The 72,089-nt window shown below is 35.2% G+C and overlaps 4 protein-coding genes across 4 annotated transcripts; all 4 read right to left on the reverse strand.

Annotated features, from left to right (window-relative positions):
• Positions 1-38,501: 38,501 nt before the first annotated feature.
• Positions 38,502-41,801, reverse strand: LOC111893262 (receptor-like protein EIX2). Its single transcript, XM_023889325.2, has one exon. The coding sequence runs from the start codon at positions 41,799-41,801 to the stop codon at positions 38,502-38,504; it is 3,300 nt and encodes a 1,099-aa protein (XP_023745093.1).
• A 7,084-nt stretch (positions 41,802-48,885) lies between these two features.
• Positions 48,886-49,821, reverse strand: LOC111893264 (uncharacterized). Its single transcript, XM_023889326.1, has one exon. The coding sequence runs from the start codon at positions 49,819-49,821 to the stop codon at positions 48,886-48,888; it is 936 nt and encodes a 311-aa protein (XP_023745094.1).
• Positions 49,822-50,897: 1,076 nt separating this feature from the next.
• On the reverse strand, positions 50,898-55,400 carry LOC111893265 (receptor-like protein EIX1). Its single transcript, XM_023889327.1, has 4 exons — positions 53,994-55,400; positions 52,271-52,509; positions 51,387-51,976; positions 50,898-51,244 (listed from the first exon to the last, which is right to left on the reverse strand). Exons 1-4 carry the CDS (start codon positions 55,398-55,400, stop codon positions 50,898-50,900), a joined length of 2,583 nt encoding a protein of 860 aa, XP_023745095.1.
• Positions 55,401-64,599: 9,199 nt separating this feature from the next.
• On the reverse strand, positions 64,600-68,114 carry LOC111893249 (receptor-like protein EIX2). The gene is made up of 2 exons (XM_042897875.2): positions 67,960-68,114; positions 64,600-67,885 (listed from the first exon to the last, which is right to left on the reverse strand). Exons 1-2 carry the CDS (start codon positions 67,972-67,974, stop codon positions 64,703-64,705), a joined length of 3,198 nt encoding a protein of 1,065 aa, XP_042753809.1. The 5' UTR covers positions 67,975-68,114; the 3' UTR covers positions 64,600-64,702.
• Positions 68,115-72,089: the final 3,975 nt, after the last annotated feature.

Consider the following 72,089-nt stretch of genomic DNA (forward strand, 5'->3'; position numbering starts at 1 on the left):
ATATCCCAACCTGGTTTTAAGTCTACCTATAGGTATTGTTCTTATAATTTTAGCAATAGCAATCATTGCCGCCGCTACCTTCCTTTTTCTTTCCACCGAACTTGATTTCTCACTCTCCTTCTGATTTTAGATCTCGCACGCCCATAATAGTAACATAATACATTGTCTAACTTTGTTTTTGTCTATTTCGCTTCTCCTGGTATCATGTTCGTACACATACAGACTAGAAGTCTACCCTTTCATTTTGAGCGATTAATATGTGTATAGTCGTGAGGCATAATTTTGATTTAGTCAACGTTGATATATTCAGTTACGCCTTTTATCATATACATCTTGTTTTTATTTTGAAATCTACTATAAACAAGTGATCCTTATTTACATTTGCTCTTTCGTTCTAAATTTGGAAATTTGATTTAAAATGCAATTTTAATTGTATTTTTCCTTATAACTAATACACAAGATGAATACCCTTGTTCTTATCATTTTTCAAAATCCGAAAAATATATGTGAAGAATACTTTTCATATGTTTCATCTTTTCTTTAAAAACATAAAAAGTTTTAAATGTTACGATTATTTATCCTTCAAATGATTATTTTATAAGAATCAATTAAGGTCCCGTTTGATACGCATCTTTCCAGTTCCAAACAGAAAACGACTCGAAAGACTGTTTGATTTGTACAAAAAATGGGTCTTTTCCGGTAAAATATGTGTTTCCCGGAAAGCCCCAAAATCATATATTTCTGGCTGAATGGGCTGGAAAGACAATTATGCACCAAACCCCGCCTCTTTCTTTCTTTCTTGGATTATTAATTTTTTTAAATAACTTTTTTTTTAAATTTATCTTTATTGAATTAATACTTTTTTAAATGTATTATTTTATTTTAGGAAATATTATTTTGATATATAATATTTATGTATTATAAATATTATTTTATTGGATTATTAATTTCTTTTAAATAATTCTTTTTTTTTTAAATTCCCTTTTTATGGATTAATTCTTTTTATTGGATTATTAATTTCTTTTAGTTAATTTTTTTAATTTATTTTTATTGGATTAATTCTTTTTTTTTTTTGGATAATATCACCACCATCCTAATTTATTTAAAAAATCTCATCCATCCCACCACTATCAGACATAAGCCGGGTCATTTTTCATCATTCAGCACAGTCAATCAGATATACAATCAAATAACATGGTTTCTTTCCCAGTCAGAAAACTTTCTCAGACATCACTTTACCAAACAGCACTTTCCAGACAGAAACAATCAAATGGGGCCTAAATTGAGAATGCACTGTTTTCGATGATCAACATTTTGACACATTTCTTAAATAGCATTCTACTTTGTAATTTTCAGTGAGTTCCTAAACTCACAACCTTGTTTTCATAAATATTCTGACTTGTAAACTCGAATTTGTCCTAAATTAAACAATTGGACAATTTCTCAAAATTTTTAATATGAATATTTCCATTTAAATTCCCTCATTGACGAGTTAAATCTTTAACATTAATTAATCTCTTTATTATTTACTACTTCGTTTTATTGCCACACATGTATCTTCATTCTCTTGGAATTATCACATATTTTTAATAACAGTGCAATTACTTATCATTTCTAAACGCTCAAAATGCTGCCTAAATTATGTGATTTAAAATATCATAAACTTTCACCGCCTTCATTAGAAACAACGACTCTTTAACTATACTCTTCAATTATGGTTCTATTATAGTTAGAGTACCCGTAGTAGAAATTATAACTTTGGAAATCCTCGATTGTTTCGTAACTTCTATTGTTGACGGGACTTAAATGGTTTTACGCTTGAGATGTACTAATAGCACGTATCATTAGGAACTTACCCTTGATTGCTTCCCTTTCATTCGTGCTACCCCTTCTTATTTCTGAATATACATTTTTCAGATTTAGTAGCCAACCCGGAAGTGAAAAATTGTTCCTAATCTCTTCTTTATCATGCGGCAAATTTACACTTAGTGTTGATTTAGAACGCGACCTAAAGATCAATGCGAACTTAATGCTCAGTGCAGTTGGTGCTTCAGCAAAAATTATAACGCACTTTTAAGTTGGATAATATCTAACTGGATAATCTTTTTCAACTAGGTCACGATGGTTGGATCATGATTTCCATGATCCTATTTTCCCACAATCTAGACTGTAGAACTCGAATTAGGGAAACATTAATTTCATTATAGCTAAAGAATTGGGCTCTTCCCTTGAGGAATTCACCCAAAATAATAAAAGAGCTTTTCAAGTCACCACCTCTCAAACTATACAATTGTATTCGGCTGAGTTCTAATAGAATATGTCTCGAGTTGAATTTCGGGATGAAATTCTTTCAACCAGGGGAGACTGTGACAACCGTCAAAATTCAAGTCGGTTCTAGATTTGACTAGACTTAGTGTACGTGTAGGCACGACACATACTAGACTTAGTAACTAGAAACTAAGTTATAACCTACTAGAAAATTTGAAACAATTAGAATCAATGGATATTATACTTAGATTTCACATTGATATGTGAATTCTACAACTACTTAACTGTAGTGAATATCCATATTCGGGTCACTCTTTGACTCGAACACCTTTTCATGATGCATACATACACATTATGCACTTGACCTAGTAGTAGAAATTAGGTCGGAGTCTTGTGGAACTTAAGTCAAAGTTGAAACTATGACTAGTATACTTGGTTCTTCAAGTGACTAGTATACTTGGTTCTTCAAGTTCACTTGAATCTCCGAACCACTACATATAAATGCCAATAAACCGACAAAAAGGAATTACAAACATTATTGATAACTATAAAAGAGTTATCCGACTCAAAAATAATTTGATGCCTCCAAAATTCAATCTATCTTGATATCTAAAGTTTAGCAAAATCTGAAAAACCCTAAAAGCCCTAAAATCTCAAATTTATAAAATTTAACCTTAAAAACTCTATAAAATAATTATGAACCTAATATTATCTTATAATAGTTAAAATTATGAAAATATTTCAATAAAAATAAAAGTTAGGTCATAGATATTTAACCTTATTCCACAAGCTAAAAGCTCAAGACTTATTAACAAATTTTACTTAAAATACACATTTTATAAAATTTGGAGGAATTTTTATAAAAGAATTGAGAAGTTTATAAAATTAATGGAAGGAAAATTTAATATCCTCTCTCCTCCCTCATAAAGTCATCCATCCTCCGTAACACCCCATTTCCCTAAAGTTTGAATGATTTCTCTCTTCCCCACACTCCATCTTCTTCACTTCTCTCTCTCACTCTTCAATTTCCCCCACCACATTTTCTCTCACCCTTGCCCTAACTCACGAAATTTCTCTAGCATATAAGTCCAACAACACTCAAGATACTCAAATCTTCATCATCTAGTAGTGTTTTTTTAAGGTTTAACACAATTTTCCTTCATCTTCCTTTAAGTTTTACATGTTTTCTTGGATTTTCTCCATCTTCTACTCCTTTCTAATAAAATATCATGAACACATAAACATACACACACACTCACTGTTTTGATGATGATGGTGGTAGGATTTCACCCTAAAACAACATGCATGTTGTAGATGGTGAAGTCCCGTGACCTAAACCTAAGTATAAATCATGGAAATGCACTCTTCTACAAGTTTTGGTGGAAAATCACCACATGCACCCTAAGTTTTCTTTCCAAAACGATTTTTGACCATTTCAAACCCATGAATGGCCTTCAAAACAACATGCATGTGATGATCTTCAAGCTTAGATGCTTGATGATCAAAGTTTGTTGTTAAAAGCTTTCAAATATGTTCATGAATGATTTATTCCCAAATAAATGTCTAAAACTTCTTTTCTGGTCAAATCCAAATTTTCCCAGAATTCCACCAACAAAATGAGAAGTTCTACAAATTTTCAGAAAATAATTCATTTTGCTCGAATTATTATTATTGTTGCAAGAAAATCGGGTAATAATTCATATTAAATACTTTCTGAGGTTTATAAATCCTAGGTAAATTCATGAATAACAAGTAAATAATGACATCTCAGTAAGTTTCATCGATTTTGGTAACTGTTTGATATGGTTTTGAAATTTCTTTTTGTTTAATTAAAATAAATCATAAAACCATTTTAGGGAATGTGAAAAATACGATATAATATCTTTCGCAGATCCTACCTCATGTGGAGTACTTAGAAAAAAAAATCAGAATTTTTCATGATGCATACATATTTTCCCCGATTTTTATATTTATAATGGACTAATAATGGGAAAAATAGTTCTGCTCATCCAAAATTCATGAAAATTTACGAGAAGATCTTATACTATATTAGGATACTAAATAAAAATTTGGATCATTTTTATCTTTTGTATTCTATTTTTCTTCTATTTCTGGAAGACCTCTACTCTATTTGGAACGAAAATGTAAAATTTGATGAATTTTGGAAACTATTTGATAATATTTTTGGATTTTTAGGAGTTTAAAACACCTTTAAATGTGTTGAAATACCCTCAATTAATATTAGAAAAATCTGGAAAATAATATCCAAAATTATCTTAATCACATGAGTTATAAAATGTCACCATTTCAGAAAAATTGATACCCATTTAATATAAAACCAATATTAGAACAAAAATTTGGCGTTTCTCTATATGTAGAATTTAGTATATTAGCCTTAGATTTCGATTAGAGACTCACTAGCATATACCATTATTGTAGGATTTGGTAGTGGTACAAGTGGAACTTAGATCAAGGCATCATTTGCATCATCTCAATGCATTGTCAGTATTCACAACTCCCCTTATTTTCGGTTTTTAAATGTTTTGGGGTGAAAACGCATGTCCGAAACTATTTATGTTCATTTTATTTATTTGACTTGTATAAATTTGGTTGCTATATTTTGCACATTGTGAGTATTCACGACTCCCTCTATTTTCGGTTTTTAAATGTTTTGGGGTGGAAAAGCATGTCGTAAACTATATATGTTCGTTGTATTTATTTGACTCATATAAACTTGGTTGCTATATTTTGCACATTGTGAGTACTCACAACTCCCTTTTTTCGGTTTTTACATTTTGGGGTGGAAAAGCATGTCCAAAAATTGTTTATTTTTCGTTATATTTTAATTTGACTTGTATCAAACTTGGTTGCTACATTTTGCTATGTATGTGTATGTTATTATTAATTCATGAGGCTTTATCGCGTTTAAGTCCCTGGAGTCGGTACACACAACTCATTAACTCATTTGAGCCCATGGTTATTACGGATAGCGCTATTAGGAGGTAGAAAACTCCTTACTCACACGATTCGCTTGAGTGCATTTTACCATATTTCCCTATGCTAGTGATAGACATTGAAGAGGGCACCATCAGTCATTAGGCTTGGGTTGTGAACTCATGGTATAATCATTATGCACATACGAACCTTGTATCTCATTTTAGCAACAAACTTTATTTCCCATGAGAATATGAACGTTGCATCTCATTTGGGCAACATACTTTATCTCTCATGATGACAACAAACTTTGTTTATGTAAACTTATTTACTTATTTTTTCAATATATTTCTATTTATGGAAACTTTATTTCCCACGAGAATATGAACGTTGCATCTCATTTGGGCAACATACTTTATCTCTCATGATGACAACGAACTTTGTTTATGCAAACTTATTTACTCATATTTGCAATATATGTTCATTTATGGAAACTTTATTTCCCATGAGAATATGAACGTTGCATCTCATTTGGGCAACATACTTCATTTCTCGTGATGACAACAAACTTTGTTTATGCAAACTTATTTACTCATTTTTGGAATATATTTTCATTTATGGAAACTCTTATCAGAACTTTGAGTTCAATTCATCAAGGTAATATTATTTTTAAATTTGTGAGTACTCACCAAGTATTTTTATAGTTGACGCTCGATTTACATGCTTTTTCAGGAATCATCTAGTAAGAGGCACATAGAGACACCACACTTGTAGGAGCATTTGCATGTGTTGTCTTTCAAATACATTGTAATTTATTTTGAAAAGTTGTTCAAAGCTATTGTAAATTGTATTTGTTTTTAATACTATGGTTGGTGTTGTCTTTTAACTTTTTCTATGAGACCCTTTGTACTGATACACCCAGTGTTTCCGCTTTAGGTAGGTGTGATAGTAATGAACTCATTAGTGAATGCCATCAAATAAACATCCTTTTTCACTTCTTCCTTTAAAGAATCCTATTCATTTACCAATCTTCTCCTTCAACAATCAGGACCTTAGACTCCAAATTCTATTTCTGTATGGAAGCGACTAATCTCTTGTACTTAGTATCATAGGATTGTTCCATGGAATTAATCTTCTTAACCTTGCAATCCCGAGCAAAGTGGTTAGTTCCTCCATAGTACAAGCACTTTCCTTCATCTTTCTTTTCAACATCATTCTTTATAGGGTCAACCCTTTTTTGCGTTGATGAATTAAACTTTGTCTGAAGCATTCTAGATCCACCAAACTTCTTATCACCATGATGCTTCACGATCATATATGCACTTGAAACTAAGTTAACATAATAATCTTCTTCTGAATCAGCATTGTTAGGCTTGCCATTATCGTTGTATGGTGTAAAACCAGACTTCTTAGATAACAAGGCAAAGGATTTATCCTTGAAGTTATCTTCCCTAATTTCCTTACACAAGATCTTTGTTTCCTCAAAGTTAAATAAGTTATCATACAAACTCTGAAGATCAATGTTTTTGATCTTCTCACTATTCTTAAGAACATCCACATGATGTTCCTACTTATCATTATGAGAATTTAAAATTTTCATCACTAAAACAGTTTCATGCTTAATAATATCAAACGTTATCATATCAATAATTAAACAATTTAAATGATTAAATTTTTGAGTGAGAGATTCATTCCTTTGGGAAAAAAATGCTCATGCTTTCGATTGAGACAGTTTTCTCTAGCTAGCTCAACTTCATTGGTCCCTTCATAAGCTACATTCAGTATGCCAATCAAATCTTTGGCAGAGAAACAATTCTCAACAAGATGATATATGTTGTGTGGAAGATAGTATCCAATACTAGCACGTACACGAACATCCATATTGAGTAACTTCAAATATTCTTCAGTGTATTAATGTGGTGGAGTGATCTTCTTTACACTAGAGGGAGCACCATATTTCGTCTATATAAAAGCTTGAATATATGGAACATTATTGATAACATTGAGCATATAGTAATCCATGGTTTCAAGAACAATCACGGATTTTCTTTTACACATTGTAAAGTTCTCTTCATCGAAGAGAGGACTTTTATTTGTCGATGTAGATCTAGAAGTAGGTTTAGATGCCTAAGAAGACATCGTTTTTTGATAAATGATAGACTTGCTCCGATACCAATTGAAGGATAAAAAATAACAATATATATCATGTAATAAAGAACAAAGAATAATCAAAACCCATTTTGATTAAAGAACTCTCACAAAGAGAGAATGAACAAAGCGACTTGTTTACAAGAACCCCTAGTGTAAGTTATATAATAGGATAAACACTATTCTAGAATAAGATCCCTACATATCAAGGATTCATATACAAAAGATGTATATTATACACAAAAAGATCATATCAACAAGATAACGGATCTGAGACTTGTTTCGAAAGTAATTATCACGTTGTAGAGAGAAGCAAGGGCAACTGCTGATAATGTCGTGTAAAAACATATCAGCGTGACATAAGGTTTTACACATCATATTATAAGGTTATACCTTATGATTATCTAACATAATTATAACATCCCGATGTGAGGTACTTCTAAATTAAATCCTTTAATTCATTTAAGTTTCATTTTGGTCCCAAAGTTCAACAAATGTATGCAAAAGGGCCTTAAAGGTATTGTTGTAATTTTGGCCTTTGGAGTATGCCATGCGTACGTTGTGTATGTAGAGCATACAAGGGCGTGCCCTAGTACGTTGGGCGTACACCAGTGTACGCTAGGCGTACTTGCCAGATAAGGAAACCTTAATTTTTAAATTTTGGCTAGTATTTAAGCACTCTTATTGCCTCATTTCCTTCATGTTATAAGCATCCACCCTCTCATACGTGTGTTGTAACCCTAATATCCTATTGAGGAGCCATTTCTAAGCTTGTGTGTGTTTTGGTGCTTTTGAAGAAGAAGCAAGGAAGAGAAGACCACCGTGAAGGAGTTAAGCTTTCTCTATCTAGGATCACAACACCTTTTGGCACGATTTTGAGGTATCAAGTTCTGAACTTGGTGTAGTTTCTTGTAGATCTTGTTTTGGGTTAGTTTTAGGTTCTTTTTGTCCCAAATGTGGTGTTTCATGAACAAAGCATGTTCTTTACCCATTAAGTTGTCCTTTCTGGCCCTTGGGAGGGTGTTGAGTCATAAATATGGGTTTCAAATGGTTGGTTTTGCTCCATGCATTTTGTAGAATGTCTTAATGGATTTAGAAGTTAAGATAAGCACTTAATGGTCATGTAAAATCATAATGTTGGAAACTATATGACTCTAGAGTGTATTTTAGCCTTGGATCTGAAATATGGACTTAAGTGCTTAAGCCATAAACACTTAATGAGTGGTAAAGTTGGTGAGAATACGCCCCATACTCAAAGTACGCCCTACGTACGAGGTCAACCACCCTGATGGTGGTCAACGTGTGAGGATGGAGTATGCCCAACGTACCTTCGGAGTACGCCTGGCGTACTCGCACTGGGTGAATTTGGTTGAGTTGACTCGGTTGGGTTGAATCGGCTGGGTTAACTCAGTTGACTTAGTGGGTCTGACCAGTTGACTTTGAATTTGACCAAGTTTGACTAATTTTGACCTTTAGGGTATTTTGGGTATTTGATATTCTAATCGAGATTGATCATTTGGCTGGATTAGGAGGCGATTGGAGCTGAGACTCGAAGTTCAGACCTCATCAGTTTTTGTTCAGTTTGTGAGGTGAGTTTTCCTTACTGTATTTGCGGGTCGATGGCACCAAGGCTGGCCCGTTGATTTGATATCCTAATATTCAATGATATGCTGAGTATGGAATAGATATGCATGTTTATGCGAGTTCTTGATATGCTAGTCTAGTAAATCTTTAGGACTACTTGTGATTTTTTTTCTGTATGATTATCTGTATATGATATTATCGGTTATATTTTGTTATATTTTGTGGGGTTGAGGTTGTATTGCTCAGTACGGTAGCCAACAAACCCCGGAGCATTCCAAATATGAGGTGAGGGATAGGTAGGGCGTTCCAGACACATATTGAGGGCTCACGAGCACTGTGGGCTTGATGGTAATTCATTCCGAGGACTGATCTGGTAAGGAAGCAAGCCAGACATAAGTTGTAGGCCCTGAGGGCAAGTCATACTTATGTTATGTGCTCAAGGGTTATCCAGTCATTTAGCTATGGACCCATTACATGATGTTAATGTACATATGTTAGTTGGTTATGTGTTGATATTTTGGGGGAACTCACTAAGCGTTGAATTACATTTTTGGGTTACGTTTCAGGTACATCGGATGACCGCGGGAAGGCGAAGGCGTGACCGTACACATCCTCTTGTTATGATCTATCTTTTTTAGAAAACTATGATGTTGGAAATGTTTTGATAACTGTTTTGTAAACAGTTGATGGTTTTGGATTATATTTGAAAAGTATAAATTTATCATGATTTTTATGAGTGTTACAAGTTGGTATCAGAACCTTGGTTTCAGTGAATTAGAGGAACACTCGTGTGAATCCAGTCTCAAACTAAGGAATAAGATATATATATATATATATATATATAATTTTCAAAATTGTTTTCAAAATAATGGAAGAGGATGTGATGTGTACGATCAGTCGGAGCTAGTAAATAAACCCGAAATTACCACATTGTTAATTGATCTTGTGATATGTTAAAACAACATGTTAGTGATAGGCTAGGGATCTCTAGGAATTTCATGATAGAATTGTCTGATTATATGATGTCTGATAACCTAGGTTTTTCCTTATGTGAAATTGACATCATTACTGTAGTTGCTTAGTGTATGAATCATAGTTGTACATAACTAATATTCTATAGCATGAGAATGTTTGGTCTAGCCGTATTTCCTATTCTTGTTTGATGAAGGGCTTAGGGTATAATCAGCTTAGGGTATAATCAAGTATTCGACTGTCTATATGTTCCAATGTTATGTATGATTAGCATACACAAGTGCTGCAAGGTTGGTTGAAGTTTCATGCATGCGTGTGCGGGGTCAGTCAGCTATCTTCGTAATGTTTAGCCTTCCTCTAGGAAGTGAGGATTGAGTGTATGTATGCATGTTAGTGTCTATTGTCATAGCTGATGTGATGATCCTGTGGGGCAAATACGGTTAGATGTGGAAGGTAGTATGGGCTCGTACTACTGGAAGCACAAGACCTGTACGCGTAGCAGGGAAGTCACAACCCCTAGGGATTTGTTGGGAGTTGGTTCCCCTGATATAATTTACGCGTTATCTTATATCTCCCTGGTTTATTTTCAATATGGTGATTACGCGACGTTTTGAGGAAGGATCCGGATTAGGGACAGGTGGCCAGAATAGGCCAGCTCTGTCCAAGGATAGGATTAAGGGGATCCTTCAGGAGGAGGTTGTTGCTCATTTTTGGGCACAGTTGATAGAGATGTTTGGGTTTATTAAGGCCACCATGATGGAGTACTTTGATGAGCGATACGCTTGTAACATCCCATGTATTAAATAAATAAATAAGATAAGGGTTAATGTGAATAATAATCCTAAAGTAAATAATATTTAGCGGGGTGTTGGTGTTCGGAACTAATTGATATAATTTTTGGATTTTTACGGTTAAAAGAGTAAGTTCTAGATTTAAATTGAGAAGGGTTTAAGAAGTCAGGGTGTATATGGTAAGTTTTGGACCTCAATTGAAAGGAATTTATAAAATCAGGGGCTAACAGGTAACTTTTGGATTTGCATTGAAAATAATCATGTGGACTAGAATACTTAGATGGGCTTTAGGGTAAGGCCCATATGAGGGTTTGGGCTCAATTTGGAAAATTGGGCCATAGTTGAGCCATTAGAGGAATTTTTGTGGACCCATTTGGTATTGGGCCTTGGTGGGCCCATTGGGCTTGGATTATTTATGGATCGGATTAGTGGGCCATATTTAGACCTAATAATGTGAAGGTTGGTCTTAGATCCAAATAGGGCTATTTGTGGGTTTGGCTTAGTGATAAAAGACGGAGTGTAGCAGCAACATTTATAGGATCTTTTCGCCATTTGAGGTGAGTCTTCTCATAATACTTACCTGTGAGGTAATTTATGTGTGATCGGAGGGTCTTATTTACACTATTGACCGGAGGGTCTTAGTACATTCTTGACCGGAGAATCTTAGTACATTGTAGACCGGAGGGTCTTAGTACATTCTTGATCGGAGGGTCTTAGTACATTGTAGACCGGAGGGTCTTAGTACATTATTGACCAGAGGGTCTTATTTGTTTATATTGTGATATATCTTATTGTGCATACTGTCTTTGTGACTTATGTTGTTATAGTACTCTATGTATATGTTAATCTTATGTGCTTACTTGAGTTGTGCAATTGTATGTGTGATATATATATATATATATATATATATATATATATATATATATATATATATATATATATATATATATATGCTATATTATGTGATACTGAGACCGAACCGGAGGGTCCAATGAGCTGTGAGACCGGAGGGTCCTCACTAGGACCGGACCAGAGGGTCCAACGAGCTACGGGACTGGAGGGTCCCATTGAGACACATAGACCGATGGGTCTTACAAAGTTATAGCCTTGAGTGGCTAATGTGCTGTATGTGGTATTTTGGGGAACTCACTAAGCTTCGTGCTTACCGTGTTATGTGTTATGTGTTATGTGTTTCAGGTATTTCTTAGGATCATGGGAAGGCGCCGACTTGATTGTACACATGAGATGGAGTTGTGTTTCGAGGATCCTGGATTTTATTCAAATAATTATGAACACGTGTTTTGATAATTGATATATTGAGATTTTGTGAAATGTGTTGATGTCATTTATGTTATTTTAAAAATGAAAATTTTGTGCAAAAATTTACGGTGTTACAACGCTGCCGTCTCTAAGACTGCTACTGTTGCAGCCGCCATAGCAGTTGCTGCTGTTAGGGTTGGTGTTGGGAAGCTCTTCCAATATCGGTACTTCGAGAATACGAAGCCCATGACTTTCGACGGAGTTTAGGATTTGATCATAGCCATGAGGTGGATGTCTGATATTGACGAGTGTTTCTTCACTTGCTATTGCCCAGTTGACCAGAAGGTCAGGTGCGCTCTGAACCTTATGAGTTCTGGAGGGAAGGATTGGTGGAGACTTGTTACCAGCTTGTATTCTCCTGAGCAGAGGACTGCAGTGACTTGGGATCAGTTCTCGGAGATGTTCCGATCTAGATATGTTCTGCTAGTGGAACATCAGAGGCTGGATCAGCAGTACTTGGACTTGAGACAAGGGACAGAGTCGGGGACGGAGATCACAAAGATGTTCATGGAGAGAGCCATGTTTTGTCCTGAGTTTGTTTCTTCTGACCAACCTCAGATGACCCATTACTTGAACATGCTCAAGATGGACATCAGGAAGTTTATATCCACTTAACGATATGGTTCATTATTGGAGTTACAAGAGATCGCTTGGCGGCACGAGATTGAGATGGAGCTCCAGACGAGGGAGCAGAGACCAGCCCCGATGCAGTCGCATCCTGCACCGAAGCGGTTCAAGGTCACTGATGTTAGAACTGGGGGTTAGAAAGGTTGCACTTGTGGGAAGTGCAACAAAGTTCATGAGGGTTCTTTCCGATCATCTTCTGGGTGCCACAATTGTGGCCGATAGGGCCATATGGCGAGGAATTGGCACTAGCATGCCCCAACACTAAGCTCTAGGATTTGTAACCACTGCGACCAGGTTGGCCATGTGAAGGCTAACTGTTCATCGCTTCCTACTAGGTCGGTGCAAGCCCCAACGTCGGCTACTGTGAGGATCATGGATGGGAGTCAGGGCAGGACGGAGCCCCCGAGGGCTCGAGGTCGCGCTTTCCAGCTCACGGTAGCGAAGGCCAGGTCGGTACCATACTTTGTGACTAATATGTTTCTATTTACTATTCTGTTGATTATGTTTTATGTTATCCTCATGTATATGCTCTTAATAAGTACGTTCTTAGTGAACTCTTTGCCTGCTCTTGTGTTATTTGACTCGGGCGCTATTCGGTCCTTTCTATCTCGATCTTTCTTTAGGGATTTTGATATGCCTATTTGGGAGTTATACTGTCCGTTGCGAGTTTCCATCGCCAATGCGTCTGTTATATTTGTGGATCACATGAATCGGGTATGCAAGCCGATGCTAGACAAATTAGTTATTGTGTTTATTGATGATATTTTGGTGTATTCCAAGACCAGAGAACAACAAGAGGAGCACCTTTCAAAGCTTTAGGGGTTTTTAGGCGAGAATGACTTTATGCCAAGTTCTCGAAGTGCGAGTTTTGGTTACGAGAGGTCCAATTCTTTGGGCACCTCGTTAACCGGGATGGGGTTTTTGTCGATCCGGCCAAGATCGAGGCTGTGATGCACTGGGAGGTTCCAAAATCTCTCTTAGAGATCAGGAGTTTCTTGGTTTTGGCAAGGTACTATCGGAGATTTATTCAGGACTTCTCCAAGATTGCGGTACCCCTCACTCGTCTGACGAGGAAGGGGTGGATTTCCGATGGGACCCTGAGCAGCAGTCGGCATTTGAGACCCTTTGGAAGAGGTTATGTGAGGCCTCGGTATTGACCCTCTCATAGGGAGTCGAGGATTTTGTGGTATTCTTTGATGCATCCATCACCGGTTTAGGGGTGGTCCTCATGCAGAGAGGACGAGTGATTGCTTATGCTTCACGGCAGCTGAAGCCACATGAGATGCGATATCCCACTCATGAACTGGAGTTGGGGGCAGTGGTTTTTCCTTAAAATTTGGAGACATTAACTTTATGGGGTCCGTTGTATGGTTTACACGGATCATAAGAGTTTGAGGCATCTTATGGATCAGCCGAACCTGAACAAACAGCAGTGCAGGTGGCTAGATGTGGTTAAGGATTATGAATACGAGATGATTTTCCATCTGGGTAAAGCGAATGTGGTTGCGGATGCTTTGAGCCGCAAGTCGGTTGGGTCTTTAGTCGGGGAGATGTATATGAGGATATCCGTGGATTCCCTGCTTTTGGGATTGATTAGAGAGGCTTAGGTAGAGGGAGTTTGACAAGAGAACTGGAAACATGAAATGATCAGTGGTGAGATTGATAGATTTGTCACGGATAGTCAAGGGTTGTTGACCTGGTTAGGTCTGGGTTCTAGTTTCTTGTGGGGTCAGGAAGATTATGTTAGAGAAGCCTCATAAGTATCACTTCTCTATACACTGAGGAGCCACCATGATGTACCGGGATTTGAGATTGACTTACTGGTTGTCGTTTATAAAGAGGGAGATGGCCTGCTATGTTGGGAGATACTTGACCTGTAGGACGGTCAAGGCTGAGCATCAAAGGCCGCATGGCAAGCTACAGCTTCTGGAGGTTCCCATGTGGAAGTGGGAGCAGATCACCATGGATTTCATCACCAAGTTGCCGAAGACGGCAAAGGTTTTTGATGCTATATGGGTCATCGTGGATCGCCTGACCAAGAGTGCTTACTTTTTGGCCATCCGATAGAGCTCTTCGACTGAAAAGTTGGTCGATATTTATGTCTGGGAGATTGCTTCTCACCATGGGGTCCCAATCTCTATTGTTTCTGACCGAGATGTTCGGTTCACTTCCCGTTTCTGGCAGAAGTTCCACAAGGAACTGGTCACGAGGTTGCATTTCAGCACTGCTTGTCATCCGCAGACCGGCAGGAAAAGTAAGTCGACGATACAGACCCTTGAGAATATGTTGTAGGCATGTGTTACTGATTTTGGTGGGATTTAGGATTCCTACCTACCTCTTACAGAGTTGTCCTACAACAATAGTTATCACTCCAGCATTGGTGCTCTGCCTTTTAAGCTCTTGTATAGTCGTAGATGTCGTACGTCGGTTTGTTGGGGGGAGGTTGGTCATAGGGTTATGGGAAGAACCGAAGTAGTCCTTTAGACCACAAAGCTTTTTAAAATGATCAGGCAGAGATTACAGACCGCTCAGAGTCAGAAGAAAAGCTATGTCGACCAACGCCGATCCGAGTTGGACTTTTAGGTCAGTGATATGGTATTACTGAAGGTCTCACCTTGGAAAGGTATGATACGCTTCAGGAAGAGGGAGAAGTTAGGTCCCCAATATATTAGGCTTTTTTGAGTGATTGCTAGGGTTGGCAAGGTTGCTTACTAGTTGGATCTACCTGGAGGAGCTTAGTTATATTCACATTACTTTCCATGTTTTACAGTTGTGAAAGTTTGTATTATATGATGAAGCAGTGGTCTCCTAGGACGATATTCAAGTCGATGAGTGCCTGAACTATGATGAGAGGCTGATAGCTATTTTGGAGAGAAAGATGAAGGTCTTGCGTAACAAGGAGATACCTTTGGTAAAGGTACAATAGCAGCATCATACAGGCTCCAAGTGGACCTGGGAGCCGGAGGGTGAGATGCAGGAGCATTATCCCGAGTTATTCGCCGCAGAAGACTTCGACGACGAATTGTTGAGGTACTTCTAAATTAAACCCGTTAATTAATTTATGTTGCATTTTGGTCCCAAAGTTCATGAAATGTATGCAAAAGGGACTTAATGGCATTGTTATAGTTTTTGGCCTTCGGAGTACGCCATGCGTACGTGGTTTATGTTGAGCATACTAAGGCATGCCCTAGTACCCTGTGCATACTTTCCATATAAGGAAACCCTAATTTTTAGCGTTTGGCTGGTACTTAAGCACTCTTATGGCCTCATTTCCTTCACCTTATCAGCCTCCACCCTCTCATATGTGTTTGTAACCTTAATATCCTCTTGAGGAGCCATTTCTAAGCTTGTGTGTGTTTTGGTGCTTTTGAAGAAGAAGGAAGGAAGAGAAGACCACCTTGAAGGAATGAAGCTTTCAAGATCCAGGATCAGACCAACTTTTGGCACCATTTTGAGGTATCTAGTTTTGAACATGGTGTAGTTTCTTGTAGATCTTGTTTTGGGTTACTTTTAGGTTCTTTTTGTCCCAAATGTGGTGTTTCATGAACTAAGCATGTTCTTGACTCATTAAGCTTCCTTTCAGACCCTTGGGAGGGTCTTGAGTCATAAAAATGGGTTTTAAATGGTTAGTTTTGCTCCATGCATCTTGTAGAATGTCTTAATGGATTAAGAAGTTGAGATAAGTACTTAATGGTCATGTAAAGTCATAAAGTTGTGAACTTTATGACTCTAGAGAGTATTTTAGCCTTGGATCTAAAAGATGGACGTAAGTGCTTAAGCCATTAAGCACTTAATGAGTTTTGAAGTTGGTGAGTGTACGCCCCGTACTCAGAGTACGCCCTACATACGAGGTTAACCACCCTGATGGTGGTTAATGTGCGAGGATGGAGTACACCCAGCGTACCTTCGGAGTATGCCTCGCGTACTCGAACTGGGTTATTTTGGCTGAGTTCACTCGGTTGGGTTGACTTGGCTGGGTTGACTCAGTTGACTTAGTCGATTTGACCTGTTGACTTAGACTTTGATAAAGTTGTTGGATTAGTGTCTAAGTCCATAACTATTTTGGTATGTACTTGACCCGATGGTGCATGGTCCTTTTGGGTAGCCTTCACCAAAGCAACTTGATTGGAGAAACAAATAAAGAGAGAGAGGTTATTATGATTTATTAATATGTTATAAGAATAATATATTAAAGGAGAAATCATATTTGCTTAATTAATATTGGTCAATAATTAATTAGGAATTAATTTTGTGATCAAGTGTAATTAATTAAACTAGAGGGGCTGAATTGTAATTATGTGATAGTTACAAAATATGGTAATGGTTATCCCAAATATGGGTTGAACGAATTCAAGGAGATAAGGATCCTTGAAATCATCCAAAGGATAAAGGATAAGGGTTTTCAAGGCTTATCTTATGGTTGCTTTGTGGATAAGCAACTAGATAAGGATAATGACTGAAACCCTATCTCTACACCTATATAAAGACCCTAAGGCCTTAGAATTCGTGTACTTGTTCCCAAGGAGTCCTAAGGACGAATTCTAACCTCTCTCCTCTCTCTTTATACCTTCTCCATTTGCTCTTGGAGTTTGTAAGCCATTAGAGGAGTGACACTTGTGACTCTAAGCATTCCAAAGTCAATTCAAGGTGGAATTAGGATTGTTATTGCTATATAACAATCAAGGTATGTTCTTGAACCCATTCATATGTTAATATCGATTTCATATACTAGAATTAGGGTTTATAGTCTTGGATTCAAAGCATGTACAATAGAGAACCTAGATCCAAGCATTAGGGTTTGTATGAGCACATAGGATGTCTTATGACCAAAACCCATCAGTGGTATCAGAGCACAGGATGGTTTCAATTGTATTGATGCATTGTATATCTAAGAAATTCGTTTTTTTGGTGTTCTAAAGGCTGGACTCGCCGAGTCCATAGCTGAACTCGCCGAGTCCAGGCTTGACTCGACGAGTTAACTCGTCAGATAGTGCTTATCTCGGGATTTCTTGCTATTTTTGCATATGGATAGTTACCTTATCATGTTAGATCAATATTAATCTGATTATATGATATATTTGACTATATTTTTGATCTAAATGAAGATATTTATCAATTAATAAGATAATTGTTTCCTTATAATATAATTGATTAATTATTTTGAGTAAATTGATAAATTGTTTTGCAAGAAATCATTAAATAAATCAAATATGGATAATTATGTGATTAAATGTTAATTTAAAATTATTTGTTATTTGATCCTTGTTGTTATGAAAAGTTTCATATTTTCCCCTTTAGGTTTTATAGTTTAAATTTGAACTCAAAAGTTTTGTTGTTTTGAAATTTAAATAGTTAAAACCCTAATGTTTTGAAAAGGGTTTCAAAACTTGCCCTCAAGTTTTGGGATTTAAATTTTGATTAAATAGTTTAATTTTGATTAAATAGTTTAATTTTGATTTATATTTAAATTCTAAACCCTAATGTTTTGAAATGTTTCAAAACTTGCCCTCAAGTTTTGGAATTTAAAAGTTGATTAAAAAGTTTAATTAGGAATGTTAAATTCTAAAACCCTAGTTTTGAAAAGTTCAAATACACCCTTATGGTTTTATTAATTAATTAAGGTGTATAGTTAAAAGAGATTTAATAAATCCTTAAAAGTTTAGGTTAACCAATTAATTGAATTAAAAGTGTAATTGTTAAAGTTAACCACATAGTATTTTAAAAGTTATAAAATACACCCTATATTATATATAACATTAAAAGTCTAACATTATATATGTATAACTAAAAGTCAGTCTTACCGTTAGTAGGCCTCATTCACGAAGCTGGTCTATAAGGGGTGTTTAACGAAATTGCCTATAAAATGACGATTGAATGGGTATCCACTCTTACCCACCGCACTCTTGACTAGTGGAGAGTCGTTAGCCGAACGGGTAGGATAGGACGAAACCTTCCATTATAAGTATAATGAATTACTAAAGTAACTAAAAGTTTTTCAAAATTCCCAATCTTAGTTACTTAGGAAAAGTGAATTGATGCAATTCCATGAAATTACACTTTGTGCCCTTGCGAAGACGTTAGTGGAGCATGTGTGGTTAACCGGCACACTAAATGGTTCTAAGCAAATGTAGCAAAGGGTGACTCAATGTTTGTCATAGTTCGGTGGAGCGTGTGTGGTTTACCGGCACATCGAATAGGTGACTGTAACATGTGAGGGCACCATGTAAGTTTGCATGGTTATTCACACCCGCTTTGTGATCCTCGACATCCCAGTCACAAACAAGAGGGGCATATCGAGATTTAAATATGCCATTGAAAGTTCAATGAATCTCAAAGGATCTAGGAGTTTTCATAGATTTAAAACTTAAATTTCTTTTTCGTTTTTCGTGGTGGAAATTAGTGAATCGTCATTCACTTACCTTCAAATATTCTGCAATTAGGGTTACGACATCCCTCTCCCGAGTTGTAGAATATTGTGTTGGGTCCTAGCCTTAGTATTTCATTTGGGTGATTTACTAAGGACTCAATCGATCAACTAACTTGAATTTGTTTCTCCCGTTTTGTAGATGTCAAAGTTCGACAACTATGGTCTTCTCAAATCCCGTGGAACACGCATTCCACATGAAGATGATATTCCACGATTCGATCGAGGAACAAGAAATCATGCTTCACTTCCTCCTCCTCCTCCAATTATTCTCCCTAACCCACAAGATTGTAAAATTGAAAGGTTCAATATCACTCAAGCCCTTTTGGCAAGTAAACATAAAGAAGGAAAGTCAGTGTGTGCACACGTCTTAGGGATGAAGTCACACATTGATAGGTTAAGAATGATGGGATCCGTTGTCGGTGAAGAGATGGCTTTTGATTGGGTTCTTAAGTCACTTCCTAACTCGTATAGTGAGTTCGTAAGAGAGTACTATATGATAAACTGCGACGTAACCCTTATAGATCTCACCTATATGCTTATTGCTGCTGAATCAGCAATGGTTTGGCACAATAGAAAAGCAAAGTTGATTGGTGAATCTGCCTTCGAGACCTCTATGGATATAGACAATGGCAACGAAAGACATGCTATGATTGAAAAGATTGATCATAAGAGAAAGGCGATGTCTGAAGTAGTTCCATGTCCTATTCCAAAAAGAGTCAATTTGCTTTTATTGCCACGAGAAGGGGCATTGGAGACGAAGCTGCCCTATTTACCTAAGAGATCTAAGAGATGGGAGAGTCGAAACGTATGGCTCTAATATAGGTAAAATCCATTAACTAACTCTTTTAAGCTTCTATTCTAGATTCTTAATACATAATGTGATAAGATTACAATTGATGTCTTGTAAGATCGAAGAAAAGAAAGGAAGCTTAAGGGAAGAAGTGAGCAGAATCTAACCGTGAAGGAATGAATTTCGATCGCGTTTCTCGAAGATTAGATTCTTGAGCTACTACTTAGAGTTAGAATTAGATTGCTAAGAAAGATGTATTAGCATAAGTTTTTCAATGAGTTGCATTGTAAGGACAATTTTTTCCGCAATAAAATAAATTTTGATTTTAAATTTGATTTATTTATCCTTACAATGGCGTGTATGAAAAAATTGATGTTAAAATTATTAGCAATAATGGATTTGTTTCTTATTGTGTTATGGAAAGTCGAGAATTTACCAAATAGGGAGAGTTTCTCATCGCCCCAGTTTCAATTGGACAGAAACTTGGAATCATGCAACTTGGTTGCACGATGAATGAGAAATTTCATATTTTGGAAATTAGACTAATTCAATGACAAAGTGTCAAGTGAAGGAGTAGGAGATCAAGTACACAAATTTGTGTGTTGATCAAAGTCCACCATAAGAGTAACAAAGACATTCGTCATGATTTACTAAAGGTTTAGTAAATATGATTAAGTGTAATTCTGAATTAATTGAAAATGATTTAAATCAATAGCCGAACGAATAAGAAGAGTCAAGTAGGCAGAAAGATAAAAGTTTCTCCATTCTAAGAAGAAGGGAGAGTACCTTTTATGCTTTATGATAGGTCTTAATGATTAAGAACCATATCTCAATTGATCCTCTAAGTAAGTCTTAGTACAATTGTATGTTTAAGAAGAGGAATCAAGAATTGAAGAAATGGTTAAATCAAAAGTCAATCATAATTCATTCCAATAACAAGTCTTAAAGTTAAGATTGTGACAATGAGTGAAAAGTATTAAAGGTTTATAACATTCATCAAATGTGGAAAGTTGTGATGTCTTGAATAAGACAAAGACCGACTAGGACCAATTTATGAAGTGTTTTGATAAAAGCTACACTAACTCTTGAATATTTGTTTGTCAAGAAATGGTTATATGACAAGAGAATCTTATATGTCAAGGAGTCAGTGGGAGTCTTAATGGTCTTGAAAGGTTTCAAGAACAAATCAAATAAACCTTGTCGATCATCACTAGCACACGAGTTGAGGTTTACAACCTATCGTGTTGACAATATTTTGATTCTGTGCTATTCCAATTGAGTTAATTATGCATGTGAGTCCTATGAGTTCTCATCTTAAACGCATAAAAGGCAAGGCACCTTAATCAATGAAAGGTACATTGATAGGAAAAGGTGAGCTGCTTAACTACTTGGAAGACGTGGTGGGCAGCTGTGCTACCATAAGGCAAGAAATCAAGATTAAAAAAGGCTCGTCCATATGAGTTTGAATTTGTCGTAAACTTTGGTTTTAACAAATTCACATGGATAGGAACAAATACACCATTTAAATCTAAGTGTCATAAGATTTCCTCCTTCATGAAAATGATTGTGAGGAAATGCTTTCACTAAGAAAGATTTTAAGAAGATAGTGATTGTAAAATTGCATTCTCGAATTCGATCATGGTTACGGTATCCCTTTCCATAATTTGAATTGTGAGGTTTGGCAATTAGTCTTAATTGTTAAGACACACATATGAACTATCTAAGGCAAAGGTGTATAAGTTCAAGAAGCCTTGATAAAAGATTATCAAAGCACTAAGTATTAGAAACATGGACTTCAGAAATTCAATAGGTATTGTCTTTCTGAAAGTTAAGATGTTTATGAATACATGTCGAAGCTAGTGGGAGCATAAGTGTTATGTTTTATAGTAATCATCATGATAGTGGGAGCATAAAAGTTATGATTGTATGATTATTATGGAAAGTATTGCAAGTTGGCAATATTAATTATAGAAAAACAAGTGTTATACCTTGCAAAGTCGTAAGGGTTGTAAAGTTGTTTTGCTATAATTAAGGGAGAGAATATTATGCTTCATTTCAAATCTAAAGGCTTAGGTTGAGAAATTTTAATAAATTTAGTCAAAGGTACATAGTGTGTTCTTAAAATTTCGATTATGATTACGAAATTCCTTTTCACAATTTGAATTTTGAGAACATAGCAAATCAAACATTGTGCATCGTGTCCCATACGCTTCGGGTATAGGATCGATTGCAAATGCTTTAATGTTTGACCATTCTAAAATTTTCCAAATGTCTAGCGCATTTAGAGGGAAAAGGGACTAGAATTGGTTTTGACCAAAATAATTAAACAACTATCAAAGGACGATCGAAAGTTCGACGAGGATTGGTTGCTTGTGAGTAGTTGGAAGCATGGTATTTGATGGACCATATTGACATTATTATGAATAGATAAGATTCTATTAAGAATGAGTTGTCATATTGAAAATATGGAAGCGTGTCCATATTAGGAATTGAATATTGAAAATCTATGACTAGATTAGAAACTTTTATGCAAAAGGATGTTCAAAGGAATGTACTTTGAGTGAGAGACATCATATCTAAGGAATTGTCTTGTAACAATCTCTGTTAGAGGACTTTGTAATATCATTGGCAATAGTCTTTGTGACTTTGGTGCAGTGACATTACAAAAGGATCATTGCATAAAATGTTAGAATCTAGCATATTCTATAAGTAGCAAGAATTTGATATTCTTTCACTTATGGAAAAGGATTTGGAGTTGTGGAATTAGAATGATTGGAAATGTGTTCAATGTGATCTATTTCACAAAGTAAGAACCATAGGTAAACATTGTGTGCATGCTAGGAGCATGGGACAAGTGTAATAGTTAAAGTAAGAAGTTGATTACCCGAAACGACAAATAATGAGTAATCGATATGGTGATAAATAAAAGGTGTTTTATTTATGCTCAAAGGGTTGAGGCCATATGGGATTAGTATTATTCTTGTGTTTCACTTTGCATGTTTTGACTTCCAGAATAATTGAGTTTATTAAGAATAATCAAATTATTCAAACGATCCACAGTCGTTCATATGTTGGAAGTAGATATGAATAAAGATTGTCGTGAATTGGTGTGTGGATTGTCTAAAAGAGTATTAGACATAAGAAAATGTTTGCTGCAACATTCATGAGTGCTTATGAATATGATTTGAGCATTGGATTAAACCCACGTTCACTTGGATCACTCCATGAATTGTATCACGAGTGATTGGTGAGACGATAACATCTTATATTCTTGAAACCGAGATGTGTGAGTTGTATCTTTCAAATCGGTTGCACATTGATAATATGTAAACACACTAGTAACTTGGTGTTATAAAACATATTGTTGTGTGTGATTCGGTGAGTGAGTGCAAGCAAGCATTGTATCAAAGTTTATCCGTTCCTTTTATCCAAAGTAGGATAAAAGCGATATCTTTGGGACCCTCGATGGTTTAGTGATGACAAACGTAAATGCTCGGACGGGATAGGGCTAATTTGATTTGTTCAATTAGTCTGTCGTCATAAATCAGAAATCGAGATATAGTACAAAGAGAATGATTTGAAATCATATCTCATACGATATCTAGAATGGAGGAATATATGATCCCTTATCTAAGGACACGCGTATCTGATAGGATCAGAGTTGACAGCGGCTTTGGAAAGCTACGATTGCAGATCAGGATATGAAGTCATACGCAGAATAGTTATTAGACTTATCCAAGTGGGAGGCTGTTGGATTAGTATCTAAGTCCATAACTATTTTGGTATGTACTTGACCCGATGGTGCATGGTCCTTTTGGGTTGCCTTCACCAAAGCAACTTGATTGGAGAAATAAATAAAGAGAGAGAGGTTATTATGATTTATTAATATGTTATAAGAATACTATATTAAAGGAGAAATCATATTTTCTTAATTAATATTAGTCAATAATTAATTAGGAATTAATTTTGTGATCAAGTGTAATTAATTAAACTAGAGGGGCTGAATTGTAATTATGTGATAGTTACAAAATATGGTAATGGTTATCCTAAATATGGGTTGAACGAATTCAAGGAGATAAGGATCCTTGAAATCGTCCAAAGGATAAAGGATAAGGGTTTTCAAGGCTTATCTTATGGTTGCTTTGTGGATAAGCCACTAGATAAGGATAATGACTGAAACCCTATCTCTACACCTATATAAAGACCCTAAGGCCTTAGAATTCGTGTACTTGTTCCCAAGGAGTCCTAAGGACGAATTCTAACCTCTCTCCTCTCTCTTTATACCTTCTCCATTTGCTCTTGGAGTTTGTAAGCCATTAGAGGAGTGACACTTGTGACTCTAAGCATTCCAAAGTCAATTCAAGGTGGAATTAGGATTGTTATTGCTATATAACAATCAAGGTATGTTCTTGAACCCATTCATATGTTAATATCGATTTCATATACTAGAATTAGGGTTTATAGTCTTGGATTCAAAGCATGTACAATAGAGAACCTAGATCCAAGCATTAGGGTTTGTATGAGCACATAGGATGTCTTATGACCAAAACCCATCAGTGGTATCAGAGCACAGGATGGTTTCAATTGTATTGATGCATTGTATATCTAAGAAATTCGTTTTTTTGGTGTTCTAAAGGCTGGACTCGCCGAGTCCATAGCTGAACTCGCCGAGTCCAGGCTTGACTCGACGAGTTAACTCGTCAGATAGTGCTTATCTCGGGATTTCTTGCTATTTTTGCATATGGATAGTTACCTTATCATGTTAGATCAATATTAATCTGATTATATGATATATTTGACTATATTTTTGATCTAAATGAAGATATTTATCAATTAATAAGATAATTGTTTCCTTATAATATAATTGATTAATTATTTTGAGTAAATTGATAAATTGTTTTGCAAGAAATCATTAAATAAATCAAATATGGATAATTATGTGATTAAATGTTAATTTAAAATTATTTGTTATTTGATCCTTGTTGTTATGAAAAGTTTCATATTTTCCCCTTTAGGTTTTATAGTTTAAATTTGAACTCAAAAGTTTTGTTGTTTTGAAATTTAAATAGTTAAAACCCTAATGTTTTGAAAAGGGTTTCAAAACTTGCCCTCAAGTTTTGGGATTTAAATTTTGATTAAATAGTTTAATTTTGATTAAATAGTTTAATTTTGATTTATATTTAAATTCTAAACCCTAATGTTTTGAAATGTTTCAAAACTTGCCCTCAAGTTTTGGAATTTAAAAGTTGATTAAAAAGTTTAATTAGGAATGTTAAATTCTAAAACCCTAGTTTTGAAAAGTTCAAATACACCCTTATGGTTTTATTAATTAATTAAGGTGTATAGTTAAAAGAGATTTAATAAATCCTTAAAAGTTTAGGTTAACCAATTAATTGAATTAAAAGTGTAATTGTTAAAGTTAACCACATAGTATTTTAAAAGTTATAAAATACACCCTATACTATATATAACATTAAAAGTCTAACATTATATATGTATAACTAAAAGTCAGTCTTACCGTTAGTAGGCCTCATTCACGAAGCTGGTCTATAAGGGGTGTTTAAGGAAATTGCCTATAAAATGACGATTGAATGGGTATCCACTCTTACCCACCGCACTCTTGACTAGTGGAGAGTCGTTAGCCGAACGGGTAGGATAGGACGAAACCTTCCATTATAAGTATAATGAATTACTAAAGTAACTAAAAGTTTTTCAAAATTCCCAATCTTAGTTACTTAGGAAAAGTGAATTGATGCAATTCCATGAAATTACACTTTGTGCCCTTGCGAAGACGTTAGTGGAGCATGTGTGGTTAACCGGCACACTAAATGGTTCTAAGCAAATGTAGCAAAGGGTGACTCAATGTTTGTCATAGTTCGGTGGAGCGTGTGTGGTTTACCGGCACATCGAATAGGTGACTGTAACATGTGAGGGCACCATGTAAGTTTGCATGGTTATTCACACCCGCTTTGTGATCCTCGACATCCCAGTCACAAACAAGAGGGGCATATCGAGATTTAAATATGCCATTGAAAGTTCAATGAATCTCAAAGGATCTAGGAGTTTTCATAGATTTAAAACTTAAATTTCTTTTTCGTTTTTCGTGGTGGAAATTAGTGAATCGTCATTCACTTACCTTCAAATATTCTGCAATTAGGGTTACGACATCCCTCTCCCGAGTTGTAGAATATTGTGTTGGGTCCTAGCCTTAGTATTTCATTTGGGTGATTTACTAAGGACTCAATCGATCAACTAACTTGAATTTGTTTCTCCCGTTTTGTAGATGTCAAAGTTCGACAACTATGGTCTTCTCAAATCCCGTGGAACACGCATTCCACATGAAGATGATATTCCACGATTCGATCGAGGAACAAGAAATCATGCTTCACTTCCTCCTCCTCCTCCAATTATTCTCCCTAACCCACAAGATTGTAAAATTGAAAGGTTCAATATCACTCAAGCCCTTTTGGCAAGTAAACATAAAGAAGGAAAGTCAGTGTGTGCACACGTCTTAGGGATGAAGTCACACATTGATAGGTTAAGAATGATGGGATCCGTTGTCGGTGAAGAGATGGCTTTTGATTGGGTTCTTAAGTCACTTCCTAACTCGTATAGTGAGTTCGTAAGAGAGTACTATATGATAAACTGCGACGTAACCCTTATAGATCTCACCTATATGCTTATTGCTGCTGAATCAGCAATGGTTTGGCACAATAGAAAAGCAAAGTTGATTGGTGAATCTGCCTTCGAGACCTCTATGGATATAGACAATGGCAACGAAAGACATGCTATGATTGAAAAGATTGATCATAAGAGAAAGGCGATGTCTGAAGTAGTTCCATGTCCTATTCCAAAAAGAGTCAATTTGCTTTTATTGCCACGAGAAGGGGCATTGGAGACGAAGCTGCCCTATTTACCTAAGAGATCTAAGAGATGGGAGAGTCGAAACGTATGGCTCTAATATAGGTAAAATCCATTAACTAACTCTTTTAAGCTTCTATTCTAGATTCTTAATACATAATGTGATAAGATTACAATTGATGTCTTGTAAGATCGAAGAAAAGAAAGGAAGCTTAAGGGAAGAAGTGAGCAGAATCTAACCGTGAAGGAATGAATTTCGATCGCGTTTCTCGAAGATTAGATTCTTGAGCTACTACTTAGAGTTAGAATTAGATTGCTAAGAAAGATGTATTAGCATAAGTTTTTCAATGAGTTGCATTGTAAGGACAATTTTTTCCGCAATAAAATAAATTTTGATTTTAAATTTGATTTATTTATCCTTACAATGGCGTGTATGAAAAAATTGATGTTAAAATTATTAGCAATAATGGATTTGTTTCTTATTGTGTTATGGAAAGTCGAGAATTTACCAAATAGGGAGAGTTTCTCATCGCCCCAGTTTCAATTGGACAGAAACTTGGAATCATGCAACTTGGTTGCACGATGAATGAGAAATTTCATATTTTGGAAATTAGACTAATTCAATGACAAAGTGTCAAGTGAAGGAGTAGGAGATCAAGTACACAAATTTGTGTGTTGATCAAAGTCCACCATAAGAGTAACAAAGACATTCGTCATGATTTACTAAAGGTTTAGTAAATATGATTAAGTGTAATTCTGAATTAATTGAAAATGATTTAAATCAATAGCCGAACGAATAAGAAGAGTCAAGTAGGCAGAAAGATAAAAGTTTCTCCATTCTAAGAAGAAGGGAGAGTACCTTTTATGCTTTATGATAGGTCTTAATGATTAAGAACCATATCTCAATTGATCCTCTAAGTAAGTCTTAGTACAATTGTATGTTTAAGAAGAGGAATCAAGAATTGAAGAAATGGTTAAATCAAAAGTCAATCATAATTCATTCCAATAACAAGTCTTAAAGTTAAGATTGTGACAATGAGTGAAAAGTATTAAAGGTTTATAACATTCATCAAATGTGGAAAGTTGTGATGTCTTGAATAAGACAAAGACCGACTAGGACCAATTTATGAAGTGTTTTGATAAAAGCTACACTAACTCTTGAATATTTGTTTGTCAAGAAATGGTTATATGACAAGAGAATCTTATATGTCAAGGAGTCAGTGGGAGTCTTAATGGTCTTGAAAGGTTTCAAGAACAAATCAAATAAACCTTGTCGATCATCACTAGCACACGAGTTGAGGTTTACAACCTATCGTGTTGACAATATTTTGATTCTGTGCTATTCCAATTGAGTTAATTATGCATGTGAGTCCTATGAGTTCTCATCTTAAACGCATAAAAGGCAAGGCACCTTAATCAATGAAAGGTACATTGATAGGAAAAGGTGAGCTGCTTAACTACTTGGAAGACGTGGTGGGCAGCTGTGCTACCATAAGGCAAGAAATCAAGATTAAAAAAGGCTCGTCCATATGAGTTTGAATTTGTCGTAAACTTTGGTTTTAACAAATTCACATGGATAGGAACAAATACACCATTTAAATCTAAGTGTCATAAGATTTCCTCCTTCATGAAAATGATTGTGAGGAAATGCTTTCACTAAGAAAGATTTTAAGAAGATAGTGATTGTAAAATTGCATTCTCGAATTCGATCATGGTTACGGTATCCCTTTCCATAATTTGAATTGTGAGGTTTGGCAATTAGTCTTAATTGTTAAGACACACATATGAACTATCTAAGGCAAAGGTGTATAAGTTCAAGAAGCCTTGATAAAAGATTATCAAAGCACTAAGTATTAGAAACATGGACTTCAGAAATTCAATAGGTATTGTCTTTCTGAAAGTTAAGATGTTTATGAATACATGTCGAAGCTAGTGGGAGCATAAGTGTTATGTTTTATAGTAATCATCATGATAGTGGGAGCATAAAAGTTATGATTGTATGATTATTATGGAAAGTATTGCAAGTTGGCAATATTAATTATAGAAAAACAAGTGTTATACCTTGCAAAGTCGTAAGGGTTGTAAAGTTGTTTTGCTATAATTAAGGGAGAGAATATTATGCTTCATTTCAAATCTAAAGGCTTAGGTTGATAAATTTTAATAAATTTAGTCAAAGGTACATAGTGTGTTCTTAAAATTTCGATTATGATTACGAAATTCCTTTTCACAATTTGAATTTTGAGAACATAGCAAATCAAACATTGTGCATCGTGTCCCATACGCTTCGGGTATAGGATCGATTGCAAATGCTTTAATGTTTGACCATTCTAAAATTTTCCAAATGTCTAGCGCATTTAGAGGGAAAAGGGACTAGAATTGGTTTTGACCAAAATAATTAAACAACTATCAAAGGACGATCGAAAGTTCGACGAGGATTGGTTGCTTGTGAGTAGTTGGAAGCATGGTATTTGATGGACCATATTGACATTATTATGAATAGATAAGATTCTATTAAGAATGAGTTGTCATATTGAAAATATGGAAGCGTGTCCATATTAGGAATTGAATATTGAAAATCTATGACTAGATTAGAAACTTTTATGAAAAAGGATGTTCAAAGGAATGTACTTTGAGTGAGAGACATCATATCTAAGGAATTGTCTTGTAACAATCTCTGTTAGAGGACTTTGTAATATCATTGGCAATAGTCTTTGTGACTTTGGTGCAGTGACATTACAAAAGGATCATTGCATAAAATGTTAGAATCTAGCATATTCTATAAGTAGCAAGAATTTGATATTCTTTCACTTATGGAAAAGGATTTGGAGTTGTGGAATTAGAATGATTGGAAATGTGTTCAATGTGATCTATTTCACAAAGTAAGAACCATAGGTAAACATTGTGTGCATGCTAGGAGCATGGGACAAGTGTAATAGTTAAAGTAAGAAGTTGATTACCCGAAACGACAAATAATGAGTAATCGATATGGTGATAAATAAAAGGTGTTTTATTTATGCTCAAAGGGTTGAGGCCATATGGGATTAGTATTATTCTTGTGTTTCACTTTGCATGTTTTGACTTCCAGAATAATTGAGTTTATTAAGAATAATCAAATTATTCAAACGAGCCACAGTCGTTCATATGTTGGAAGTAGATATGAATAAAGATTGTCGTGAATTGGTGTGTGGATTGTCTAAAAGAGTATTAGACATAAGAAAATGTTTGCTGCAACATTCATGAGTGCTTATGAATATGATTTGAGCATTGGATTAAACCCACGCTCACTTGGATCACTCCATGAATTGTATCACGAGTGATTGGTGAGACGATAACATCTTATATTCTTGAAACCGAGATGTGTGAGTTGTATCTTTCAAATCGGTTGCACATTGATAATATGTAAACACACTAGTAACTTGGTGTTATAAAACATATTGTTGTGTGTGATTCGGTGAGTGAGTGCAAGCAAGCATTGTATCAAAGTTTATCCGTTCCTTTTATCCAAAGTAGGATAAAAGCGATATCTTTGGGACCCTCGATGGTTTAGTGATGACAAACGTAAATGCTCGGACGGGATAGGGCTAATTTGATTTGTTCAATTAGTCTGTCGTCATAAATCAGAAATCGAGATATAGTACAAAGAGAATGATTTGAAATCATATCTCATACGATATCTAGAATGGAGGAATATATGATCCCTTATCTAAGGACACGCGTATCTGATAGGATCAGAGTTGACAGCGGCTTTGGAAAGCTACGATTGCAGATCAGGATATGAAGTCATACGCAGAATAGTTATTAGACTTATCCAAGTGGGAGGCTGTTGGATTAGTATATAAGTCCATAACTATTTTGGTATGTACTTGACCCGATGGTGCATGGTCCTTTTGGGTTGCCTTCACCAAAGCAACTTGATTGGAGAAATAAATAAAGAGAGAGAGGTTATTATGATTTATTAATATGTTATAAGAATACTATATTAAAGGAGAAATCATATTTTCTTAATTAATATTAGTCAATAATTAATTAGGAATTAATTTTGTGATCAAGTGTAATTAATTAAACTAGAGGGGCTGAATTGTAATTATGTGATAGTTACAAAATATGGTAATGGTTATCCTAAATATGGGTTGAACGAATTCAAGGAGATAAGGATCCTTGAAATCGTCCAAAGGATAAAGGATAAGGGTTTTCAAGGCTTATCTTATGGTTGCTTTGTGGATAAGCAACTAGATAAGGATAATGACTGAAACCCTATCTCTACACCTATATAAAGACCCTAAGGCCTTAGAATTCGTGTACTTGTTCCCAAGGAGTCCTAAGGACGAATTCTAACCTCTCTCCTCTCTCTTTATACCTTCTCCATTTGCTCTTGGTGTTTGTAAGTCATTAGAGGAGTGACACTTGTGACTCTAAGCATTCCAAAGTCAATTCAAGGTGGAATTAGGATTGTTATTGCTATATAACAATCAAGGTATGTTCTTGAACCCATTCATATGTTAATATCGATTTCATATACTAGAATTAGGGTTTATAGTCTTGGATTCAAAGCATGTACAATAGAGAAACCTAGATCCAAGCATTAGGGTTTGTATGAGCACATAGGATGTCTTATGACCAAAACCCATCAAAAGTTTGACCAAGTTTGACGTTAAGGGTATTTTGGGTATTTGAGATTCTAATTGAGATGGTCATTTGGCTAGATTAGGAGGCGGTTGAAGCTAAGACATGGAGTTGAGATCTCATCAGTTTTTGTCCAGTTTGCGAGGTGAGTTTTCCTCATTGTATCTATGGGTCGAAGGTACCAAGGTCGGCCTATTGATTGGATATCCTAATATTGATATGCTGAGCATGGAATAGATATGCATGTTTATGCTAGTTCTTGATATGCTAGTCTGGTAGATCTGTAGGACTACTAGTGATTTTGTCTGCATGATTATCTATATATGATATTATCGGTTATATGTTGACATATTGTGTTGGGTTGAGGTTGTACTACTATGTGTGGTAGCTAACAAACCCTAGAGCATTCCAAATATGAGCTGAGGGATGGGTAGGGCATTCCAGACTCATATTGAGGGCTCAAGAGCATTCCAGATACGAGCTAAGGACCGGGCGGTATGCCAAACTCGTATTGAGGACTTGATTGTAATTCAGTCCGAGGAGTGATATGGTCAGGGAACATGCTAGACATAAGTTGTGGTCCCCGAGGGCAAGCCATACTTATGTTGTGGTCCCAGGGGTAATCCAGTCATTTAGTTGTGGACCCATTGCATGTTGTTATTACATATATGTTATTTGGTTATGTGTTGGTATTTTGGGAGAACTCACTAAGCGTTGGCTTAAAGTTTCAGGTACCTCAAATGACCGCGAAAGGCGAAGGCGTGATCGTACACATCATCTTGTTATGATTTATGATTTTAGGAAAACTCTGATGTTGGAAATGTTTTGAAAACTGTTTTGTAAACACTTCATGGTTTTGGGTTATATTTAAAAAGTTTAAATTTATCATGAGTTTTGTGAGTGTTACAATAATAAATCATTCTAAAATGTAAAAGACTGTTGTGATACCGCTGAAGGGTTTGATACATAAAATAGAGTGTTTTTCACAAAAAAATGCAACGAAAGCATTTATTAAATAACTAGTTTATTTTAGAACATTTTAAATCAAAACCATCATGGATCAAATTACATAGATTAGAATGATATTAAGACAACCAGGTGTTTTAGAATGACAACCTTTGGTGACTTTAATCCCACTCGAACTTGGGGAGTTAAAGTAGATGGCAAGAACAAAGAGCTAGATCTTCTGTACAAATATCCACAAGCAAGAGTAAGGCACTATGAAATGTTTGTTCCCTTTTTGTATTAGTGATTTCTTAAGCCTTTAAGTATTAAGCTCAAATAAGCACTAAAGGAGAAATAATTATGAGCACTAAATGCTTGCAACTAGCTTCAAAAGAGCAAGAGATGGAGAGTGAGACATGCTGTCGGTTTTGAGGGTCTTCCAAGGGAAGAAAAGAGTAGTGATTTTACAAGCACCATTCCCCCATTTATACTCACATCCAAAGTCTAATGCCCATACTTCTTTATAATATAAGTAATGTCTAGCTAGAGGCATACAGAGTGAAAGAGGTAGGTTGGAAAGAAACCTCGCATACCGTTGAGATCTACGACTCAAAGATAGAAAAGAGGATAGAGGTTTGACTCGTTTCTCTAACTAGATAAAGCAAACTGACTGTTTAAAGTTGAATTGAATCCAATGTGTCCAAAACTTTTTGTATGACATAATAAATCATACTATATGATATAGTAACTAGTTTGTTCCTCTATAATTATTATTTTCATAAAACAATAATTATTCTCTAATTAAATAAAGGAGTTGAATTTATTTATTAATAATTAAATACTCAATAAATATTCAATAAGTACCAACTTGATTAAGGTGTAACCCTATAAGATCATATATTATTAGCAATATCATTAAATAATGATTCTTGAGCACATAGATCCAACATGATCACCACTACTCGTATCCACACAGAGCTTACGCGGATGTTTCTAGACTTCAAAACACCAAAAATCAATCACTTCTTGTGTTATTCCTTTGTTGAAAAAACAACACAAAGGGAAGGAGGGGTTGGTTAGGGAGAAAGAACGGAGTTTAAATTATGAAGTGTTACCATTAAATAGGATCAACCTTCTTTATATATCAACTCAAATTGGTGGGATTTTCTAAATTTTTCCAAGCCATTAAGTTAATATTTCCATATCTTTTAACTAGTTAGCTTAAATCATTAATTGGTTCCCAAGATAAGCACATCAAGAATGTGTTGGATAAATTTAGCATGACAAATGCTAAAGCCGTAAGTATGCCTTTAGGTAGTCAATTGATACTTAAAAAAAAAAAGAATCACCACTAGTGGACAAAGATAAGGAACATATAACTAGGCTTTTGTATGCATCAATATTATGCACCTTGATGTATGATGGTATGTATGACGTCGGGCATAATAGTTGTTAGTAGGATTATGTCTAATATAGGGAAATAACATTGGGTAGTCATCAAGTGGATTCTATGCTACTTGAAAGACACATATCATGTTGATTTTTGTTTTAGAAGAAATTCTTTTATCTTTAAAGTATTCACAAAAGCAGACTTGGGTGGATATACAAATTTGTGGAAGAGCGGTAAAAGTTATGTGTTCACTATTAAGGGTACAATTGTTAGGAGGATGCCGAGACTTCATAAAAGAGTGTTCTTCTTTCAACCATAAAAGTAGAATACATGGTTATTATAGAAACTAAAGGAGCTTATTTGGTTTAAAAAAACTTCCTACCAAAGTTGAGCATAAATAATGTAACAACCAAAAATACGACCCAAAAATTTCTTTTTGAAAATCATAATAAACCATAAATCATCCAAAATCATAAGGGAAAAACATGTATCATGTGTAAAAAAACATTATCCCAAATACTGTGACAAAACATATGATAAAATATCAGAGTCTCAACAATCCCAGGCTTAATATGGTGGTGTGTGTGCCATGTGATCACCCCAAGCTCTTCCCTTTGCTACCGGAAGTACCTGAAACCAAAACTTCAACTATAAGCACGAAGCTTAGTGAGCTCCCCCAAACTACCACATACCATATAACAATACATATAACACATACTGGGCCTTATCCAATGCATCGGACCGAAGTCTTGAATAAACTGAACATAAAATAAACGTATAACATAATCACATTAACTACATCGGTCTTGCCCAGCATCAGACTGGAGTCCAGAACATATAACATATAGCACAAACACGCATGAATCACGAAGACATCAAGCATACATAACTACTTGTTAGAACCACCCCGGTATCGGACCACAGTCCGAAACTACTATCATCTAAAAGGTTTGGCATTGTGGTCGTAGACCCGTTCCTACTGGAAGGAAACTCACCTCGTGTGACTGACTGCTGAAACACCGAGTGGGAAATATCTGACTGCTGCTCCGGCGACTCTCCGGCTATAATTTCCACAATGACACTTAGTCAAAAACTGATAACTATTCTTAGGGTAAAATGACCATTTTACCCGTGGCCAAAGTCAACATTCTAGTCAAAGTCAACTTCCAGTTGACTTGACTCGCCGAGTTGGTCCATCAACTCGTCGAGTCCCTAGTCTTTCAAACGATACAACCCCGACTCTACTCGCCGAGTCTAGCGTGAACTCGATGAGTTCTCCTTCAATGATAACATTGGGATTATCTTCAACTGACTCGCTGAGTTCTTCCTTGAACTCGCCGAGTCTGTCTTCATCATATAAATGTGTCCAGTCTATGACTCACCGAGTTATATGAACAACTCGTCGACTCCGTCTTCATGGGTTGGGAGATTTCCTTGGACTCGCTGAGTCTGTTCATACACTCACCGAGTCCCATGACTTCCAGGTCCATAATCGCGTTCATCTTGTTGATTCCCCCTTCTAGACTCAACCAGATTCCTCAGGAACATAAAAGGTTGGGGAACTAATACCCAACTCGTCGAGTCCCAAGAACGACTCACCGAGTCCCCCAAAGTCTATGTCCATAAACTCGGTTTCTGTCGAGCTTATCTCATCCAAAGGGTAGATCTGACCTCCTAGGGTCGATATAACACGTAAAGTCACGAACTTTACATCCATGCATGGGTATTTAAGCTCAAAAGACCCAATAATGAGGTCTACAAGATGCATGGGGCTACCATGGCCATAAAGTTTGCATCTTTATGCCATGTAACCCTCCCTAGAACCTAGATCTGAGATATGAACCACTTGGAAGGTCCCAACACCAAGGACCAAGGTTTTTGAGCCAAAACCCTCTTAATATGGGGAAAAATAGATCTAAGAGAAAGAAGACCAAGTTGGAAGCTTGATTACCAGAAAAGATGGCAAGTAGGGTGTAGTTCCTGGATCTACTCTTTCTCCCTTGAGTCTTCTATCTTCCAACTCTTCCACTAGCTTAAAATACACCAAATAACACTCAAAATAACCAAGAAAGCTCAAGTTCACTTATGGAGTATTAGGGTTTCGGGATTAATGCTCTGGAAATGATGGAGGCTGGACTAGAGCCCCATAATGTTGCTTAAATAGGGTGCAAACCCTAAATATTAGGTTTTCATCCAGCTCGGCCTACTTGCCGAGTCCGGGATTCGACTCCTCGAGTAGCCTCATTTAAACCCGCGCTTCGACTGGCCTCTATTCGACGAGTTAGGGCTACCAACTCGTCGAGTAGCTCTTATAAAATGAATATTTAATGAATTAAATACGTACCAGGAATGAGGCGTTACAAATAAGATGATTATATTATTCACTGTGACAATTAAAGTGCAATTCATCTCGTGAACAATGGAGTATATCGTGCACTAAGCACATCCAGATGAGATTCCACTTTATTAGAGAGCTTAATAGTGATGTTACACGATCCTTTAAAATATTTTGTACAAAGAATCAAAGAAATATGTTTACCAAGGTGCTAACAAGTGACAATAAAGGAGTTGAAGTTGTTCTTAGCTTCAATTAGCTTTCTAGAAGGTTGATGCGAAGACAACAAACTAGAGAGAATAGGAGGTTTACGAGAGTTATACACATTGGATGACAGTTGATTTGTTTATCAGCCTCCAAGTAGGCGATTGTTGAATTCTAGACTTGGTGTTAAGGTTGTCCACATTAAAAATGGTGGTAGAGGAGAATATACATACCAAACCAAGGGTGATACTATGTTATTGTCTAGACATAATCTCACTCTCTCTCTCTCTCTCACTCTCTCTCTCTATCTATCTATCTATCTGTGTGTGTGTGTGTATATACACACACGCACACACACACACACACACACACACAGAGAGAGAGAGAGAGAGACTCAATGTACTTGTAAACTTCACCGTCGAGATAAACAATAAATTTATCTAGCTTGTCCATCAAAATAATCATGTGAACCATGATATTCTCTAGTCTTCTTTATATTTGTTTCGCATCCTTTAATTGTGCGCTTGTTGGTTGAATATCTAACCACAAGATCCAGATCTAGTTGAGGTGGAAAAAGTCTAATTATAATGTCAAGTCTCCATAGTTAACTTCAATAAGCTCTTACTCGATCACTTAGACCATAAAATATGGAGATATTGGAGGGAATGCCAACCGAGTTTTTGCTTTCCAACTATACATTGCATAGACTATAGTATGTAGAATCAACGATATATATGTTGCAACATGTTATTTCGTTGCATAAATGATATTAACCTTACTCTATATATTACATTAAGAACTTGTAACACAAATTAGAAAGTGACAATATAGAAGTATAGAAATTTGTAACAATGTTGATGTTTATGTTGCAACATTGTTAAGGTTACACTTATTGTACACAATATGGCTAGAAGAGATTGGAGAAGCTTTTGTTGCTTATTTTTAATGATGAGATTATGGAAATCATTCATGTCTTTTGCATAGAGATGAGATTAAAAGCATGCCCATGTCAAACTTTGTTCAACCTTTTTGAGTGGGACAAAAAAATTACATTTTTTTTTCCAATTAACATCAATCGACTAGTCTGACTCGAATGCACAACACAATACAAGGTCATATACATTGTTCAATTCTGCCATATTCTGCCCTATTTAGCGAGAAAAACGGGAGCCTAAAGGAGTTGAATGGAAGCAATTCAAGATAGGAGCATAGAAGTGTGCAAAAATGTTGAATAAATCATACAAACATTTTTTTTGGAACATTTCTACTCCATGCTACCATGCAAAAGTATTTTATCAAGGAAATGTCAAAGTGAAGATTATAATATCCAAATTCTTTTATTTTTGAAATTACAATAATGAGATAAAAGGATGTTTATTCATGTAAAATCAATTCTGACAAGAGTTTGAATATGCCTACAAGTTCAAGGGAAGCACTCAAGGTAAATTATCAACGATTTAAGAATGAATTCACAAAGAATAAGAATTTCAAAAACATCATAGCAGCTCACCCATGTATAACTGCAATCATTCTTGACATGAAAAAATACCAATCAAAAGAATTATTTGGGAAAAAATGTGCCTACTTGGTGGTTTGTAGTAATTTGATAGTTCAGAGGCTTAAAGTTTCAAATGTTTAAACGGGTTTGTCCAGGTTCCAAGCCCCTTGGGGTCAGTCTCCTCCATCTTGTAATCCTCATGTTTTGTTCCATTGCCAATTCACAGCTATATTTGTCAAATCAGCACTATTCAGCAGCTACCTCTTGACTTGTAAGAAACGTTTACTCGCAAATTCCCACCAGTATTCTATGTTAATCTTGCAAAAACCCTGAATTAAACAACAATACTGACACCAACCACGTACCTAGCTAGATTATTAATTTTCATCTTGTATAAATACCAAATCCAAATAAAAAAAAAGACCTTTCAACCAATCATTTTATCCTTTACATGAAAAGCTAGAAAAATGTATAAATGAAGAAATAGATAATGAACTGATTTACCTGATTCTTAATTGGACCAATGTAGATGAAAAGGAATGGATGCAGACGCAAGAGGTTGAGAGAAAGGGAGCTCAATAAACTATTTTATTTTTCATACAAATGTAATCTAATCTAACAATCCAAATTCACCAAAACTTTTGAAATTGACACCTTTAAACAACACCCACATTACAGTCGTCATACATTTATAAAATCCAAATAGTGGTATCAAGAAAACAGTATTAGATAGCAAATGATAATTTATATTATGCACTCATAATCTACTTGCATTCCAGAGGATCTATATGGCTTCTCTTCCTCTCTTCATCTTGGCAACTCTAACCATAACTGCAACGTACATCTTGTCCATGGTTTCATCTGCAAACCTGAAAAGCTTCCATCTCCACTGCTTCTTGAACAACAAAACTCCAATAACACCCCAAAACCCTGTTGCAAAACCACTCAATATGTCCACGTAAAACAACCATACCTTCTCCTGCCCATCAGGTGCTCCGTATTTCTTCTTGCCCATTGTTGACTGGTCTTCATGATTGTAGCAATTGTTTGGCAATGGTGGTCCACACAGATCTTTGTTCCCAGCATATATTGATGGATCAGTAAACGTCTGCAACTGACTTCCTGTTGGAATTCGTCCTGACAAGTTGTTGTGTGACAAATTCAAATGGCTCAAAAAGTTTAAAGCCGCCATGCTTGGAGGGATCATCCCGATTAACACGTTATTTGAGAAATCAAGAGATTCTAACTTTGACATGTTTCCAATGCTGTCTGGAATACTCCCACTGAGATGATTATTAGACAAATTGAGACCCACCAACATAGAAAGTGCAGTTAGCTCCTCAGGTATTTCTCCTACAAGTTTGTTGCTGGAAAGGTCCATGTTAAAAAGTATTTTCCAGGTATGTGTATAGTCACGATCGTAACCTTTCAAGACTTGGATCACATTCTCATCAATATTAAGCATTTGAGCGTGCAACGCTGCTCTGCTACCCTTAATCATGCCCTTGAGCTCTCCAAGACAACGAGGAATTGTTCCGATTAAGTTGTTATATGCAACATCCAAAATTTGAAGATTTGAAGCTTTGCACAATGACTGAGGAATGCTTCCGGAGAAGTTATTTTTGTGTAACCTTAAAACCATCAAAGATGCAATGTTTTCTCCAATCCAATCAGGTATATTTCCAGAAAAGTTATTATCACCAAGATCTAAAACATTTAACTCCCTTAAATTCCCCAATTCTCGTGGAATTTCACCGATAAAGTTATTGTCATTTAGATCTAGCCAATCTAACCTTGAATTAAGACCTATAGAGCTTGGAATAACACCAGACAACCGATTTGAACTAAATATCATGGTATGCAGCCCTTGCATATTCCCAAGACATTTTGGAATTTTCCCATTTAGCCTATTTCTGGACAGATCAAGATAGTTTAAATCTTTCCTTCTACATAACGACCTTGGAATTGACTCATTGAAAAGGTTATTCTGCACATCTAATGCCGCCGTAACTCCATCTCCGGTCAAATCAAAATTTCCCCCATTAGGAAGGTTGGTCAAAGGTCCGTTGAGTTTGTTGTGAGAGAGATCTATGAGAGGAATGATGGGCATTTTCCGCATCCATGTGGGTAGAGGTCCTGAAATTGAAGCATTCGATAATACTAATGTCTTGAGTTTTCTTTGATTTCGAAGCCATTGTGGAAATCCATTTGCAATATTGCAAGAACTAAGGTGAAGACCTATCAATTTGAATGGAGGGATCCACTCGGGTGAAACATTGAATGTCAATTTAGTGTTGTAAGAAGTATCCAAGTACTTGAGCATCGAATGGTTGGCAAAATGGGCTTCAAAAACTACTCCTTCTAAAGAATTGTTGGAGACATCTAAAGAATGAAGTTTGGCAAGTTTCCCCAATGAAATTGGAATAGTCCCATTTAGAAAATTCCAAGTCAGAGAAACTGATTGTAATGAAACAAGTCTCCCTAGAGATGTTGGGATGGGCCCCGTTAACCGATTGTATCCGAGATACAACTTTGTTAAGGTTTCGAATTTTCCAAGGGATTCTGAAATTGAACCATTCAATTGATTATAAGAAAGGTCAAGTTTGCAAAGTTTACCCTGGAATGTCGGAATTGGACCAGTTAACTCGTTATTGGATAGATCTAATACTTCTAAAAACCATAATCTTCTTAGTGATTCAGGGATTGGACCAATCAATCCATTGCTTGATAGATCTATTTCTCTTAAATTGACTAGTCTTCCAAATGCATCTGGAATTGTACCATTTAAACTTGAACTTAGATCCAACCCCTCCAAAGCATATTGACAGCATTCTGAAGAGTTTTTTGGGGCGTGGCTCATTTCTTTATCAAAATTATTGAATGATGCACTCAATTTTTTCAAGCGACACAGTCTCCAAATTCCAATCTGCTCAATCTGCTTAAACTCATTAGAAGAAACATCAAGCTCTAGAAGATTAGGCATTAAAGGAACCGATGAATTCAATATGTTCCCTGAAAGGTCAAGGACACTTAGGGAACTCATGTTTGTTAAAACAGGTGGAACCATGCCTTCAAGAAAATTTCTGCTAAGATCCAGATGTTGGATATTAGAAAGTGTACTGAAATTAAGATGAAGGGGTGATAGAAACGTCTTATCAAGCCCACAACTTGACAAACGCAGCTTTGATAAAGAAGGGATCATGTTTAGCAAGTTTGCAAAGTTCCATGCTAAACTAAAATTAAAGTGTGAAAGATCCAAGAATGCTAGGGATGTCATATTTTTTAAAAAGCCAGGGAGTGGACCACTGAAATGATTAAAACCAAGATCCAGGTGTTCGATGTTAGGAAGCATTCTACTCGAATTAAGAAAAGGACCAATATCAGCATTGGAAAGTCCACAATATGACAAACTCAACTTTTTTAACGAAGGAATCATGAAAAACACCAAGTGCAAGTTGTGTACTCCACTAAGATACAATGAACTCAAGTCAAGATGCTCGAGTGAAGAAAGGCCATAAGTCCATGCCATATCATCTACCACCAGCCCCATGTTTGAACTGAGATCAAGAACCTTTAGATTAGAAAGATTTCCAAGGTGATGAGGAATAATACCTTCAAAACCAGCATGCGAGAGATTGAGGTATGCCAACTTTTTGAAAGATCCAATGAACTCAGGGATCCTGCTTCCCCCAAAATAATTCCCACTGAGGTCCAAGTATTTTAAATGCCTCAACTCTGCCAAAGAAGATTTCAGCTCATTACCATCTAAGAAATCGCGTTCAGGATCTAAGTAGTACTGATTGGGAGGGAAAGAAGATGACATGCTCCTTAGAAGAAGACTATCAACATGCCCAGTGACGCTGTCACAGTGGATTCTTTCCCACCGGCAACATTCATTGCCAACCCATGATGACAACATGTCAAGGTCATCTTTGACACTCTGTTTGAACTTGAGAAGAGCAAGACGCTCTTTCTTAAAGCATCCCACACTGGTATTTTGAGCACCCAGACAAGTATATGTAGTGGCAACCAAGAAAATAGTAACGAAAGTGATATGGAGCCCTAAACCCCTCGGATTCCCCATTATCAGCCCCAGCTTGATCAGTTTAATTTAGAAAAGATTGAAGTGGAAAGATAGATTGTTATGATGAGATCATGGGTTAATATGATCAAGAAACTGGTTCCTTTATAGAGCCATAAATTAGGAACAAGTTATTGTCATGGTCCCATAGAAGACTTAAAGTCAGCAGACAATTTGAATCCACTCACCGGTTTTCTTTAGGTCAATATTGTCTTTTAACAAAATATGAATTGAACAAACCCAGTATTTGACGGACAAACATTTACATTTTTGAGAAATCAAAACATAGTTCATATATTTTGTAGACCATAGTTATAAATTATAAACTTTATTTTGATGTTCAAAATTTTACAAAATTAACTACAAGAAAATGAGTTTAATTCAACTGTTTGACTGAACCAGTTTGATGTGTCAAGCCTAACAGATGATAACTTCTATTGGCTTAAATTCAAATTTTCGTCTTACCTTTTATAAAATTGTAGTTTTGTCAAATGCACTATGATATAATCAGAAGTGACGATGTTGACACATTTAAGTGGAAACTGGTAAAATCTAGAACCCTGGCTAAAAACCATAGTTTTGTCAAATAAATAAATTATTTTGTTCAAGATCATTAGTCAATGTGTTCACATGTAATAATACATAAATCTATATATGCCATGATAGACCTGTCACCTGACTTTGAAGTCAAGAAAGTTGCCCCCAAAGTTAGTCTTTTGTTTTGTAGTATTAAAGTAAATTTCAAGGTCCATTTTACATATAAAAATCTGCAGGTTAAGTACAAGTTTCAATTTTGTTGTAAATCTGTCCCTAACTTTGGTTTTTGTTTTGGCACTGGCCCTGTAGTAACAAACAAGACGTTAACGTATGACATATTTGACCTAATTTTGTCTTTTTCTTATTCACATTAACACATTTACATATTCCTTCCCCTCGTCTTCCGTTAATTTCTTGAAAATTCTGTTTCTAGGGCTTTTCTACTATGGGTGTTTGTTGGTAGCAAGTTCTTGGGCTTTCTTGGATAGGTATATGTGTAAGATTACTTGGGTTGAAACTTGTGTAAATAACAAGCAAAAATAAACCCGTATGCAACAAGTAAAAAGAATACGTGAGAATGGAAGAATTGAAACCAATATATTACTTGAACAAAAGTAAAATAGAAAAAGTCTTGTATAAAAGAAAATACCATACCATTGATCCTATTTATACTAGACAAATAAGTATCCTACTTGCATTCTAAAACTATGCAGGATATAAAATAAAAGACTTAAATATGGCTACTTTCCTAATTGCCCATTATTTAAACTAAACAAAATAAACTCCTAAAATAATAAAACCGATTAACCCAACAATCACCCCCTTAATCGGTTTGGTTATACGAGCCACTCGTTCAAAACAATGTTTAATCATCATCTTTTCAAACCATCCCCGATTCTCGATTTTTCCCGGACATCCGACCTTCACCTTCGTCATGTCAAAAGTCTTCTAACAACCCATTTTAATTGGTGACAACACATGTGACATATACCATGGCATCCCGTTGGACATGTTCATTACCATCTAGACTTTTCTAGGATTCACGACCTCTCCCCGACCACATCCGAAGCCACCCGATTTGAACTTCCACCGCCATAATGTTCACACCGTGTTGTTTGTCCAATCTCTTCCTTTGTTTCGATTACCGTTCTTCAAAGAGGCAACTCCACCAACGAAGAAAACAAAGCTACCCGCTTCACCATTTTCTTTCAATCATACCAAACGAACTGAATCCAAAGCCACCTGCTTTGACGGATCCTTCCTGCCCGCTTTTCACGCACCTACGTCGGTATCCCCTTATCACGAACAAACCGATCAAGAACTTATTCTCTTTTTTTTTACAACCCCGACCTAATCAAACTTGTTCGGAGAGCACTTTTCCACCGAACAACAAGACAATGTCACGACCACCTTTACCGTCTTCCGTCACCTGCAAAACGAACCGATTCAAAGTCACCCGCTTTGACGTCTTCCCGTTCGTTTACTCCGCGCCTCCGGTTAATCTCTCATAAGCCTGATAAGAAACTGGGGTTGCTTTGTAATCAACCTCGAATCACACCCCCTTAAACCGAACCCGATCCCTGCTGCGTCTGCCCCACAACGAAAGGCTACGGTTTTCTTGAAACTGACTTTCAAACCGGTAACATCTTCACCTCGCTCTGATACCAAATGTAAGATTACTTGGGTTGAAACTTGTGTAAATAACAAGCAAAAATAAACCCTTATGCAACAAGTAAAAAGAATACGTGAGAATGGAAGAATTGAAACCAATATATTACTTAAATAGAAAAAGTCTTGAATAAAAGAAAATACCATACCATTGATCCTATTTATACTAGACAAATAAGTATCCTACTTGAATTCTAAAACTATGCAGGATATAAAATAAAAGACTTAAATATGGCTACTTTCCTAATTGCCCATTATTTAAACTAAACAAAATAAACTCCTAAAATAATAAAACCGATTAACCCAACAATATGGTGGTCACCGGATGAAGAAGAAGGAGGGAGTGCCAGTGATATAGGGGCAAAAGGTTAAAACTAGAAATGGAGATTGAGGTCAAGCTTATTATTGTAACACAAGGGCATAAGATTTTTTTGGTTATTTATTCAATATGTCTTTTAATTCTTTTGTCTTGAAAAATATAAGTCTCAACCAAGAGGTGTGTTGGGAGTGGGGGTGTTAGTTATTAGTAGAAATAACAAAAGAAAAACAAAAAACAATATAAGAAAGACAAAAAAACGAAGGTTAAAAAGTCATTTTACAAGGGTTTAACAATCATTTACCAACGGAGGGACATATTACATAACAAAATCCAAACTTAAGGGAAATTAAGAATGCTACAAATTCAAAAGTTAGACAGTTAGACTTGGTTTTGGTATACCACATGGACAATTTATATAATTCACTCTTATTATTATTATTATTATTATTATTATTATTATTATTATTATTATTATTATTATTTAACACGATGGTACGGGACTTTAGGGTCCCTAAATTACATGCAACATTTAGCTTGTTTATTTGTTTTTTTTTTTATTATTATTATAGTTAACTGTGGGTTTCTTAAATTACAAGGTCTTTTTTGGTTGGACAAAATGGAAGTGGAAGAGCTAATGGAATGGATCATTCTCATTCCATTGTTATGTTTGGTTGCTCTACTGAAATGGAATGAGTGAATAATCCATGTTGTTTTGTAGGAGGAATTGATTAGTGAATGGAATGAAATTAACTACCAATTACGAAGATATCCTTTAGAGATATATCAAAAGAAATGGTAATCAATAATCAAATTAAATTAACCCTCGAGTGTATGGTTGTAATCTTTTTAATAAAGCCTTCATGCATGTGAACACATTCTTTACCCTGTAAGCCACCCCATGGTCTGTAGGTTTTTTCACAAACCTGTAACTTGGATGTAACAGTGATAGAATAAACAAAGCAAACAGAAAGCAAAAGTTTTTACTGAAAGCTTACAGCTTCTTATTCAGTAGAAAAAACAAGTGGAGAGGATGATCCTCAACGTACACATGCAGAGACTATTTAAACACAAAATTATGCGACTAATAAGGAACTAATTCTACATGAGACCCGGTCTTCATAGCCTACATGGCTTTGATTTATTCTTGTTGACTAAAAAACGTGCATAAATAAACACTTAATAAAAATAAGAATTATAATAACATTTTCCTCCTTAATTCTGATTTTCAATTTTCTTGATTCCAATCATCCTGCACATTTCTTCGTGCTTCACCCTAGTTAAAGCCTTGGTAAGCATGTCTGCCTTTTGTTCCTTCCCATCTACATGAGCCACTTCAATTTCCCCATTCTCGACACACTCCCTTATGAAATGAAATCTCACATCTATGTGCTTGCTCCTCCCATGAAATACTGGGTTCTTCATCAGTTCTAGAGTCGATTTATTGTCAACAAACATCTTCACAGGAGGGATTTTCTGACCTGTTATTTCTATTAGCAGCCTTCTTAGCCGGATACCTTGGCATGCTGTCATGGTGGCAGCCATAAACTCAGCCTCGCAAGAGGACAAGGCTACGCACCTCTGTTTCTGTGAGGACCAAGTGACCATGTTCCCATTTACATAGAAGACCATGCCCCCTGTACTCCTCCTGTCTTCTACATCTTTTGCATGATCACTGTCTGAGAAACCTGTGATTGTGAGCTTGCTGTTTCCTTGAGTGTAAGTCAAACCATAGTCCAGAGTTCCTTTGATGTATCTTAATATCCCTTTGACTGCTTGTAGGTGGACTTTGGTGGGTGTTTCCATGAAGCGACTAACCACACCCACAGCAAAAGACAGGTCTGGTCTTGTATGAGTCAAGTATCGAAGTCCACCTACAAGACTCCTATATTCTGTGGGGTTTACCAAGTCTCCATCTCCTTCTTTGGTTAAAGATAGCCTATGCTCCATGGGATATCTTGTAGAATTACAGTCAAACATGCGTGTTTTTTCTAGCAGTTTTCTAGCATAGGCTTCTTGTTTTAGAGTAATACAGTGTTTTTGTTGACTTACCTCCATTCCCAGGTAGTATGTTAGGAGCCCTAGATCGCTCATTTCAAATTTGGCATTCATCTCCATCTTGAACTTCTTTACCTCTTCAATTGAGCTCCCTGTCACTAGCAGGTCATCGACATAGACTCCCACGATCAGTACATTTCCATTTTTCTTTCTTGTGTAGACTGAGTATTCTTGAGGGCATCTTCTGAAACCAAGATTCTTCAGATATCGGTCCAAACAAGCGTTCCAAGCTCTAGGGGCTTGCTTGAGCCCGTATAGGGCTTTGGATAGCTTGAGCACCTTGTGGGTCTCGTCTTTCTTCTGGAAGCCTTCAGGTTGAGAAACATAAACTTCTTCTTCTAAGTCACCGTTTAGGAACGCCGATTTCACGTCTAGGTGGTGCACCTTCCAACCATTTGATGCTGCGAGGGCTAGAATTAGACGAATAGTTTCGATTCTTGCCACTGGTGCGAACACGTCACCATAATCAATACCTTGTTTTTGTACGTATCCCTTTGCCACCAATCTAGCTTTGTGCTTGACTATTTTTCCCGTCGGATCCCTCTTTACTTTGAATACCCATTTCAAACCAATCGCTTTCCGATTCCGTGCGAGATCGACCAGTCTCCATGTGTTATTCCGTTCGATTGCATCTAGTTCCGCCTCCATTGCATCTCTCCATTCCTTCTGTGTACAAGCTTCTTTGTATGATGTTGGTTCCCCATCACTGTGAAACAATAACAATTCTTCGGGGGGTATATGGATTTCTTCTGTGGCTTCATATAGATCAGTAAGAAGACGGTATCGCTTTGGTGCGCCTCCGCCGGTGGAGCTTGAGGCTGTAATCGTTGGTGACATTGGTGAATTTTGATAAATGGGTGAATTGGGGATCGCTGGGGAATTTATCGGGGTATCCGTTTGACCTTCATCTGGATGACCCGAGTTGTTTGACTGGTCAAAATTGACCCGGTCTTCACTTATTGGAGGCGGGTTTACTTCTTGGTCCGGCGTGTCCAGTACCCATTCACCCCAGCTATCTTCATCATCAAAGAAATCACCATCAAGATTAAATCCTTCCACCGTAAAGCTCATCTCCGGTGTCGCCCTAATCTTTGCACTTTCTTTCCAATCCCAAGCTCGATTTTCTTCAAAGACTACATCTCGACTCACATACATTTTTCCTGTATCTGGGTCTAATAGTCTATATGCTTTTGAGCCTTTTTCAACTCCCAGATGGACCAATGGCTTGCTTCTATCTTCGAGCTTCTTTAAGTATCCCTTAGTGACCTTCATGTGAGCTAAGCATCCGAACACTCTGAGGTGGTCGATATTTGGCTTTCTCCCAGTCCAAGCTTCGTATGGGGTTGAGTTCTTCAAGGCTTTCGTTTGAACTCTATTTAAAACATAAACAGAGTGTGACACTGCTTCTCCCCATAGACTGTCTGGCATTGTCATTGTCTTCAAATTGCACCTTACCATCTCCAATACCGTGCGATTTCGTCTCTCTACTACTCCATTTTGTTGTGGAGAGTAGGGAGATGTGTATTGCCTCTCTATTCCAATCTCCTTGCAATATCTTGTGAATTCATTCGACAAGAACTCACCACCTCTGTCGGTTCTCAGCATTTTCACTCTTTCCCCTGTCTCAGTTTCAACCTTTTTCTTGAAGTTCTTGAACGTCTCAAGTGCTTCATCTTTAGTTTTCATCAAATACACCCACATTACTCTGCTGAAATCATCGACAATCTGCATGAAGTACCTGTTCCCGGACGGCGTGGGTGGTGAGACTGGTCCACATAAGTCACTATGAACCAATTCAAGCTTCTTCTTTGCTCTAAACGATGTTTGTGCTGGAAAAGAATTCCTTGATTGTTTTCCCACCAAGCATCCTTCACAGGGTGATGAGGGGATCTTGATCTTTGGCACTCCTGTAACCATTTCTTTGTCGACCATCTGTTTCATGGAGTTGAAGTTTGTATGCCCAAGTCGCTTGTGCCATAGCCAAATTGACTCGTTGACTTCAACGTTCAAGCACACTACACTAATTTCTTGCAGCTCGATTTTGTAGAGCCTGTTGCTTGATCTGCGAACCTTCATGAGCAATTTTCCAAATGGGTCATGTACCCACAGGAATGGATCCTTAATCCGTATTTCATCTCCACCCTCAGCCAACTGCCCCAAACTGATAATGTTACTGCATAAGTCGGGAATGTAGTAAACATTGTCAAGTTTTCGACTTCCACCATCTTTACATCTGAACACGATCGAGCCTTTTCCGTCAATTCTCACTTTGGAATCGTTTCCAAATTTTACATGCCCGTGGATAGACTCATTCAAAGTTTTAAACTTTGATTTATCACCAGTCATGTGATTGCTGGCTCCACAATCAAGATATCAGATCTTTGATTGATTGAAACAAGCGCCCTTTGTTTTCAGCTCTGGTTTCAAGTTTTCTTCGTTTAAGAATACTTCCCCAGTTTCTTCCCTTTCATAAATGGACGAGAGTAACAATGCAGGTTCGTTGTCTTCCTAGATCAAGTTGTTTTCGTGGCTTCTTTCTTTCCTTGGATTCTTACATTCTGTGGCATAATGGCCATATTCTTGACATCTGTAACACTGCTCCTTGCTTTTGTCAAAGGTGCTTGATCCATGTGAATTTGCATTTTTCTGAGTGTTGTAATCGACTTTGCCACGACCACCTCGACCACCGCCTCTATTGCGTCCTCGTCCTCTTCCTCGTGACTCATTGAATCCGCCTCGATTTGACTTGGGTTTTGAATCATTGTCTCGATTCTTTTTGCTTCTCTCAGACCACTCTTGAAAAGTTAGAAGCAATTTCCGGTCATCACTATCTCCAAAGCCTTTCATTCTTTCTTCATGTGCCTTTAGACGCCCAATGACCTCTTCCACGGACATTTCTTCTAAATTTCCAAACTGCTCGAGAGTCGAAGCGATTTGAAGAAATTTACTTGGGACTGCCCTGAGTAATTTCTTTACGACATAGGACTCTTGAATTGTCTCGCCTAGTGTTCTCATGGTGCTTACAATATTCGTGATTTTTCCTGCGAAGTCATCCACACTTTCTGCTTCCTTCATTGTTAGTGCTTCAAATTCAACTTTTAATGTCTGAATTCGAGCAGATTTTACCCTGTCTGCACCCATGAACATTGTTTTTAAAGCCTGCCATGCTTCTTTTGCCGTTTTCTTTTCTGCTAGCACCATTAGGAGGTCTTCAGGTATCCCCTGATAAATGGCTGCCAATGCCATGTTATCTTTCTTTGATTCGACCAGGGTATTTGCAGTTCTGGGCTCGACCGCATCCCATACGCCCTGTGCCAACATGAATACCCTCATTTTTATCGCCCATGCGCCATAATTTGATCTTGTCAGCATCGGATAATGAAGAGTGATTTGACCATCCTTTTCACCGTTTCCGTTATTACCACTACTACCACTGTTTGTCATCTCTTCGCGAGATTGAAATTTTGGCATACACACACCCAGGTATGCTCTGATACCAAATGTAGGTTTTTTCACAAACCTGTAACTTGGATGTAACAGTGATAGAATAAACAAAGCAAACAGAAAGCAAAAGTTTTTACTGAAAGCTTACAGCTTCTTATTCAGTAGAAAAAACAAGTGGAGAGGATGATCCTCAACGTACACATGCAGAGACTATTTAAACACAAAATTATGCGACTAATAAGGAACTAATTCTACATGAGACCCGGTCTTCATAGCCTACATGGCTTTGATTTATTCTTGTTGACTAAAAAACGTGCATAAATAAACACTTAATAAAAATAAGAATTATAATAACATGGTCGCTCTGCATTCTTCCTATAACCCGTCAAAATCACTGTATCTTCATAAAGCAGTAAAGTACTATTTTTTTTCATAAGATAAGAATAGAACAAAAAACTGAGCATGTCAAAAGTATCCCTGTTACTTCACAAATTATGGAACAAGTCCAAAGAGGATCTTTAATCAAGAACAACATTAGATTCAATCATTTCATCGAACACTTTATATGCATAAATTTTTCAACAAAAACTAATCTGTGCAAGTTAATTCAAATGGAGTATTGGAAACCAAATGACCAAAAAATGATTAAACAAATCAACACATGCCTTTAAAGAGACATCTGTTTAACACTTCAACTTCAGTTTCAATGAACGACCTGCTACAAATATTGATGAGCAGTAAAATGATTATAATAATGATCAAAAAATTTGGAAAAAAGAGATTTAGGAGATTGTTGTACACCTCATTCGTTACATGAAAACTAGAAAATGTACAAATGAGAAAATTTCAGATGAGAACTGCTGAAGGCAGGTCAATAGTGGGAGTGAGAGCAACAGGCACAGTATTTCATATTTAAATCCTACCACTCATGGATTTTGGGTATTCAATTCAATAGTAGTCCAATCTAAATGCCATGTAAATATAGTTGTACAATAACAATTTGAAAAAGAAAAATAATGATTGATTTGTACAATAACAGTTTTATAAATTCAAGAATAACTTAGAATCCAAAGGATCTATGGAGCTTCTCTTCCTCTCTTCATCATGGCAACTCTAACCACGACTCCAATGTATATCTTGTCTATGGTCTCCTCAGCAAACATAAAAAGCTTCCTTCTCCATTGCTTCTTGAGCAACAAAACTCCAATAATACCCCAAAACCCTGTCACAAAACCACTCATTATATCCACGTATAACCAAACCTTTTTCGGCTCTTCACCTTCTTCATATCTCTTCTTGCTTGTTGTATAGTCTTCATAATATGAGCAATTGTTTGGCAATGGAGGTCCATATAGATCTTTGTTCCCAACATATATTGATGGATCTGCAAGGGTCTGCAATTGATGTTCGGTTGGAATTCGTCCTAACAAATGATTGTGTGACAAATTCAAATGGCTCAAAAATGTCAAAGCTTCCATGCTTGGAGGTATCATCCCTGTCAACTCGTTTCTTGAGAAATCGACAGATTCTAACTTGGTCATGTTTCCAATGTTGTTTGGAATAACCCCCACTGAGAAGATTATTAGACAAATTGAGACCCATCAACATAGAAAGCCGAGTTAGCTCAACCGGAATTTTTCCAACAAGTTTATTGCTTGAAAGGTCCATGTTAAGAACAAGATCCCAAGTCCTTGTATACTCAACATCTACACCTTTCATGACCTGAATCACATTCTCATCAGAATCCGGTGAGATGAGACACCAATTTGGGTTACGGTTAACCATGCCACTCAACTGTCCAAGACAACGAGGGATTGTTCCTGTTAAGCTGTTGTGTGCAACATCCAAAATTTGAAGATTTGAAAGTCTGCAAAAAGATCGAGGAATTCTTCCGCTGAAGTTATTTCTGTGTAACCTCAAAACCATCGGATTAAGTTTTTCTCCGATCCATTCTGGTATATTTCCATCAAAATTATTGTCACCCAAATCTAAGACAGCTAAACTTTGAAAATTCATGATCTCTCGAGGAAGTTCCCCAGTAAAGTTATTGCCATTCAAATGTAACCGATATAATGATATAAAACTTGGAATGACACCAGACAACCGATTTGAGCTAAGTATCAAGGCATTTAAATTTTGCAGATTCTCAAGACACCTAGGAAATTTTCCCAATCAACCTATTTCTAGAGAGATCAAGATATTCCAAATATGTCCTGCACATGGAGCTTGGAATCTTCTCGTCGAAAAGATTATTTTGGAGAAATAATGCCTGACCAAATCCATGTCTAGATACATTGAATTCCACCCCCCCCCCCCCCCCCCCCCACTAGGAAGGTTTGTCAAAGGTCCTTTGAGTTTGTTGCGTGAGAGATCTAAGAAAGGAATGATGGGCATCTTCCGCAACCATGTGGGCAGAGGTCCAGAAATCGTAGCATTGGACAAAACTAACACCCCAAGTTTCCTTTGATTTTGAAGCCACTTCGGAAATCCATTTCCAACAATGCAAGAACCGAGTCGAAGAATTAGCAATTGGAATGGAGGTATCCAGTCACGTGAAAAATTGAATGTCAGCTTAGTGTTGGAAGAAGCAGCCAAGCGCTTCAACATCGAAAGGTTAGCGAAATGAGCTTCAAACACTACACCTTTTAAAGAATTGTCAGAAATATCCAAATAGTGGAGATTGGTACGCTGCCCAATTGAAACTGGAAGAGTCCCATTTAACAAATTAGAAGAAAGGTCAAGTTTGGAGAGTTTTCCAAGGAATGTAGGAATGGGACCAGTTAAATGGTTAAGAGAGAGATCTAATACTTCTAAAAATCTTAGGTTGCGTTTAGTTACGGAAAAACAATTTTCATTTTCCGTTTTTTGTTTTCCCTTTTCAATTTTCATTTTCCGTTTTCATTTTTCATTGAAAAATTTAGAGAATGCGTTTAGTTAAACTTATTCATTTTTCATTTTAAGTTTTAGAAAATTAGAAAACGTGTTTAGATGTCTATTTTTCTATCGGTTTTCATTTTTAAAAAATGGTAGTGGTAGTAGGGTGTGGGTGGGGGCGGTGACGGTAGCGGGTCGGCGACGGTGGTGATGATGACAGGCGATGGTGGTGGCGGCGTCAATTTTGTCAGTGGTGGTGATGGTGGTGGTGCTAGTGACGGGTTAGTGGTGGTGGTGGTGATGGTAGGTCAGTGATTGTTGTGGTGGTGTTGGGTGGGTGGGGGTGCGAGTGTGTGTTTGTGTGTGTATGTGTTTGTTGGGGTAGGTGTAGGTTTATGTGTGTGTGGGTGTGTGTGTCTGTGAGGGTGGGGGTAGGTGTGGGTGTGTGGGTATGTATGTGTGTGTGTGTGGGTGTGTATGTATGTGTGTATGTGTGTGTTTGTGGGTGGGTGTGTGGGTGGGTGGGTATGTATGTGTATGTGTGTGTGTGTGTGGGTGGGTGGGTAGGTATGTATGTGTATGTGTGTGTGTGTTTGTGGGTGGGTGTGTGGGTATGTATGTGTAAGTGTGTGTGTTTGTGGGTGGGTGTGTGCGTATGTATGTGTAAGTGTGTGTGTTTGTGGGTGGGTGTGTGTGGATGGATATGTATGTGTGTGTGAGTTGGTGTGTGTGTGTGTGTGCGGGTGGGTGTGTGTGGGTGGGTGGGTATGTATGTGTGTGTGTGGGTTGGTGTGTGTGTGTGTGTTTGTGGGTTGGTGTGTGTGTTTGTGCGGGTGGGTGTGTGTGGGGGTGGGTGTGTGTGGTGGGTGGGTTTGTATGTGTGTGTGTGTGTGGGGGTATGTATATGTGTGTGTGGGTTGGTGTGTGTGTGTGTGTGTGAGTGGGTATGTATGTGTGTGTGTTTGTGGGTTGGTGTGTGTGTGTGTGCGGGTGTGTGTGGGTGGGTATGTATGTGTGTGTGTGGGTGGGTGGGAGGTGTTAAGGTGGGGGTAGGTAGAAGTGGATGGGGTGAAGTGGGTGTGTGTTTATAGAAAAATTTTGAAATTAGAAAAATATGGAAAACAATGATTATCAGTTTTCCAAAATTTTTCAACTTCTTTGTAATTTTAGAAAACGGAAAATTTTCATTTTCCGTGAAAAATTTAGAAAAATAGACGAACTAAACGTGTTTTCAAAATTCTCATTTTTCTTGGAAAATTTTTCCAGAAAACGGCCCATTTTTCCGCAACTAAACGCACCCTTAATCTTCCAAGAGATTTCGGGATTACACCCGTCAATTTGCTTTCAGATATGAGTAAGCCTCTTAAATTGGTCAGTCTTCCAAGTCCTTCTGGAATTGTACCATTTGAACTCCAACGTAAATCCAACATCTCCAAAGAATATTGAGAACATTCTGACATGTTTTTTGGTGAGTCAATCAATTCTATATCACAATCATTGCCTGCAGCAATCAATTGTTTCAGGTAACACTGTCTCCAGATTCCAAGAGGCTCAATATGCTTAAACTCGTTAAAAGAAAGATAAAGCTCTAGAAGGTTAGGCATAATAGGAACCGATGAATTCAGCATGTTTTCCGAAAGGTCAAGGACTCTTAGAGAACTCATGTTTGTTAAAATAGATGGAAACATGCCAGAAATTGAATTATCTCTAAGATCCAGATGTTGGGTGTTAGACAGTGTACTTAAATTAAGATGAGGAGAAGATAGATGTGTATTATCGAGCCTACAAAATGACAAATGCAGCACTGATAAAGAAGGGATCATGCTTAGCAACTTTGCAAAGTTCCATGCCAAACTAATATTATAGCCTGAAAGATCTAGGAATGCTAAGGATGTCATGTTTAGAAAAAAATCAGGGAGTGGACCTTGGAGAGAATTGAAGCTAAGATCCAAGCGTTTGATGTTGGGAAGTATTCTACTAAAATTATGAGAAGCACCAAGATCAGAATTGGAAAGTCCACAATATGACAAACTTAACACTTTTAAAGAAGGAATCATGTAAAGCACCATGTCAATGTTATGTGTTCCACTAAGATTCACCTTACTCAAGTCGAGATGCTCCAGTGATGAAAGGCCCACAGTCCACACCATATTGTCAGCCATCATATTTTGGTTTGAACTGAGATCAAGAACCTTTAAATTAGAAAGATTTCCAATGTGATGAGAAATAATACCTTCAAAACAAGCATGAGAGAGATTGAGGTAGGTCAAGTGTTTGAAGGATCCAATGAACTCAGGGATCTGGCTTCCTTCAAAATAATTCCCACTCAAGTCTAAGTATTTGAGATGCCTCAACTCCGCCAAAGAAGAGTTCGCCTCATTACCAGCTAAGTAGGCTTCACCAACAAATTCAGAGTAGCGTTCATCAAAAGTGTAAGAAAAAGATGCTCTGAGATTTAGGCCCTCCACATTTCCAGTGACTTTGTCACAGTGGATTCCTTCCCACATGCAACAGTCATTGCCAACCCATGATGATAACATTCCATACTCATCTCTGACACTTTGTTTGAACTTGAGAAGAGCAAGGCTCTCTTGCATAGAGCAAATGCCACTCTTATTTCTAAAACCCAAACAAGTACAAGAGGTTGCAACCAAAAAGACACATATGAAAATGAGATGGAGCCCCAAACCACTCTGATTCCCCATTATCGACGCTAACTCGGTTTAATTTTGAAAATAAATTGATTGGAAAGAAGGGTTCTTATGAAGAGTTGATTTGTTTTTAGGATCAAGAGACTACTTCATTTATAGACCCATAATTAGTTATTGCCCGGGAAAGACATGGAAGTCAATGGACAATTTGTATCTACTTATATATAAGTATTGGTCTAGTTTTCCCTCTTGATTAAAATAAGTTGTTTTTGGCTTTACTTGGCCACTGGTTTGTAACAATTAACAAAATATGAATAAATTAAAACAGATAATTTGACAAACAAGCACCAACACATTTTGAGAAATCAAAGACATTTTATAAATAATGCAAATAATAGTTATAGTTATATTTTTAAGTCAAAATAAAAATATGTGTTTAAGATTTCTATTCAACCTGTTCACAAAATATAATTAAGAACAAGAACCTAAAAAATGAGAATGTTTTTGATGGCTAAAGTCGTGTACTAACAATAGTCAAGTAAGCATGTAACAAATGACAAATTTTAACCGACTAATTAATATGCATATTTAGAACATTATAACTACATGTATCCTGCAACTTATCCAAGAAATTACTTTTCCAATTAATATGGATTTTTTTTCTCAGAGTTGGCACCATGGATCTTCTGTTTTTGGGTACTAGCTTTTTGCAATGTTAACTAATAAGTGCATAACCAAAGAGCTAATGAATATAGAAAAGCTTTTTAATATTTTGTGGATTGAAACAGTATAAATCTGTTAATATCCTGCAGTCAATTAAGCATTTAACAAAATGAATAATTTTTCAAAGCCCAATAACGAGTAGATTTAAAACATAATAACTATAATATATCCTGCAGCTTATCCAAGAAATTACCTTTCCGATTATAATGGATTTTGCTTCTTAAAGCTAGCACAAAGTCTTTCATAATCGGGAACAAGCTTTTTACAAGAAATTACTCCCTATGGGCTATGGTAGACCTAAATGTGTTTGCTTGTAAGTCATTTAACAAAAGTTGAATTGAACAAAATACAATTTTTGACAAACAAGCATTTGCATTTTTAAAATTCAAAGACAGTTCACAATGCTTTGTAAATGATTGTTATAAATAATAAACTTCGTGTTGATATTTAATGATTTACAAAACTAACTAGAAGAAAATAAGTTTTTCTTATTTATTATTTGACTTAACAAAGTTGATATATCAAGCCTGATAAAAGATAGTTTCTATAGTCTCAAAATTAAAAACCACATATAGTTTTTCTTATATCACCCCAGGTGCTCTATATTTCTATTCATCAATCATTTATTACCTTGTCTGATAAAGGATGTATGAGACCTTGGGTTCCGTAAATTAAATGCAATGTTAGTTTTTTTTATATATTTTAGTTTCTTAATTTTTAAATGCAGAATACCAAACATTGTGTTTCTTACTTTCTTAAATTACAAGGCTCAGGTGGAGCGTCTTATCCAGTTCAATCATAGTATGCAACAAGACTGACCTATAAAATGGTTTCAAGGATAAGATGCGCGAACTGAGTGAGCCTTGTTGGCCGACATTGAAAATGTATGTGTCTAATACATCTTCGGTTGATGCACATATCAAAATGACCTAAAGAAACAATATAAATAAATTTGAGCAAGGTTACTCATGAAACAATCTCTAAGAAAAAAAAAACTGAAAACATAATTCCAATAGAGCTTTTTGACAAGTCCTAGGGTTAAACTTGACATTGACATTTGATGGTTTAGGAACTCACATGCAAGTAAACAAGTTTCTGATTCTAGAACATTATATCTCACCAGAGGCAATGTACTTTTTAGGGACAATATTAGCATATCAGCTTCTGTTTATTTATTGTTTTACGAGTTCCGTTTGTTAATCATGATATCAATAGTTAATTCATTTAATATTTAGAATAATCCCCAATGTCATAATCAAGACATTCGGTTGAATTATAACTCTCATTCCTTATGTAAGCATCTCATGTTTTAGTTAACTCATTCATTATTGATAATGAAAGTAAGGGGGTGTTTGGACAGGGAAAAAATAGGTTGCTTATTGCTTAATTAATCCCACTGCAACAAGCAAAATTTAAATGTTTGGATATGAGTGTTTAAAAATCAACTTATTACGGTAGGAATAAACAAAATAAGCTGATTTTAATAAGCAATGAGGGGGAAATGTTTATTGCTTATTGGTCATTTTACTCATAAACTGTTTTATTTTGCCAAACACTTAAATGTTTATTGCTTATTGCTTATTCTCACCGCAATAAGCTAATCCAAACACATTTTTAAAAAAATGCTTATTCTCACCACAATAAGCAAATAAGCAATAAGCTAATAAGCTAAAAACTATTTATCCAAACACTCCCTAAGTATATATGGTTTACATGTCACTATCCTTTCATCATAATGATATAGAACACATCTAGAAATCATGCCACACATGCAACTAGTCAAGAACTATACACGGTGGATTAATGTTAAAGATCATCACTAGCCTAATAGAATAAAAGTATTGTTCTACAATTAATTCCATTCTACATTAACATGTAAGAAATCCAAGCACTATACACCTTCCCATGCCTCACCTTCTACGATAAAAAATGCATCATCAATATTTAATAACATAATATACAATATTCTCAACTTCATTAATTAACATTATCTACTTTACTTAAATCACCACTGCCTAATTTAACTAGAAATTCCCAAAATTGTCAAAATTAGGTCACCACACACAATCTCAACTCAACTTTCTTTTAAATTAGTTATATGCCTTCATTCCACTTACATTCCAACAGATCATCAACTTAAGGACACCAATTTAACACAACTCAACAAATTTTACATATATAATCAACATACCTTGACTAATGCGACTCAGCGTTCAACTGAGACAGGTTACCGCTTCTATATTAGAAATCCGACACATTTATGATCTTCAATTCACAGATTTCCTTCATGAGTTCTCCTTCGTTCTTCCTCTTCTTTTCTTTCAGCCTTCAAATTAGAGGCAAAACTACGGTTGTTTGCGTTGCTATATGCGGAACCGCTATACGGCACCGCAATAACTTTTTAAACCGCGAACGGCTATACATTGCTATACCACCGCAACATCGCCGCTACAGCACCACTGTTCACTGCCTATATATAGCTCCTCCTTTCGCTTTATTTTCATGGTTTCACCTTACATCTGATATGTGTGACCGGAAATTAATAAGCACATTTTTTTCTTTATTTCTAAGACTAAATTACATAAATGGTCATCGTACTTTACTAAATGGAAAAAACAATGAAATAAAAGCACTTAAGTTTTTACAAAAATGTTGGTTTAATTTTTAGACGTGTTTTAGGTACAGTAAAGCCGGATGTTTAGTTTAATTTGTTCATTTATATCATTTTAGCGGTTTTCAAGTAACATACCGATTACCAAATGCCAGTAAAACCCTTGAGTTTTAAAAAATATTCAGATTTACCTTTAAGTTATCAAAAATATTTATATTTATCCCTACTTTGATTATTATTATTATTATTATTATTAAATTTTTAAATGTATAAAAATATTTTATACATACATTTTTATTAATATAAATGTATTTTTAATTATACATACACACACACATATATACATATATATATATATATATATATATATATATATATATATATACATACATATATATATATATATATATATATATATATATATATATATAAAAGTAAGTTCAAATAAAAATAGTAAATACTATGTTTATGTTATTATTCTGTATTGAATGTTTTATATGTGTATTGTTGATGTAATTCTAATATGAAAATTAACATTTTATAATTTATATATTCATTAGAATGTGATTATTCTATTATAAATTTATATATATGCATTTTTATAGTAAATTTTAATTTTAGTTTTAACCTATGACTATTCTTCATTGCTGAATAATGACATAAAACTGTTAATACAAAATTCATTGTAGAATAATGACATAAAAATAGTATTTTTATGTTCTCACACTATTTACTATTTTTATTATAAATATATATATATATATATATATATATATATATATATATATATATATATATATATATATGTATTTAGTATTTATATACATTTGAAAACCTATGTATTCCTTTAAACACGTAATTGTATATTAAGATTGTATTTATTTGTATTCATTAGGTATAAATATATATATATATATATATATATATATATATATATATATATATATATTTATTTCATATGTGTATGCATACGATAGTTTTCATACAAAATAAATACATATTTATATCTATTAAATAAAAATAAAAACATTTTTAAATCTATAAATATGTTTTTATTTGTATTTAGTAGATATATTTATTTTTATTAAATTGTAATTAATATATACAAATATTTATTTATTTTGTATAAAAACTATCATATACATACAAATATTAAAAAAAAATACATATTAATACTTTGTAAGCAAACACCAAAAAAAATATTTTGGTTGATAAATCACCCAAAGAATTAAAAAAATCCTTCGTTTATATGTATATTACCATATAAATATGTATGTATGTGTGTGTGTATATATATATATATATATATATATATATATATATATATGTACCTAGTAATATGTGCAAGTACATATAATTATATCTTTTATTCAATATAAAACTTATAAATAAATATTTTTATATTTATATATATACAATATATTTTTATTCAAAATACATATTAATACCTACTAATGCAAATAACTATAGTTTTAATATATAAATACGTTTTTAAGGGCATACATTAGCTTTCATATGTATATAAATAGTAAATAAAAGTAAATATTTTAAATACTAAATACAAGTAAATATATTTTTATATCTATACAAATATTGTTATACATTTAAAAACGTATTTAAAAATATACGTATAAAATATTTATATACATTTAAAATTGTATTAAACATATAATATTAATAATATTAGCAATACTAATAATAATAATAATAATAATAATAATAATAATAATAATAACAATAATAACAACAACAATATTAATCAAAATAATTAAAACAATCAAAATCAAAATCAAAAGTAAGGGTAAATCCGAAAATTTGTAAAAACTTAAGGGTAAATCCAAACATTTTTGAAAACTCAAGGGCTTTATTAGCATTAGGTAACCGGTAGGTTACCTGAAAACCGACTATAATGATATAAATGTACAAATTAAACAAAAGATCCAGTTTGACTGGATCTAAAACATGTCCAAGACTAAGACCGACATTTTTGTGAAAACTTAAAGGTTTTTATGTGATTTTCCCTTACTAAAAGTCAAGGTTCGCTTCTTAATTTTATTTCTTGACAAAAATGATCATTTTAGTTTCATTATATATATATATATATATATATATATATATATATATATATATATATATATATATATATATATATATATATATATATATATATATTTTGTAATTGGTACCTATCCCATATAAAATGTGTATTTTACAATTTTTAAAATATTTTAAAATTTTCTTATATATTTCTAATTTATATAGATAATAAATCAAAGGGTCCCACCAAAGACGCAATTGACCTTAATAGGGAAGACAAAGACGAGATTGAACCAAGATTGCAACATTCGTCTCTAATTTTGATAAACCGGACCAACAAATATAAATAATTGGAAAATAGATTTATCGAAAGCTATACTGACGACAAGTCGTCGACATAGGTTTTCAGCATACTGCGTATTTTTTGGTCGTTCCCGCCAGAGGTTTCGAGACGACATGTCGTCAGCACAAGTATCCGGGTCAAACGATTTTGGTCAAAGTTGGCAAAACGTGTGGCGACGACTAATCGTCGGCATAGGGGGAGTTGTAGCGATGACTTTTGTCGTCGGTATAGGTGTCGTCACCATAGCCATGTATTCCTGTAGTGATTGAGGGGCGAAAGACATACTACAGGTATGTATTCATCCGTATTTCCTTTCGATTTCCATTTCTAATTTTGATTTTTTGACTAAATTTGACCTAATTTTCATCATGGTGCCATAGAACTGCAATAATTGTTTGCTCCACAATCCTTGATACATCATAGCGATTTCTGGTGCATACCCCCCCCCCCCCCCCCCCCTCAACTTTGGTGCCTATTGCTTCATTCATTTTTTTCATTTGCCTTTGTTAAATCATCATCAACTGATGACAAAGACAACACAGGTTTGTGGGTTCTTTTATCAGTAAAGAATGTTACCATACAATTTTGCAATAGAACATTTAAATTGGTTCAGCTAATACACAACAATTATAAGGGGATCAGTTTCGTCCTGATGCTTCTGGTTCAGTTCAAACACAACAGTGACACAGCTTCCCTACTACCCACAATAATTTACAGGTATCACTTTTGTTGTTATGCACAGTAACTGTTTGATGAAATGCATGAGATATGTTTTCTGTAATGGGATTTTTTGATGTTATAGAAAACCTTACACCTGAAGTATAGCTCGAAGATCAAATGGTAATTGCACATTTATATTGCATGTTATTTGTTAAAGTAATATCTTTTGCTTATGGGATGATTGTCTAAACCTGCTTCCATGTTATCTCTTTCATACCTAATTTAATTATTTGATTAAAATTTAAACATATTTATTGATTAAATGTGAATGAAATTTTGTTCTTATATAAGATGTGTTCATTGGGTTGATTAGAGGGTTAAATCATGGAAACAATCATCTGTAACCAATTCCTTTCCATTTAGCAATACTACTTGGTTGTTCAAATCTCATTTTTTTTTTCTGTTAGATGATACTCTTCTCTTATAACCTCATCAGCTTAAGTATTTCGTCTCATTTTAGGAAAGTTTGATCTTTTTGTTCGCTTTGGTTCCTTTTTTGTGTGAGTATTTTAGTGATGTTTAAAAAAGAAATCCTGACATTTGTTGTGCTAAAACCATCTAAGTTGATCAATAACAACATGATCCCTGTCTATAAAAATTAACTTTTTCAAGTTAGTGAAGAAAAGAAGAGGTAATTTTTGATTTTTTTTAAAAAAAAAAATTGTTTTAGTGTATTACTTGTAATTTCATTTTTTTCACGAGTCAAATTATTTCCAGGCGTTGATTCTGGATTACTTTTGACATTTCTTAACTCAAGTTCATAGTTGTGATTTAGGAATTCTTCCATTTAACAGGAAATTTGAAGTGCATGATGTCATATAGCATATGTGGGATCTATTAAACACCTCATTTCCATGATTTTCCCTGCTTGGTTCTTTATGTATCGAGTAAGAGATAAACACCCATAATCCCATATATAGCTTACTAGATTAAGTCTTTGTCCACCTTAATCACTTTAAGTTAAAAATAAAATTTAATTGCTAAAATAGCAATGTACTTTCCTCTGTTTTACAAATATGAGCAACATACTTTAGTTTTAAGTTCTATCCTATAATACCATCATACCTTTAATTTTCTAACCACTTTAATCAATACATGCTTTTTTATTCCTTACCGAGAATGTTGACGTTGCATTTCTTATGTTGACAGGACTGCCACATAATCTTACACATAATGGCAATGCCTTATGCACAGGAAGTTAAGATACAACTATTAAGGTTAGAATTAGATCATACAAACTCTGGAATCTTCGATTCCTTTCTTTTTTTGTAACATAGTTAGGAGATAGATCCTATAAACTTTGAAAAGTGACTCAGGTTAATTCTAACGTTTATTATTTATTTTAAGGAAATTTGGAAGAAATAATATAATAGCTTTTTGGTGGCTGACTCAACCTGTGAGCCCGGGCCAATGCAACATGATTATAGTTATGATCAAACACTTTGAAATATTATAGTTAATAGGGTAGTTTTTCAAAGTATAACATCCTATTTTAAAAAATGAAATGACAGAATTCCCCTAATATGAATTACTCTTACTTTTTTATTTACATATCTATGTTTTTGCATTTCTTGGATTTACATCTTACATTTAGTTTTCTTACCAAAAAGTTTATACAAAGAAATATTCAACCTCTGTAGTCTACATGCTGGAATATTGATGTAACATTGGATCTTCAAGAAAATTATTTTTTAAAAAGTCATTTCTTACTTTCATTTATATTTCTTCTTTTTTGTTCTTTTTAAATTACTTTAATGTCCGAGAGGCCGAAGATCTCATACAAGCAGCTCTGACGAAGCTACAAAAAGGATACATCATGAATGACCACTCTTACACCATCATCTCCACAGCACCAGCACAAGAAGAGTACAAAACCCTAAAGAACATCCTTGAAGAGGCAAAATCGGATGATCTGTCCATGAAAGACAATATCATATTCATGATCGGATCAATCCATAAGAGGATCTCAATTTACAAACATCTGATGAAAAACAAATCCGCTAGTTAGATGAAGTTTCCCTTCCAATAAATAAATGAATAAACTATATCGCTTAATCTAAATCCGATCCCGCAATAACGGGGGCACTTTTCTAGTTTTCAAACAAAATTAAAGAAAAGGAACTTTTTTCCCACTATGATCCCACACTCATTAACTCAAGAATCAAAAATTCATACCCAGCTCAGATACAACCACCCAACTACATTTGAAATAGCAAGGGCCCATCACTAAATCAACACCCATGACCCACCCAAAAGCAATTAACGAATGTGAGGACCAATTTCATGAAAACCCTTATAGAAAACAATAACTAAATCAAGAAAACAGAAATTTGCAGCCCCTTCGTGACTTAACTAAGATGAGGGTAGTGAAGATGAAAATGGTGATCGGTTTGCGATGATGGACAAATTTAGAAAATTAGGATTGGTTTGTGATGATGAACAAATTCGAAAATTGGGATTTTAAGTCAACTAAGTAAGCTCCTGACAAAAGGTGGCGCCGTGATTGATGCACCAATCATGTTGTATAAATACCAAATCCAACAAATATTTGATTTTTCACCCAACCATTTTGGTCTTGTACATGAAAAACTAGAAGATGTACAAATGAGGATTTAGATAATAAGCCTTACATGATTCTTACTTGGACCAATGTACATGAAAAGCGACACCTTTAAACATATAAAAAGCAGCAGGTAGAGAGCAAGACAGCATAATACCATATTTTATACTGTGATACTAACGATTTGATCTTTATATAAACACCAAATCCAACAAAAGTTTCAAAATTGACACCTATAAACATACAAATGCCATTCAAATATAAAATCCAAATAGTAGTATAAATAAAGCAGTATTACATACCAAACAATCATTGAAAATACATACTCAAGAACAACTTGCATTCTGGAGGATCTATGCAGCTTATCTTCCTCTCTTCATCATGGCAACTCTTATCATGAAGGCAACGTTTATCTTGTCCATTGTTTCCTCAGCAAACCTGAAAAGCTTCCATCTCCACTCCTTCTTGAACAACAAAACTCCAATAACACCCCAAAACCCTGTCACAAAACCACTCATTATGTCCACGTAAAACAACCATTCGTTCTCCAGCTCATCAACTGCTTCGTGTTTCTTTTGGCGCGTTGTTGTTGGGTCTTCATGAACGGAGCAATTATTTGGCAATGGAGCTCCACATAGATCTTTGTTTCCTGTATATATTGATGGATCATCCAGGGTCTGCAACTGATTTCCTGTTGGAATGGGTCCCGACAAGTTGTTGTGTGACAAATTCAAATGGCTCAAAAAAGTCAAAGCTGCCATGCTTGCAGGGATCATCCCGGTCAACTTGTTTCCAGATAAATCGAGAGAAAACAACTTCTTCATGTTTCCAATGTTATATGGAATACTCCCACTGAGATGATTATTAGACAGGTTGAGACCCATCAACATGGCAAGTGCTGTTAGCTTGATCGGTATTTCTCCTGAAAGTTTATTGCTTGAAAGGTCCATGTTAAAAAGTAGATCCCACGTTTTTGTGTATTCACGATCAACACCATTCAGGACTTGAATCACATTATCTGCAGATCGCCGATAGTCTAGGCCAGTATTACCAGATAGCATGGCATATAACTCTCCTAGACAATCAGGTATGCTTCCCATCAAGTTGTTGTATGCAACATCCAAAATCTGAAGATTTGAAGATTTGCACAAAGATTGTGGAATTCGACCAGTGAAGTTATTTTTGTGTAACCTTAAAACCATTAAATTTGTAAGGCTTTCTCCATTCCACTCAGGTATACTTCCACAAAATATATTATTACCCAAATCCAAGACTTCTAGGTTTTGTAAATTCCACAATTCTGAAGGAGGTTCACCAGTAAAGTTATTGCCATTCAATTTTAACCGGTATAATGATGAACAAAGACCTAAGGAACTCGGAACGACACCAGAAAGGTGATTTGAACTAAATATCATGGTATGCAACTCTTGAAGATTCCCAAGGCATTTGGGAATTTTCCCGGTTAACCTATTTCTGGAAAGATCAAGATATTCCAAATGCGTCCTTCTACATAATGACTTTGGAATCGACCCAATGAAAAGGTTGTTTTCCAGGAACAGTGACCTTCGAATGGATGCAGTGAAAATGTCATTTTTCATGACTTGTGACCTTGGAATTGACTCGGTGAAAAGGTAATTTTCCAGGAACATTGACATGTAATCATATCTATTTACATTAACATTTCCACCGTTGGGAAGGTTTGTCAATGGTCCTTTGAGTTTGTTGTGAGAAAGATCCAAGAAAGGAATGATGGGCATCTTCTGCAACCATGTGGGCAGAGGTCCCGAAATTGTAGTATTAGACAATGCTAATCTTGCAAGTTTCCTTTGGTATCGAAGCCACTGTGGAAATTCATTTCCAATATTGCAAGAACTAAGTTGAAGAGAAACCAACTGAAATGAAGGTATCCACTCACGTGAAACATTGAACGCCAACCTAATGTTGGAAGAAATATCCAATTGCTTCAACATTGAAAGGTTGGCAAAGTGGTCTTCAAAAACTACTCCTTCTAAAGAATTGCTAGACAAATCTAGGTATTGGAGTTTAGCAAGTTGCCCAATTGAAACAGGAATAGTCCCATTTAACATATTTGAAGACAGCCAAATTGCTTGTACTGTAACAAGTCCACCCAAGGATGCTGGGATGGGACCTGTTAACTGATTGGATCTCAAATTCAAATATATCAAAGCTGGTAGTTTTCCAAAGGATTCTGGAATTGAACCACTCAGTTCATTAAAGGAAAGGATGATTTCTTGTAATGAAACAAGTCTTCCTAGAGATGCTGGGATGGGACCTGTTAACCGATTGAAATGTAGATCCAAATATGTTAGAGCTGATAGATTTCCAAAGGATTCTGGAATTGAACCATTTAACATATTTGAAAACAACATAACTTGTTGTAATGAAACAAGCCTTCCTAATGATGTTGGGATGGGGCCTGTTAACCGATTGAAACGTAGATCCAAATATGTTAGAGCTGATAGATTTCCAAAGGATTCTGGAATTGAACCATTCAGTTGATTAAAAGAAAGTTGGAGTGTGGTAAGATTCCCAATGAATGTTGGAATGGGACCGGTTAGCGCGTTATAAGATAGATCTAGTACTTCTAAAAATATTAATTTTCTTAAAGATTTGGGGATTGGACCTGTCAACCCGTTGAACGATAGATCTATCTCTCTTAAATTCGCTAGTCTTCCAACTGCTTCTGGAATTCTACCATGCAAACTCATCACTATTTCCAACCTCTCCAAAGCGTATTCTGAGCATTCCGATCCATTTTTTGATGTGTCGCTAATTTCTATAGTAAAATAATTGTTTGACACACTAAATTTTTTTAGGTGACAGTGTCTCCAGATTCCAACATGCTCAAACTGCTTAAACTTGTTGGAAGAAAGATCAAGCTCCAGAAGGTTAGGCATATTAGAATCCAATGAAGTCAGCGAGTTTTCTGAAAGGTCAAGGACTCTTAGGGAACTCATGTTTTTTAAATAAGATGGAAATACGCCTCCAATTGAATTGGAGCTAAGATCTAGGTGTCGGATGTTAGAAAGGGTACTGGAATTAAGATAAGGGGGAGATAGAAGCGTGTTATGGAGCCCACAACGTGACAAATGCAGCTCTGATAACGAGGGGATCGTGTTTAGCAAGCTTGCAAAGTTCCATGTCAAACTAAGATCAAAGCCTGAAAGATCCAGGAATGCAAGGGATTTCAAATTTTGAAAAAAGCCAGGGAGTGGACCTTCGAAAAAATTCAAGCCAAGATCGAGGAATACAAGGGATGTCATGTTTAGAAAAAATCCAGGGAGTGGACCTTTGAAATAATTTCTGCTAAGATCGAGGTACTTGATATTGGAAAGTATCCTACTTGAATTTAGAAAAGGAGCAAAATCAGCATTGGAGAGTCCACATCCTGACAAACTTAACTCTTTTAACAATGGTATCATGGAAAGCGACATGCCCCTGTTTTTTGCTCCACCAAGATCCACGTTACTCAAGTCAAGATGCTCGAGTGACGAAAGGCGAAAAGTCCATGCCATATCATCTGCCTTCAACCCATCATTTGAACTGAGATCAAGAACCTTTAGATTAGAAAGATTTCCAATGTGATGAGAAATAATACCTTGAAAACCAGCATGAGAGAGATTGAGGTAGGTCAAGTGTTTGAAGGATCCAATGAACTTAGGGATCCGGCTTCCTCCAAAATCATTCCCACTCAAGTCCAGGTAACTGAGATGACTCAGCTCCGCCAAAGAAAAGCTCATTCCATCACCAACTAAGTAGTACATAACTCCCACGATGTCTCCTCTCATGTCTCCTTTGAGATGAAGGCTTTTAATGTTTCCGGTGACATTGTCGCAGTGGACTCTTTCCCACATGCAACAATCATTGCCAACCCATGATAACAACATTCCATAATAATCTATGACACTCTCTTTGAACTTGAGAAGAGCAAGTCGCTCTTGCTCAATGCAAACAATGCTAGTATTTTCAACACCCAAACAAGAACAAGTGTTTGCAACCAAGAAAATACTCACGAAAATGAGATGAAGCCCCAAACCCCTATGATTCCCCATTATCAACCCAAACTCGCTTTTATTTAGAAAATAAAAAATTGAAGTGGAAATATAAGTTGTTATCAAGAACTCATGTGTTTTTATGATCAAGAAACTAGTTCGTTTATACAGCCATAAATAAAGAACAACTTGTTATCATGGAAGACTTGGAAGTCAATGGAGAACTTGTATCCACAACTTTAGATTCTTGTGGTCCTTTTGGCTATTTTTTTTTTCTTTTTATCAAAGCAAGTGGCTTATCCCCCCGTAACAGATGCAGTTGTATTTCGCCACAATTCCTTAACAAAATATGAATTGAATAAAACACAGTAATTGACAAACAGGCATTCACACTCTGAAAATCCACGATAATTTATAAAATTCTATTGTAAATTAAGAAAATCGGTTTTGATGTTTGATAATTTTCAAAACCAACTACAAGAATATAAGGTTTTATTATTATTATTTGTGTAAAAGATAGTTATAAATTTCAATTCATTTACCTGGAAACGACTCAAATTTCATTTCCAAGGTAAAATCTAAAAGCTTGGCTAAATATGAATTGCTAGATAGTTTGAACAAACTGTTAACCTACCCAAGGTTTAGAGTTCATGTATTATTTTTATTATTGCTTTTTGACATTACTGGTATGAGAGCTTGGATTCCCTACATTGGAGTCCACTGTCTTCATAAGTAACCCATGTGATCAAGCAACTCATTTCCATTGAAGACTTGGAAGTCGAGGGACAATTTGTATCCACAAACATGTAAATCAAAATTATAAATTATTAAATTAATTTTGCTGTTTAATAGTTTACAAAATTAGCTACGATACAATAATTATTTGTTGTTGTTTGACTTAGCAGGTTTGATGTGTTGAGCCTAGTAGAAGAAAATTCCTATAATTTTGAATTCAATAATTCATCATATCTTTAATAAAAATAAACACGTACACTCTTACAAAATGCATTATAGTTTTATTAATTGTTAGAAGTGACGTTTCCAAAATAATAACTTGGAAATAGATTAGATTTTATATCAAGTCTAACAGGTAAGACTTGCCCAAAGTGTCAAGCTAATGCTTACAATCTCTTAAATCCCATCATTTAAAATATATATATATATATATATATATATATATATATATATATATATATATATATATATATATATATATTATCATTTTAATATATGCAAGTTGAATGAAAAAACACCTTCAACTTCAAGATTACTAGTGAATTTGTTCAGAGGCAAAAGATACATAAGAGATATTTTTCCACATGGTAGACCTCACATATGACTTTGAAGTCAACACAGTAGCCCCAAAACTTATTGTCATGGAAGACTTGGAGGTGTATACACAATTTATTTCCACAAAATTGTATTATTTTGGTCATGAGATATTTTTCCTTTTTCTCTTGATCAATATATACCAAACATAATTAGTTGGGGTAAATATACAAAAAACACTTTTTTTATACAGAAATTCGATTTTGACACCGTGTTATTTTTTGTGTCAATTTTGACACTGTGTTTTCTAATTTTTTACAATTTTGACCACCTGATTGGTTAACCAGGTTAAATGCTGATGTGGCATGATGACGTGTCAGTTTTAATGACATGGCATGCTGACATGTCAAAATTGAATTTTTTTCTCACAAAAAATACCAAGTTTTCATTTTTTTCGATTTTGACACTAAGTTTAATTTTTTTTCTTTCAACTTTGACACTATGTTTTTTTGTTCTAAATCGAACATCATTTTTTCCAATTTTGTTCAATGTTGATAATTTTCTATTTGAAACCATATAAATATTTTTTTAATACATTTAAATCGTATAAATATGTTTTTTTTTCATTTAAAAACCATAGTTTTGTATAAATACATTTTTTTACACTCAAACCATATTTTTATATATAAATATGTATTAGTTATATAAAAATTGTATTTTACATATGCAACTTTAAATTGTGTTTGGAGATTTGCAGGCGTGTAATCGATCAAAACTCAGATATCAAGTTTGCAACCCATTAAATTTTTACATCTTATTAGAAGATTATGGTTAGTTTGATTCTCATGATATAACTAATGCTTTGAATGTAAGAAAAAAACACCTTGTATTTAAATAAAAATGTGGTTTTTAAACGAAAAAATATGTTTATACGGTTTAAAATGTAATAAAAAAAATATATTTATACGGTTCCAAATGGAAAATAAATAAAATTAAACAAAATTTGATAAATGATGTTCGATTGGAATAAAAAAAAACATAGTGTCAAAATTGAAATAAAAAATTAAACTTAGTGTCAAAATCAAAAAAAGTGAAAACTTAGTGTTTTTTATGGAAAAAAAATCAATTTTGATACGTCAGCATATCATGTCAGCATGCCACATCATTAAAAATGACACGTCATCATGCCACGTCAGCATGTAACCTGGTTAACCGGTCAAGTGATCAGAATTGTAACAAATTGAAAAACACAGTGTCAAAATTGATACAAAAAAAAACACGGTGTCAAAATCGAATTTCTGTGTAAAAAAATGTTTTTTGTGCCATTTACCCTAATTAGTTGACCACAAGTTTTCAACAAAATATGAATTAATAAATCAAAGTATGTGACAAACAATCATTTACATTTTTAAGAAATCAAAGATGATTTATAAATTTTTGTAGATGATAGTTATGAATTATAACCTTGATTTTGATATGTAATTATAAATGTGCAATAATACATAACAAGAGGTCTATTTGCTTTCATGGTAGACCTTACAGATGACTTTGAAGTCACCAAAGTAGGCCCCAAAGTTGAAGTATCTGTTTTATCTTTATTTTGACTCTTGGGTTCCATAAATTACATGCAATATTCGGTTTATCTTTTTTTTTTCTTTTATAAATTTTTTAAACTGTGGTATATACAAGACATCATGTTTCTTAAATCACAACTAAGGTTCACACAAAGAGATGGCTATTTGCATTGTAAACATAAATATAATTATAAACAAAAACCTACAAAATGAGAATGTTCCGGTTACCTAAAAACTTGTGTATTACATTAAGAGGTGGCTATTTGCATTGTTTTCACTTGATATGACAGACACAAATTAAATTTGTTGCTACAGCTAAAATTTGTGCACACATTTTTATCAATAAGAATGTTTAAAGGCATTCCAATATAAAATCTACTTTATTTTCAGAAACACACTTAATAGAGGTACTGATTTCAGGTTCTTTACCACATCTATAGTTATTAAATGTGAGCAAAAGCTCGCTGCATCCTGGAAGGCTGTAACTCACGTATTTAATTTTTTTTAATGCATTTTAGTTGAAACTAAGGCATAACTCATATATTTAATTTTGTTAATTCATTTTAGTTGAAACTAAGGGGAAATCTAATGCATACAAGATGCAACATCTGTGTTGACATTTGCAGAAAGTTGATTACATGATATTAAAGTTTTCATCTTTTTCTTTCAAAAATGACACTTCATTTCATGGAACCTTTTGGGCTTCAAAACACAGCTATAATGGTGTTTACTAATCGAAAATTATTTTAAAGGTAATGCTTAGTCAAAATGACAAAATCATCAACCAACAAATTTATGTAATGGATCATAGGAGAAGAATGCATACTATATATATATATATATATATATATATATATATATATATATATATATATATATATATATATATATAT

This window comes from Lactuca sativa, chromosome 8 (assembly GCF_002870075.4).
Source record: "Lactuca sativa cultivar Salinas chromosome 8, Lsat_Salinas_v11, whole genome shotgun sequence".
NCBI classification, from domain to species: Eukaryota; Viridiplantae; Streptophyta; class Magnoliopsida; order Asterales; family Asteraceae; genus Lactuca; species Lactuca sativa.

Excerpts from the sequence above, each read along its gene's own strand:
- LOC111893262 (XM_023889325.2), bottom strand. The coding sequence starts at position 41,801 with ATGGGGAATCCGAGGGGTTTAGGGCTCCATATCACTTTCGTTACTATT.
- LOC111893265 (XM_023889327.1), bottom strand. The coding sequence starts at position 55,400 with ATGGGGAATCAGAGTGGTTTGGGGCTCCATCTCATTTTCATATGTGTC. Across the intron at positions 52,510-53,993 it reads AATCTCTTGGAAGATTAAGG|CGTACCAATCTCCACTATTT; the intron begins GTGCGTTTAGTT and ends TCAATTGGGCAG. Across the intron at positions 51,977-52,270 it reads AATCAAAGGAAACTTGGGGT|GTGTCTTGAGAATCTGCAAA; the intron begins GTTAGTTTTGTC and ends AAAATTTCCTAG.
- LOC111893264 (XM_023889326.1), bottom strand. The coding sequence starts at position 49,821 with ATGACAAACAGTGGTAGTAGTGGTAATAACGGAAACGGTGAAAAGGAT.